The following is a 72,089-nucleotide window of genomic DNA, read 5'->3' as shown; positions in this document are numbered from 1 at the left end:
GTAGGGGGTCTCGAGTGCCTGTAAGGCCAGCGTTAGGGGGGGAGTCGAGGGCGTCTAGGGACGGAATTAGAGAGTGAAGGGTTCCTCCAAAGCCTGAGTTGGGGGTGTAGGGTACCTCCAAGGATTGCCTTAGGATGCCCTTGTGCCTCCAAAGCCTAGATAAGGGGTTCTAGGGCCTCCAAGACCCAAGTAGGGGACTTTAAAGCGGGTAAATCAATGAAGGAATTTGGAACCTAACCAAAATTGTGTTATTGGGGATTTAGTCTTAATTTAAACAGAGATTTGTGGAACAAGGAAATTGGGAACGTACCTTAGATTCAGAAGAATTTTGTCCCTCGAAGAGCTGTTCGGGTGTACTTACCTGTAATGACATGGAAGTTAATTAGTTGGAAGAAACATTAGTCGTAAGTTTCCGTAACACTAACTCAAGCAATTATAATTCAATACCAATATTAATGATTACCTTTTGATCCATATGTACATTAGCAGCTCAAGTGGCCCTTGAGGATCGAGGTTATGCCTGCCTTGCTTGAAGGACGATTAGTACCTTGTCTAGTGAGGTCATGGGCCCTGAAGTCTAGTGACGTCAGACGAGGGCCCTGGGGTCAAGTGACGTCAGACGAGGGCCCTGGGGTCTAGTGACGTCAGACGAGGGCCCTGGGGTCTAGTGACGTCAGACGAGGGCCCTGGGGTCTAGTGACGTCAGACGAGGGCCCTGGTGGCAAGTGACGTCAGACGAGGGCCCTGGTGGCAAGTGACGTCAGACGAGGGCCCTGGGGTCTAGCGACGTCAGACGAGGGCCCTGGGGTCTAGCGACGTCAGACGAAGGCCCTGGGGTCTAGCGACGTCAGACGAGGGCCCTGGGGTCTAGCGACGTCAGACGAGGGCCCTTGGGTCTAGCGACGTCAGACGAGGGCCCTTGGGTCTAGCGACGTCAGACGAGGGCCCTTGGGTCTAGCGACGTCAGACGAGGGCCCTTGGGTCTAGCGACGTCAGACGAGGGCCCTTGGGTCTAGCGACGTCAGACGAGGGCCATTGGGTCTAGCGACGTCAGACGAGGGCCATTGGGTCTAGTGGCGTCAGACGAGGGCCCTGGGGTCTAGTGGCGTCAGACGAGGGCCCTGGGGTCTAGTGGCGTCAGACGAGGGCCCTGGGGTCTAGTGGCGTCAGACGAGGGCCCTGGGGTCTAGTGGCGTCAGACGAGGGCCCTGGGGTCTAGTGGCGTCAGACGAGGGCCCTGGGGTCTAGTGGCGTCAGACGAGGGCCCTGGGGTCTAGTGGCGTCAGACGAGGGCCCTGGGGTCTAGTGGCGTCAGACGAGGGCCCTGGGGTCTAGTGGCGTCAGACGAGGGCCCTGGGGTCTAGTGGCGTCAGACGAGGGCCCTGGGGTCTAGTGGCGTCAGACGAGGGCCCTGGGGTCTAGTGGCGTCAGACGAGGGCCCTGGGGTCTAGTGGCGTCAGACGAGGGCCCTGGGGTCTAGTGGCGTCAGACGAGGGCCCTGGGGTCTAGTGGCGTCAGACGAGGGCCCTGGGGTCTAGTGGCGTCAGACGAGGGCCCTGGGGTCTAGTGGCGTCAGACGAGGGCCCTGGGGTCTAGTGACGTCAGACGAGGGCCCTGGGGTCTAGTGACGTCAGACGAGGGCCCTGGGGTCTAGTGACGTCAGACGAGGGCCCTGGGGTCTAGTGACGTCAGACGAGGGCCCTGGGGTCTAGTGACGTGAGACGAGGGCCCTGGGGTCTAGTGACGTGAGACGAGGGCCCTGGGGTCTAGTGACGTCAGACGAGGGCCCTGGGGTCTAGTGACGTCAGACGAGGGCCCTGGGGTCTAGTGACGTCAGACGAGGGCCCTGGGGTCTAGTGACGTCAGACGAGGGCCCTGGGGTCTAGTGACGTCAGACGAGGGCCCTGGGGTCTAGTGACGTCAGACGAGGGCCCTGGGGTCTAGTGACGTCAGACGAGGGCCCTGGGGTCTAGTGACGTCAGACGAGGGCCCTGGGGTCTAGTGACGTCAGACGAGGGCCCTGGGGTCTAGTGACGTCAGACGAGGGCCCTGGGGTCTAGTGACGTCAGACGAGGGCCCTGGGGTCTAGTGACGTCAGACGAGGGCCCTGGGGTCTAGTGACGTCAGACGAGGGCCCTGGGGTCTAGTGACGTCAGACGAGGGCCCTGGGGTCTAGTGACGTCATACGAGGGCCCTGGGGTCTAGTGACGTCAGACGAAAGCCCTGGGGTCTAGTGACGTCAGACGAGGGCCCTGGGGACTAGTGACGTCATGGGCCCTGGGATATAGAGATGACAGACAGGTGTGGTCGACAAGACACTGACCGCGACACTCGCACATACACAAACTTGATAGTTTCACTCAGGATATCTTACGTAACAGTCACGAATCTTTCAAGACGTCTTAAACACTAAACACTGGACGACGAACTGGAGCGGCGTGACTTTGCCACGAGAAAATTGGCCTGTTTACGACAGGTATTTTGTACCCAACACTGAACACTTTCATGTCATCAACATCAAATAGTAATGACAGTCTTCCTTGATGTCTTACTTAACTTTTAACTTACAATACAAATGTAACTTTCAGGATCTCTGGAGACAAGAAACAAGTAATTAAAATATACTTATATCATGTCTTGTTCAGTCATAACCACATTGAGCACTTTATTATCACGCAAGACAAGGAATGTGGGATCAAAGTTCACGCGCCACTTGTAACAAGAATTGTTCAGGAATAACACGTCATCATCCCGTCCCTATTAACTCCCTCTGCCCGAACACGTGTTTATTTTGTTCTTCAATAACACCTACAATATTCCGTCACACACAACACTCACTTCACTAGGTTGGCGGTGGGCTTATGGCCTATCCGGCTCTGGAGGGAGTTATTAAGGCCACCAGAACTGTTTACTGACCTGCCAGCAAGTACACCTCAGCCCTGAACATAGGACTAAAGGAAATTCACTGTGTAGACCCTTAGAAATGGTTTACACTGCTTGGTGTACATGTGTCCCGGCGCACGTCCGTCACTATGTATAACAAACGACCTAATGAAGTGACCCGCGCGAGTAGAGCGTTCAGAAGGTCTGCTTCACGAGCCTCGAGCCTCGAGCCAACCCAACCACCAACCCGCTCGAAGCCTCGTTGTCTTTCCTCACAGCCCGTCGTCTCCAGTTCCCACGACTCAAAAATTGAGCCTGTCCTCATAACCTAGCTCATCCTCATTAACTAAAGCCATAAGTGATTCCATGCACCCGCCAACCCCCCCTGTTTGTGCATGAAAACGGTTTACACACGACTCACAACTGATGACGTTTGAATATTTCCTGAACAATGCTTCGCTGACGACTTTTGTTTGAACCACAACGCTGAAAATCCTCACCCACGTACTACAATTATAAATAATCGCTAACCGAACTTAATCACCTAACCTAACTTAGCCAATGCCTAAATATTCACAATACGCTAAAACTTAATATTAATTTATATTTGAGAAAATTACTATTTTGAATTAACAGCATGTTAACATTGATGAATGCTTCTTTGAGGTCTACCGCTGGGTGGAATGAATATAGACTGAGGTTACGCAAATTTACTAAATTGCTCGAGCCTAATCTGACCGAAGTCCCATATATAGAAAACGTGAACTTTTGAGTGCAGATATGTTTTGCAATACATCATATTTTGTCCGTTGAGGATTATAATATCAAAATGCAATGTATTATTCGAGTGTACAAATTGTTTCATGACAGCCCAGCAGCAAAACACTAGCCAAATGCCTCGCTTACTACCTATGTTCGGAGTGCATTTCTCAAAATGCTCCACTTTGGGGAAGGGAAGGGGGCCGCCAAGACCGGTTGCAGCCCGAACCGTTTGAGATGAAAATTATTCAGAAATTTCAAGTTCAATAAGATTGGCAGATGCTTTCTAATATAAAAAATGCAGGACCTTGCATGTGCTGCATAAAAATGCACATCACAACACATACAATAGATTGGTGAAGAAAATAACCATGGAGTCAGAATCTACATGATATTGAAAGTTTCACAAGTAGTAGCAGCAGTAAAAATTCCCAACCAAATTTTAGTAATAGTCAGACGGAACTTTGCTTTCAGGGAAAAGGAGGTAGTTATTCAACTGCATAAATCTCTGGTGCTCCCCCACTTGAATTATTGCATCCAAGCATGGAGACCTCATCTTCAGCAAGACAAATCTGCTTTTGAGAAAGTTCAACACCGGGAGACAACAATCATCCCTGAACTAAGCCAACTCTCACACCAGGAGCAGTTTAGGACGTGAGACCAATAACACTAAAACCAGACATGCCAGGGCTGATCTCATCGTAGTTTTTAAAATATTGAACTACGTGGAGGATATTTATCCAGACCACTTCTTCAAAATATCAGATGTAACACTAACAAGGAGCAACACTTTCAAGCTCAACATCCCACAGTGCTGGACAGAAAACAGGAAATGGTTTTCCTACCATAGGGTTATAAACCCATGGAACCGACTAGCCGCTGAAGCCGTGAATGCCAATACATTGCTGCAATTTAAGATACAAATAGACAAAATTGCCAGAATAAATGGGGGACCTTTGATAAGCCGCTGACTTCTTGTCTTGTCTTCGTCGAGACCATTAGAGAGATAGTGATCTTCAGGTAAATTCTGGTAAGAAACGTCTTCCAATGACTGGCGGAGCGTGAGCCACACCAGGAGCCAGTGCCAGCAGCTCCTGGCCAAGCCGGCGCCGGACCCATATGTGACGTCTGAATATCAAGTCGGGAAACGGAAAATATTATCTACTTCCCTGTGACCCTGGCGATGACCACGCCATGCGTCGTATCATTCGGGACCTCTTGAAGAGGATCACTTGACGTCAAGCCATCCTTCTTAACGATAGCGACTTCTTGATCGAACGTGCCGATGTGTGTCGTTAAACACTGACATGTTTACATGTTCTACTATAAATGTTATTTCCGGAGGAGGCCTGACAACTGAGTGGACTACGTCGGATTCGTAGTCCTGAGGTTCCGGGTTCGATTCCCGGTGGAGGCGGAAACAAATGGGCAGAGTTTCTTTCACCCTGATGTTCCTGTTACCAAGCAGTAGATAGGTACCTGGGAGTTAGACAGATGTTACGGGCTGCTTCCTAGGGGTGTGTAACAAAAACGGATGCCTGGTCGAGGACCGGGCCGCCATGACGCTAAGCCCCGGAATCATCTCAAGATAACCAGAAGAAGAAGAAGGAGGGCGGGAATTATCAGGGGGAAGCGCCAAGCCATTACAACTATATAGCATTCGGAAGGGGCCATGGATGAGGACTTGGGATGGGACCCGGGGAAGGAATGGTGCCCAACCACTCGGACGGTTGGGGATTGAACGACGACCATGCATGAAGAGAGACCGCCGCTCTACCGACTCTCCAGCCCAAGTGGTTAGCAACTCTAGCAACTCTGTTTGGTTTTTAAAACTAAAAACCAAACATAAACATTCCTAGGCCTATTATAGCACATATATGTACTATTTAAGGTTTAAGATAACGTGTATTAAGCCTAGGATTGCTTGGACAGCTTCTTTAGCTACATTTCGGACATAACAGAATACCATTTGGATTAATTCAGCAATACACAACGTGAACTGTCGGGAGCACAACAGTACATACAGACAGGTAAGCTCGAGCAAATAGTTGATGTAAGTCCTATCATTAAGGGAGGATGGGCGGCTGACGGCACTATCGAGACCTGGACGGTAAACTTGTTCACCACCAAGGTTAACAAGCATTGATCCTTGTCTACGTACGAGCCTCAACATCTTTTCTCAATCTTTGGCGGCTCTGTTTACATTTAGTAAACAGTTTATGAGCATCAGAATTATGCACTCAAATGTTATTATTATTATAAACATCCTCCTGGGGCTACATACCTTATAAACTGTTAAATAGACGTAAACAAAGCCGCTAAAGCTTAAGGCAAGATGTTCAGGTTCGTAAGTACTTGTGTAACTGCTTGTTGAATCCAGGGTCGAGTCTCCATGCCTCTCCTTGTCGTTAAGATTGTACCAAAAGTGATTTGTTGCCTTGAATTGATTATTCTTTGATTGTACCTAGATGATGTTCTGCAGGGAGTTCTTCTACTCCCCAAGCCCAGCCCGAAGCCAGGCTTGACTTGTGACAGCTTGGTGCAACAGGCTGTTGCTTGGAGCGGCCCATAGGCCCCACATATCCACCATAGTCTGGTTAGGCCGGAATTCTTGAAGAAAACTATCCAGTTTTTTCTTGAAGACATCCAATTTTGTTCCTTCAATATTTCTTATACTCCGTGGAAGAGTATTGAACAACCATGGACCTCTGATGTTTATTCAGTGTTCTCTGATTGTGCCTATGGCACCCCTGCTCTTCACTGGCTCTGTTCTGCACTTCCTTCCATATCGTTCACTCCAGTATGTTGTTATTTTAGTGTGTAGATTTGGCATCTGGCTCTCCAGCATTTTCCATGAATATATTCTGTGCTACCTCTCTCGAGAGCGGTCGGCTCACGATAGAATGGTCCCGGGTTAGACTCCCGGGCAGGATAAGCCGTTTGTGAACATTTCCTTCTAATAAATGTCATGGTGGAATGTTAGGCGTGTGATAAAGCTGTGCATATAATATTCTGTCATAAATAAGTTTCCAATAAGTAAGAATTTATATAAATATTTATAAAAAGAAGGAGCTAATTAAGTATAACTATATAAGACTAGAATATGAGAACAAAGGTAACTTCAGAAGGCTCATTGGCCCATAGAAGGGAGCTCCTATTTATAACAACACACTCCCACTCATAAACATGTCCAACCCACGGTCGGCCGGTCGGCCGAGCGGACAGCACGTTGGACTTGTGATCCTGTGGTCCTGGGTTCGATCCCAGGCGCCGGCGAGAAACAATGAGCAGAGTTTCTTTCACCCTATGCCCCCTGTTACCTAGCTACCTACCTAGCTATAGGTACCTGGATGTTAGTCAGCTGTCACAGGCTGCTTCCTGGGGGGTGGAGGCCTGGTCGAGGACCGGGCCGCTGGGATACTAAAAAGCCCCGAAATCATCTCACGATAACCTCAAGATAACGTTTGAAACAGTCGATGGACCCCACCTCCGCCAAGTTACGCTATAATTGGTTCCACAAATCAACAAACCTGTTACCGAACCAGTATTTACCCAAGTCTTACCTAAATCTAAACTTATCCAATTTATACCCATTGTTTCGTATTTTGTCTTGTGTTGATACTTTTAATACCCTATTAATGTCCCCTCTGTTATATCCATTCATCTACTTGTAAACCTCTATTATGTCACCCCTAACTCTTCGCCTTTCCAGTGCATGCAATTTAAGCTTTGTTAATCTCTCTTCACATGACAGGTTTCTAATTTAGGGAATTAAATTTGTCATCCTACGCTGGACACATTTAAGTAAATTTATATCCATTATATAGTACGGCGACCAGACTTTTTAACATTTTTAACTAGTTGTACGAATTCCTGTTCTAAACTAACTACCTAATATTAGTCCTTTTGTACCATGCTCTCTTTTTACCTATAAGGTTCTTCAGATCCTTTGTTATCCATTTTGGGTCATTAGTATTCGATCTATTCAATTTGTATGGTATACTACGTTCCTGTGCTTTGCTTAGAATATTTTTAAATAAGTTATATTTTGAATCCACATCGAAATCCCTTTTTACGTCACCTGTCGCTGGGTTCACGTCTCGCTCCATGAACGGCCCACCTCCCATGTCCAAGACATTCCAATCTATTTGACCAAAAAAAATTCTTAGGCTATTAAAATCAGCTTTTCGAAAATCTGGCACTTTAACAGAATTTTTTCCTACAGATCTATTCCATTCTATGCTAAATCTGATTACTTTGGGATCACTGTTTCCTAGCTTACTCCCTATTTCGATGTCATTAATTTGTGTTTCCTTGTTAGTTAACACTAAATCTAAAATATTATTTTTTCCCCGTTGGTTCCTTATTTGTTGCGTAAGAAAGTAATCATCAATTAATTCTAGAAAATCTTCTGCTTCATTATTCCCTGTTCTGTTAAACCAGTTTATTCCACTAAAGTTAACGTCATCCATGACACAAATTCTGCTAGACCTAGATGCTTTAGATATTTCACCCTATAGGTGCTTTGCTTTCCCCTTGTCTAAGTTTGGTGGCATGTATACAACTTCTATTATAATGTTATTTGTTTTTTTCGTTTAATTCTATCCAAATTGTTTCTGTGAGTGGCTCAGTTTTGATTCCTTCTTTGCGGCTACATTTCAAATCTTCCCTAACTTATATGGCTACTCCCCCTCCTCGTACAATATATCTATTTTTGTGATATAGTTTATATATCCATTTATTTGATATTTAGCTAATATTTTTCTATTTTCTACATTCATCCACGTTTCGGTAAGTGCAATAATATAATTTTTTCTGTGTAGACAAGAGCATTTAAATCGTTTATTTTGTTTCTTAGACGTCTACTGTTAGTGTAATATACCCTAAGTGACTTGTTATTTTGAGGCCCTTCTCTTTCCCTGATCATTTTGCCAATTTGTTTACCCCACAAACATACTTTTATTACCTCCTTTCTTCATATCAATTCCCATTCCACTATCTACTAACAGTTTAAATCTAAACCCAAACAAACGCCTCCAACCACTGGTTCCAACGAGTTCGCAACAACAACAACCCCAGCCCTCGATAGATGCACCCCATCTCGACCATACATTTCATTTCTTTCATAGAAGTGTTCCCAGTTATCTATGAAAGATATTGCATTTGATTTGCAATATTTTTGCAGCTGGCAATTGACACCAAGTGCACTCGACAACCATTTATTTCGAACTCTCTTTCTTGGAAGAATGCCACATATGATTGAGATTACTCCCTTACTCCTAACTAATTATATGGCTGTCTTAAACCTCTGTATCAGTTCTTCATTCCTAACTCGTCCAACATCATTTCCACCTGCATTGATACAAATAATGGATTTGTTCCCTTTTCCAACCATAATATCGTCCATGTTGTTAACAATATCACCGATTCTTGCTCCCGGATTACAAACCCTTAACTTGTTCTCCCTATCTCTGGTACAAAAAGTTCTATCCAGATACCTCACCTGGGAATCTCCAACAACCAAAATTTGCTTAGGTACTAATTGTGAGCACCTTGAGGGACTTGGAGGGTCCCACTGCATATGTGCCCACTCTGTCAATGTTCCACTTTAGTTGGAATTAGATTAAATTTATTTGGAGTACCTTTGGTACTCTGTGGTTTACTAGTATTGGTTTCTGAAGGTTTACTTGGAGGTTTCAATTTATCATGTGTACGTAGTTTATATATTACTGAATGTAAACCCTCAGATATTTTTTTTAAGGAAAAAATACTTTTATTGTAGTGAGCACTCATTGTTTCAGTATGTTACTAGGTATTTTCTCCTGGACAATTATTTTCAAGACCCACTGAGCTTCGGTTGTTTTGGTTATTAGATTATGGGCCTTGATTTTTCAGGCTACCTGGGGTCATAACAATAGGAAGTCACACAGAGTGGTCACTTGTCAGTCACAGTGAGAGGGTGTGTTAACTGAAGTTCCGATTGTAGTAATATTATCATAGCAATAATGGAATGTGTAGTGAAGGAACTGATGAATCTAGTTCGAGCTCTGAGGACACAGTTGGATTCCCTATGGGAGGAGGTACGACAGCTAAAAAAAAACATCAGGAAGAAACAAAGGAGGAGACCAGTATTAAAAAGACCTCGTCTTGGAAAGTCATAAAGGACAGTGGTCTTAAGAAGACTTTGCCAAACCGCCTACAGATATCCTAAGGACTTCTAACTCATTTGCCGTGTTGGTGGACGAGTTCTGTGGTGAGCCTGCAGTTCATTCGAAAGGGAAAGCAACGAATAGCAACGAAGCGCAGGTCCCTCAAAGTGCTCAGAAAGCAAAGGAAGTAACTAAGCGAATTTTGGTTGTGGGAGATTCTTAGGTGAGGTATTTGGATAGAACTTTTTGGGTTAGAGATAGTGGGAACAGGTTAAGGGTTTGCCATCCGGGAGCTGGAATTGGTGATGTGGTTGGCAACATGAATGATATTATGGCTGGAAATGAAAACAAACCCATTATTTGTATTAGTGCAGGTGGAAATGATGTTGAACGAGTTAGGAGTTAGGCACTGATACAGAGGTTTAAGACAGCCATATAATTATTTAGGAGCAAGGGAGGAATCCCAATCATATGTGATATTCTTCCAAGAAAGGGAGTTGGAAATGAATGGTTGTCGAGGGCACTTGGTGTCATTTGCCGACTGGACAACTATTGCAAATCAAATGCAAAATCATTTATGGATAACTGGGAACACTTCTATGGAAGAAAAGACATGTATGCTCGGGATGGGGTGCATCTATCTAGGGCTAGGGTTGTTGTTGCCAACTCGTTGCAACCTTTGGTGGGAGGCATTTGTTTGGGTTTAAACTGTTAGTAGATGGTGGTATGGGAATTGATATGGAGAAAGGAGGTAATAAAAGTACGTGTTTGCGGGAGAAACAACTTGGCAAAATTATCAGGGCAGGAGTGGAGTGTTACGAGCCTTACCTCTTGTGAAGGTTAGTTCATGTATAAAATGTTGGTGGACACAGTGGAGAATGTTTATTAGAATAAATCTACAGCTGATATCAGGGAGGCCGCGAGTCACCAGTAATACTCCGCCCAGCAAAGTAGTACCTTCTCAGCTGGAGATTGTTAGGAATAATGTGAACTGGAATAGCCTAACTATGTGAGGGAAAAATGGACTCAATCAAAAAGCATGCATAGGGAACATGGTAAATATAGTCAATAATGGGTTTGATTGCATATGTAAAGAATAGAGTATTAAGGGGCGATGACGCAAGAGAGGTGGACGCCATCTTGACTTGAAGGGAGGCGGATTCGTTGACGACTAGACCTTCCTATCTGAGGATTTTCTCCGGCCGTACAGTCAGATAAGTCATCATTACTTGTTATCTGGGTTGCAAGATAGGATAGAGTAGTCATACAATCTTTGGTGATGTTTTATAAGAGAGAGTCCAGGTTTCCTAGAGGTTACATATTTGTGTGTCACCGGATGGTAGGTGTGGTGGCTGCGTGCACGGTTCCAGGTTTGGGATTGTGAACCATAGGGTAGCCAGAGCCCACTTGGGGGTTATATTACTACAGCATGACCTTGAGTTGCAATGAATTCACATTGTTGAATATATATTATCGTGTGTCTTATGCATATAAATTTGTGTCTCTGTACTAGGGAGCCGGTCGGCCGAGCGGACAGCACGCTGGACTTGTGATCCTGTGGTCCCGGGTTCAATCCGGGCGCGGGCGAGAAACAATGGGCAGAGTTTCTTTCGCCCTATGCCGCCTGTTACCTAGCAGTAAAATAGGTACCTGGGTGTTAGTCAGCTGTCACGGGCTTCTTCCTGGGGGTGGAGGCCTGGTTGAGGACCGGGCCGCGGGGACACTAAAGCCCCGAAATCATCTCAAGATAACCTCAAGATAGGCTGTTTTCCTGACTCCTTGATGTCCCTTAGGCTCAAGTAAAATTATCTATTTCCCTAGACAACATTTAAAGGTCCACCACCACCGAATTCTTGACATGCCTCTGAGGCATAACTATGACACAATTCTTTGACACAACCCATGACAGCCTTCACTACGGTAACCAGGCACAAAACAGTCAATAATGTGGTGTTGTAGAGGCCGGGTTATCAGCCAGGGGAGCCATCACTACGGTAACCAGGCACAAGGCGGTCAATGTCAAAGGAGTCTAATTCATCTATCAAGGTGGTTATGGCGGAACAGAAAGAGCACAGGAACAGTGGGCAAGCCAAATTTCCCATCATCCTAAAAATCATGGCATTCATCTTAACTGTAGTGAAATAGTATTAGGTACTAGAGAGACTGCTGCCTCCTTATTACCTTCAGTCTCTTGCCACTCTCATCTACTTTGAATTATAATGACTGTAAACACCGATGTACTTAGAGGACAGAGTGCTCTACGGTCTTACAATAACCCGTTATGCATTAAGCCGGCTTCGATATTTGCCCGATTAGTTAATTACTTGTGAATCTTGATTTTATAAGCTTTATATCTAGTTAGACATCGACAACTATAGACGCCATGTGAGGCAAACAAATGCCTATATTTACCTCTGTATAATGCTTAACAGAGGCTGTAATGCCTGAAAAACAGTTACCAATCTTAAGAGTGTTCTTTGGCTCAGAAAATGAGATTGCTTGGTTCGGTCATCATTAAGATGTGTTAGTGAAAACGCCTTTGAAATTCTTTGGTTTAACGTATTCCAAAATTCTCTTGCTTTGGGATATAATATAGAAAATATAATATATGCATTGTGATAAAAACTAACATGCACTAATATAATTACAAATGAAAACATAAAAGTCTCAAAGGGTTCTGTACTCGGACCTACCTTGTTTATGATATATATATATATATATATATATATATATATATATATATATATATATATATATATATATATATATATATATATATATATATATATATATATATATATATATATATATATATATATACATATATATATATATAGGAAAAGAGGAAAAGATTAAAGTATTCAGTGAGAATCCACAAGGTCTTCTCTGAACACTATTTATTTTCTTCTTCGAGGATGTGGGTCCCTTTAATTAAACCAGTGGTGGTACCCCTATATATATATATATATATATATATATATATATATATATATATATATATATATATATATATATATATATATATATATATATATATATATATATATATATATATATATATATATATATATATATATATATATATATATAGGATTAAGACATAGAAAGAGAACATGAGGCTACAAGACAACCTGGACAAACTGAAGGAATGGTCCAACAAATGGTTGCTAGAGTTTAACCCGAGCAAATGTAAAGTAATGAAGATCGGTGTAGGGAGAAGAATGCCAGATACAAGGTACCATATGTTAGATGAAATTCTTCAAGAATCAGGGGAGTGAGGAAGACCTGGGGGTTGATTCCATGCCAGATCTGTCCCCTGAAGCCCACGTCAAGAGGATATCACCAGCGGTATCTGCCAGATTGGCCAGCATAACAACGGTTTTTAGAAACTTGTGTAAAGAATCATTCTGAAAATTGCATATCACATATGTCACACGAATCCTAAAGTAGGCAGTTCCAGCATCGAGACCGTATCTAGTCAATCACAAGACTTATTTGGATTAGGTTCAAAGGTTTGCCACCAGACTAGTAACCCGAGCTGAGGAGTGTGAACTACGAGGAACTAAACCTCACGTCACTGGAAGGCAGAAGAGTTATGGGTGATATAATCACATACAAGATTCTCAGAGGAATTGATTTGGAAGATAAATATGGTTTGCAAAATACGGGTGGTACTCACACAAGGGAACACAGGTGGAAACTGAGAACCCAAATGAGGCACAGGGGACATTAGAAATAACTTTTTTAGTATCAGGGTAGTTAACAGATGGAATTCATTAGGAAGTGATGTAATGAAGCCAGACTCCATACACTGTTTTAAATGTAGTTATGATATCACACTCTCACACACACACACCCTACATATCAGCACGCTCCAACATCAAGACTCAACAACAACAACAACAATACGAGACAAAACGTATTGTCTAGACAAACCTCCCCCCCCCCTCCACCCTACCTTCCACGAGAGACAGCGCACCTGCCGTCTCGCCAGCTCACAAGACGCCACCACCAAACTATCAGGACCGTCGTTATCTTGCCGGTTTCTCGTCTGTAACTCCAGCATTTGCGTCAAAGAAACGTCACAGCCAGTATATAAAGGCTTGCCAGCGTCCAGCACAGCAGATTACCCTTCTAGTGCTCATTGCTTCTGCATCTATCCTCGCCTATGGGTGACGGTAGACGCACAAAGCATGTTGTATAAAGTATTACCTTCACCTTTGTTATTAACGTAAAATTCACATACATATATTTAGCTTTTGGTTGTGTTTAAGCCAAGTGGATAAGGGGTTTTGTTTCCATTAATTGTTACTTATCATATTGTGTAAAATTAAAGCCATTTTTGGTTATATTAAATGTTTAAAGTTTTTGTTCCTTTGTTTTTTGCCTGCATTTGACACAGTAAAAGAACCCAGCAATTTTATTTTTCTTAATTTTGTTTTATTAATATGAGATTCGCACAACACCTTCCAGAATAGTTACTGTTCTATTACACATCACGTCACACAGTCACACTAAACGGCTGAAGGCTGAGTGGACAGCACGCTGTACACGTAATCCTGTGGTTCGATTCCCGGCGCCGGCGAGAAACGATGGGCAGAGTTTCTTTCACCCTGATGCCCCTGTTACCTAGCAGTAAATAGGTACCTGAGAGTTAGACAGCTGTTACGGGCTGCTTCCTGTATGTGTGTTTGTGTGTGTGTGTGTGTGTGTGTGTGTGTGTGTGTGTGTGTGTGTGTGTGTGTGTGTGTGTGTGTGTGTGTGTGTGTGTGTGTGTGTGTGTGTGTGCAGAAAAAAATAAAATAAAATGAAAAATAACAGTTGATTGATTGACAGTTGAGAGGCGAACCGAAAGAGCAGAGCTCAACCCCCGCAAGCACCACTAAGTGAATACAACTAGGTGAATACACACACACACACACACACACACACACACACACACACACACACACACACACACACACACACACACACACACACACACACCGGTGGTTGAGGGGTCGGTGGCTAACTGGACAGCACGCTGGACGCATGATCCTGTGGTCCCGGTTTCGATTCCCGGCGCCTGTGAGAAACAATGGCAGAGTTTCTTTCACCCTGATGCACCTGTTACCTAGCAGTAAATAGGTACCTGGGAGTTAGTCAGCTGTTACGGGCTGCTTCCTGGGGTGTGTGTGTGTGGTGTGAAAAAAAGTAGTTAGTAACAGTTGAGAGGCGGGCCGAAAGAGCAGAGCTCAACCCCTGCAAGCACAACTAGGTGAACACACACACGCACACACACGCACACACGCACACACACACACACACACACACACACACACACACACACACACACACACACACACACACACACACACACACACACACACACACACACACACACACACACACACACACACACACATAAACTCACACACTCAGGAAGGGGTGGAGGCGGAGAGGCTCTACTGATGAGAAAAGAATGGAGTTTCGAGGAGATGGTTATTTCTGGGTGCGATGGGTTCAGAGACTACATAACAGGCACCATGACGATGGGAGGACCAAGAGTAGTAGTAGCAGTGATATATAACCCTCCACCAAATTACAGAAGACCCAGGCAAGAGTATAACAAAAACAACATGGCAGTTTCTTTATCATTGAGAGAGCAGCCGCTGCTGCCTGTAGAAATCGATCCCATCTGCTCATCATGGGGAAACTTTAATCATGGAAGGATAGACTGGGAAAACAGGGAACCACATGGAGGTGAGGAAACATGGAGAGCGAAACTGCTGGAGGTGACGACTAGAAACTTTTTAAGTCAGCATGTCAAGGGTCCCACGAGAATGAGAGGCAATGATGAACCAGCAAGACTCGACCTAGTATTCACTCTGAACGATTCAGATATAAGGGAAATCGGTCTTGAAACCCCCGTGGGTGTATGAGTGATCACAGTGTACTGTTGTTTGAATATCTGGTCGAAGAAGGGTTAATGTACTCAAGGAAGGGACCAGAAAACAAGAGGCCGGCATTCCGGAAGGGAAACTATGAGATGAGAAAATTCCTCACTGAAATAGCTTGGGAAACAGAGCTCAGAGGAAAGACGGTTCAAGACATGATGGACTCCATCACACAGAAGTGTAAGGAGGCAGCAAACAACTTCTTCCCAGTCCAAAATGAAAAAAATGAAATGGAGATAAGAACCCCATGGTTTAATCAGAGTTGCAAACTAGCAAAGCAGCTAAGTAAAATGGCATGGAGAAACTATAGAAACAACAGAACACTAGAGAGCAGAGAAAGATACCAGAGCACCAGGAATGAATACGTCTGGGTGAGAAGAGAGGTAGAGAGACAATATGAAAATGACATAGCGAGCAAAACAAAGACTCAACCCAAACTGCTGCATTGCTACATCAGGAGGAAAACAACAGTTAAGGAACAGGTAATGAAACTGAGGGTAGGGGCAGAAAGATTCACTACAAACGACAAGGAAGTGTGCGAGGAACTCAATAAGAAATTCCAGGAAGTCTTCACCTCAGAGCAAGAAGTCCCAGAGATAAGGGAGGGAGCATCAAACCAGACACCACTAGAGGAGTTTGTGATTACCAGTGGGGAGGTGAGGAAGAATCTGCTAGATTTGGACGTGACAAAGGCTATAGACCCGGATGAAATATCACCATGGATTCTAAAGGAAGGAGCAGAAGCTCTGTGCCTACCACTCTTCATGGTGTACAATAAGTCACTGGTAACAGAGGAACTGCCAAAAATTTGGAAGACGGCCAATGTAGTCCCAATATACAAGACGGGTGATAGGCAGGAGGCACTGAACTACAGGCCAGTGTCCCTAACTTGCATTCCATGCAAGATGATGGAAAATATTGTGCGATAAAAAGTTAGTGGAACATCTGGAGCAAAGGAACTTTGTAACACAACATCAGCATGGGTTCAGAGATGGCAAATCATGCCTAACAAGATTAATTGAGTTCTATGACCAGGCAACAAAAATCAGGCAAGAGAGAAATCCGGCAACCTAACATCAATGCATTAGGCAGTGATATGGTGGAGGCTGACTCCATACACAGTTTCAAATGTAGATATGACAGAGCCCAGTAGGCTCAGGAATCTGTACATCAGTTGATTGATGGTTGAGAGACGGGACCATAGAGTCAGAGCTCAACCACCTGCAAGCATAATTAGGTGAGTACAATTAGGTGAGTACACACTGTTTAGTGTTCACAGCACTGGATGGAACTAAAGCGGTTGGACCAGACAAAGTATCACCTTGGATACTAAAAGAGGCAGCGCAAGCCCTCAGCATTCCTCTGGCAAGGATCTTTAATGAATCACTTATGTCGGGAGCAATGCCCAATTGCTGGAAGAGGGCAAATGTCGTACCGATTTTCAAGAAAGGGGATAAGGAGGAGGCACTTAACTATAGGCCTGTATCACTGACAAGCATCCCCTGTAAGATATTTGAAAGAATAATTAGGCTACGACTGCTTGCACACCTAGAGAACATTAGGTTTGTAAACAAACATCAACATGAGTTCTGGAAAAGGAAATTTTGCCTAACAAACATTATGGTATTCTATGATAAAATAACGAAGATAAGGAAGGACAGAGAAGGTTGGGCAGACTGCATATTTCTGGACTGTCAAAAGGCCTTTGATACACTACCGCACATGAGACTGCTATTCAGACTTGAGAGGCAGGCGGGAGTAAGCGGAAAGGCGCTAGCATGGATAAGGAACTACCTAACAGGAAGAAGCCAAAGAGTTATGGTAAGGGGCAAAAAGTCGGACTGGCGAACAGTAACGAGTGGAGTACCTCAAGGATCAGTGCTGGGACCAATTCTATTTCTGATATAAGTTAATGACGTGTTTACAGGAGTAGAGTCCTACATGTCCATGTTCGCGGATGATCCAAAGTTGATGAGAAGAGTTGTGACAGATGAGGGTTGCAGGATCCTCCAAGAGGACCTGAACAGGTTAAAGAGATGGTCAGAGAAATGGCTACTGGAGTTCAACACGAGCAAATGTAAAGTTATGGAAATGAGATTACGTGACAGGAGACCAAAGGGACAGTACGTAATGAAAGGGAACTGTCTACCTGTGACGACTCAAGAAAGAGACCTGGGCGTTGACGTAACATGTAATCTAACTCCTGAGGCACATATACATATTATATCGATAGCAGCGTACTCCACACTGGCAAAATTTAGAACATCATTCAAAAACCTAAGTAAGGAGGCATTTAGGAAGCTTTACACTGCCTACGTGAGGCCAGTCTTGGAGTATGCCGCTCAATCATGAAGTCCCCACCTGAAGAAACACATGAAAAAAACTGGAAAGGTGCAAAAGTTTGCATAAAGACTCGTCCCTGGGTTACGAAGGATGGGCTTGAAGAGCGCCTGAAGGAGCTGAGCCTTACAGTACTAGAAAAAAGAAGGGAGAGGGGGATATATCATTAACATATAAAATACTTAGGGGGATTGACAGAGTGGAAATAGACGAAATATTTACACGGAATAGTAACAGAACGAGGGGATATGGGTGGAAGCTTGAAAGTCAGATGAGTCACAGAGATGTTAGGAAGTTTTCCTTAATCGGGAGAGTAGTGGAAAAATGGAATGCAGTTAAGGAGCAGGTTGTAGAAGCAAACTTTATTCATATTTTTAAAACTAGGTATGATAAGGAAATGGGACAGGAGTCATTGCCGTAAATAACCGATGGGTCGAAAGGTGGGATCCAAGAATCAATGCTCGGTCCTGCAAGCACAAATAGGTGAGTATACACACGCACACACTCACACACACACACACACACACACACACACACACACACACACACACACACACACACACACACACACACCCACACACACACACACACACACACACAAATGGTTGACAAATGGAATGCATTAGAAAGTGATGCGGTGGAGGCTGACTCCATACACAGTTTCAAGTGTAGATATGATAGAGCCCAATAGGCTCAGGAACCTGTACACCTGTTGATTGACGGTTGAGAGGCTGGACCAAAGAGACAGAACTCAACCCCCCCAAGCACATTAGGTAAGTACAATTAGGTGAGTACACACATCACTTTGAATGATTCAGAAATAAGGAAAGTCAAATTTGAAGCCCCCATAGGAATGAGTGACCACAGAGTATTGACATTTGAGTATCTGGTAGAGGTAGGGATAACCTATCCAATGATGAGATTGGAAGGGAAAATACTAAATTACCGAAGACAAAATTATGACGAGATGAGGAACTTCCTAATGGGAATACCATGGGAAACAGAACTCAGAGAAAAAACTGTACATGATATGATGGCTTATGTCACTCAGAAGTGCCAGGAAGTTGCAGGCCGGTTTATCCCAGCCCAAAAAGAGAAAAGTGAAAAGCAACAGAAGAATCCGTGGTTCAACCAGTAATGTGTGGAAGCAAAGCAATTGAGTAAAAGAACATGGAGAAACTACAGGAACAACAGAACACCAGAGAGCAGGGAGAGATACCAGAGGGCCAGAAATGAGTACCTCAGAGTGAGGAGAGAAGCAGAGAGACAGTATGAAAATGACATCGCGAGTAAAGCTAAGACCCAACCAAAACTGCTCCTCAGCCACATCAGGAGGAAAACAGCAGTGAAGGAACAAGTAATGAAACTGAGAAAATGGGAGAACTGATACACAGAGAAAGACAGGGAGATGTGTGAAGAACTCAACAAGAGATTCCAGGAGGTATTCACAACAGAACAAGGAGAGGTCCCTGCACTAAATGAGGAGACAAACCAAGCAACCTTGTAGGAATTTAACTTCACCAGTGAGGAGGTCAAAAGGAATCTGTTGGAGTTGAATGTGACAAAGGCTTTTCGGCCTGACAGAATCTCGCCGTGGATACTTATATAAGGTACAGAGGCACTAAGTGTGCCACTCTCTATGGTGTATTCCAGGTCACTGGAAACGGGAGACCTACCAGAAAGCTGGAAGACAGCTAACGTAGTCCCAATATACAAGAAGGGTGACAGGCAAGAGGCACTGTACGACAGGCAAGTTTCCCAAACTTGTATACCATGCAAAGTGATAGAAAAGGTCGTGAGGAAAAGGCTCGTTGAGCATCTGGAGGGAAACATCTTTGTAACACACCACCAGCATGGGTTCAGAGATGGTAAATCCTGCCTTAAAGGTCTAATAGAATTCTATTACGAAGCAACACAAATTAGGCAAGAAAGAGAAGGGTGGGCAGACTGCATCTTCTTGGACTGTCAGAAAGCCTTTGGCACGGTACCTCACAAAAGACTGTTACAAAAGTTGGAGCAACAGGCAGGAGTAAAAGGTAAGGTGCTCAAGTTGATATGGGAGTATCCAAGCAACAGGAAACAGCGAGTAACGGTGAGGGGGGGGAGGCATCAGAGTGGCAAAATGTCACCAGCGGAGTCCCACAGGGCTCTGCATTTGGACCCATCCTGTTTCTAATATATGTAAACGACCTCCCAGAGGGTATAGACTTATTCTTCTCATTGTTTGCTGATGCTGCAAAAATTAGGAGAAGAATCAAGACAGATGAAGATAGAGAGAGTTTACAGGACGACCTGGACAAACTGGTGGAATGGTCTAGAAAATGGTTAATAAAGTGGAACCCAGGAAAGTGTAAAGTAATGAAATTTAGGCGAAGGGGACAGAAGGCTGAATACAATGTACCGTCTGGGAGGTGATATCCTGCAAAAGTCAAATAGAGAAAAAGATCTGGGGGTTGATATCATGCCGAACCTGTCCCCTGAGGCCCACATCAAAAGGATGTCATCAGCGGCATATGATAGACTGGCCAACATAAGAACTGCCTTTAGAAACTTGTGTAAGGAATCGTTCAGGACCCTGTATACCACTTATGTAAGACCTATCCTGGAGTATGCAGCTCCAGCCTGGAGTCCATACCTAGTTAAACATAAGGCAAAGAGAAGATTCAGAGGTATGCCACCAGACTGGTCCCGGAACTGAGAGGTATGAGTTACGAGGAAAGGCTAAGGGAGCTAAACCTCACATCCCAGGAAAACAGAAGAGTAAGGTGAGACATGATAACCACCTACAAAGTTCTCTGGTAATTGACAAGATGGACAAAGACAAACTCTTTAGCACGGGTGAAACACGAACAAGGGGACACAGGTGGAAACTTAGTACCCAAATGAGCCACAAAGACATTAGAAAGAAATTTTTCAGTGTTAGAGTAGTTAACAAATGAAATGCATTAGGTAGTGATGTGGCGGAGGCTGACTCCATACACAGTTTCAAATGTAGGTTTGATAGAGCCCAATAAGCTCAGGAACCTGTACACCTGTTGATTGATAGTTGAGAGGCGGGACCAAAGAGCCAGAGCTCATCCCCCCCCCCCCCCCGCACTCACAACTAAGTGAGTACCCACACACACACATCTCTCCTAGGCCCTCCCCCCACCCTCCCACAACTACCACCACCCATACACTCCCCCATTGTCTCCCTCGCCCTCTCACACACTCACAGTTAGACAGCTGTTACGGTGGTGCTTCTTGTGCGGAGGGGGGGGGGGGGGGGGGGGGGGGAATAAAAAATAGTTAGTAGTTAATTACAGTTGATTGATTGACAGTTGAGAGGCGGGCCGAAAGAGCAGAGCTCAACCCCCACAAGAACAACTAGGTGAATACAACTAGGTGAATACACTCCACGACCCCCCCTACTCCTCACTCAGCACTGTACCACCCCCTCTCGCAATAAACACAGACCTCTCTCTCTCTTCCGCCTCTTTCTCTCTCTCGCCATCTCTCTCTCTCTCTCTCTCTCTCTCTCTCTCTCTCTCTCTCTCTCTCTCTCTCTCTCTCTCTCTCTCTCTCTCTCTCTCTCTCTCTCTCTCTCTCTCTCTCTCTCTCTCTCTCTCTTCCGCCTCTCTCTCTCTCTCTCTCTCTCTCTCTCTCTCTCTCTCTCTCTCTCTCTCTCTCTCTCTCTCTCTCTCTCTCTCTCTCTCTCTCTCTCTCTCTCTCTCTCTCTCTCTCTCTCTCTCTCTCTCTCTCTCTCTCTCTCTCTCTCTCTCTTCCGCCTCTCTCTCTCTCTCTCTCTCTCTCTCTCTCTCTCTCTCTCTCTCTCTCTCTCTCTCTCTCTCTCTCTCTCTCTCTCTCTCTTCCACCTCTCTCTCTCTCTCTCTCTCTCTCTCTCTCTCTCTCTCTCTCTCTCTCTCTCTCTCTCTCTCTCTCTCTCTCTCTCTCTCTCTCTCTCTCTCTCTCTCTCTCTCTCTCTCTCTCTCACTCTCTCTCTCTCTCTTCCGCCTCTCTCTCTCTCTCTCTCTCTCTCTCTCTCTCTCTCTCTCTCTCTCTCTCTCTCTCTCTCTCTCTCTCTCTCTCTCTCTCTCTCTCTCTCTCTCTCTCTCTCTCTCTCTCTCTCTCTCTCTCTCTCTCTCTCACTCTCTCTCTCTCTCGCTCTCTCTCTCTCTCTCTCTCTCTCTCTCTCTCTCTCTCTCTCTCTCTCTCTCTCTCTCTCTCTCTCTCTCTCTCTCTCTCTCTCTCTCTCTCTCTCTCTCTCTCTCTCTCTCTCTCTCTCTCTCCGCCCTTTCTCTCTCTCTCTCTTCCCCCCCCTTCTCTCTCTCGCAACTCACTCCCACATCCGCACCCTCCCACACACACGCACACACACTCACGCATACATACACACTCACGGATACACGCACACGCACGCACACACACTAGTGTTGGTGTAGACTAACACTATCCCAAGGGAATAAAAAGGGGTCAAGCAAGATGGTAGGAAAACAGAACACAGGTGGAGGAGAGGAACAGTGCGAGTCATACATGGAGATGACTGCTCGTGCATGGAGTGGAATCAGTGAGGAATTGAAAGATATGAGGGAAACCATAAGTAAACTACAGACGGAACTAAGTGCAGTGCAAGAGGAGATAAAAAAAAAAAACCAAGATCTCCTTAGACTCTGGCCCAGGCAACAAACCGCCGAGGTAACAGGGGATATAGTAATGGCAGGGACCCTTACATTGTGTGCCACCTTTGCTGATGTGATGAAGACGTGCCCAGATGCCATGTCCACAGTCAAGGAAGTTGTAATGAAATCGTTCATTAGATGGCCTCACAGGAGACAGCTAGATGCAGGAGCCAGCTAATGGAAAGGAAAAGAGCTGTAATAGTGGTAGGTATTAGGAAACAAGAAGGTTGCACGAGGGAAGAATGGAGGACTAAGGTCAAAGCTGCAGTGTCAGGGATACAAAAGGAGATAGGAATGAAAGGGTCTGAAAAAGACATGCAAAAGTTTTTCCGGATAGGCCTGTACAACAAAGACAAGGATCGGTTGATCAAGGTAGTACTCAGAATGAATCCATCAAGGAGGACATTCTAGTAGAAAAGACCAAACTGAAATATGTAACGAATTACGGAAAGGTATTCCTTCAGAGGGACATAACCAGGGAAGAGATAATACAGGCAGCAGATGCAAAGGAAAAGGCGAAGGTTGAGGGAAGGGAGCCAGGAACCTCAACCTCGGACCCAGCAATCCCAGAGGGGAGAGGGGAAACTTAAATCCAACAATTTGGGAACCCCAGAATGGGGCTGCAAAACCCAACTCACCGCTCCATACGAGCCCCCACCCACCCCAAGAACATATCCTTCCTTGCCCCCTTCACAATGCTCACCATACCTAACAAATCCACCCTTCCTCCCTACCCTGAGTACCCCCTTGCCTTCCCATACCCTGGTCTTCTTCCTGCCCCAAACAGGCAGAGGCAAGATCTAAGTCCTCCATTTCCCCACTATTGCTACCCAAGCAGCAATGCCCATGGAACAGCTTCCCACACTAGTGGGGAGGGTGAGTGAAAATGGATATAGGAAAATGAGCTTCAAGGTAATGTACTCGATGTACATTATGTACATCGAGTTATTAAAACATCAATGGGATTACCAACAATGCAAGTGAACTGACAGAAAGGGCGCAGGAAGAAAACCCAGATGTAATGGGAATCACAGAAACGAAATTGTCAGGAGTCATACAAACGCTGTGTTTCCAAAGGACTACTATATAATAAGGAAGGAGAGGGAAGGGAGAGGAGGAGGAGGAGGAGGATTGGCCCTGCTGATAAGGACGGACTGGAGCTTTGAAGAGATGGAAACTCCGAACTGTGATGGATTCAGAGACTATGTAACAGAAACTATGGCAATGGGTGGACCGAAGATAATAGTAGCAGTCAGTTACAACCCTCCACTAAATGACAGAAGACCCCTGACAGGAGTTCGACAGAAACAACATGGCAACCAGTAATATAATAGAGAGAGCAGCTTCAGTTGCCTGCAGGAATGGATTCAGACTCTTAATCAGGGGCGATTTCAACCATGGAAAGATAGACTGGGAGAATGGGGACCCATATGGAGGTGAAGACACAGGGAGAGCTAAACTCTTGGAAGTGACAGCAAGGAACGTTCTAAGCAAACATTTCAAGGGACCCACATTAATGAGAGAGAATGACGAACCAGCTAGACTCGATCTAATATTCAACTTGAATGAGTCAGAAATAAGAGAAGTCAAATTTGAAGCTCCCATCGGAATGAGTGATGAAAGTGTATTGACATTTGAGTAATTGGTAGAGGTAGGGATAACCTATCCAAGGATGGGATTCGAAGGGAAAAGTCTAAATTACAGAGGAGGAAAATATGGCGAGATGAGGAACTTCCTAATGGGAATACCATGGGAAACAGAACTTAGAGAAATGACTGTACAGGATATGATGGATTATGTCACCCAGAAGTGCCAGGAAGCTGCAGACAGGTTTATCCCGACCCAAAAAGAGAAAAATGGAAAGCAACAGAAGAATCGATGGTTCAATCGGGAATGTACGGTAGCGAAACAATTGAGTGAAAGAACATGGAGAAACTGCGGGAATAACAGAACACCAGAGAGCAGGGAGAGATACCAGAGGGCCAGAAATGAGTACCTTAGAGTGAGGAGAGAAACACAGAGACAGTATGAAAATGACATCGCGAGTAAAGCTAAGACCCAACCAAAACTGCTCCACAGCCACATCAGGAGGAAAAACAGCAACGAAGGAAGAAGTGATAAAACTGGAAAAAGGGGAGAACGGATACACAGAGATATCAGGAGGTGTTTGTAGAACTCAACAAAAGACAACAGGAGGTCTTCGCAAAAGAACAAGGAGAGGTCCCTGCTCTAAATGAGGAGGAAAACCAAGCTGCCTTGGAGGAATTTTACCTCACCAGTGATGAGGTCACAGGGACTCTGTTGGAGCTGAATGTGACAAAAGCTGTTGGACTTGATAGAATCTCACCGTGGATACTAAAAGAAGGTGCCGAGGCACTATATGTGCCACTCTATGGTGAACAGGTCACTAGAAACAGGTGACTTACCGGAAAGCTGGAAGACATCTAATGTAGTCCCAAAATATCTAATGGGTGACTGGCCAGAGGCACTGAACTACAGGCCAGTTTCCCCTAACTTGAATACCATACAAGGTGATGGAGAAGATCGTGAGGAAAATGCTCGTAGACCTTTTCTGGAGGGAAATAGCTTTGTAACACACCACCAGCATGGGTTCAGAGATGGTAAATCGTGCCTCATGATTAACGGCGATTGAGCGGACAGAACACTGGACGCGTGATCCTGTGGTCCCGGGTTCGATCCCGGGCGCCGGGGAGAAACAATTGGCAGAGTTTCTTTCACCCTGATGCTCCTGTTACCTAGCAGTAATTAGGTTCCTGGGAGTTAGTCAGCTGTCACAGGCTGATTCCTCGGGGTGGAAGCCTGGTCGAGGACAGGGCCGCGGGGACACTAAAGCCCCGAAATTATCTCAAGATAACCTCAAGATAACCTCGCAGGTTTAATAGAATTCTATGACCAAGCAACACAAATTAGGCAAGAAAGAGAAGGGTGGGCAGACAACATTTTCTTGGACTGTCAAAAATCCTTTGACACAGTTCCTCACAAAAAGCTGTTACAAAAGTTGGAGCAACAGGTAGGAGTAAAAGGTAAGTTGCACTAGTGGATAAGGGAGTATCTAAGCAACAGGAAACAGCGAGTAACGGTGAGGGGGGAGGCATCAGAGTGGCCCGACAGACCACTGGAACATTATCTAACACAGTGCACAGTTACAAACCCATTAAGATTTCAACTTAGATTCAACAGAGCAGAAGAAGTTGTTAAACATATGGGGCAAAATCTTACTGAAGCGACCATACGAGTAATAAATACTTATACTCCGCCCAAGTAAAACAGAAACAAGAAACACTTAGTGGGCCAGCCAGAGGCTTAGGGCCCGCGCAGGAATATCCCTGAAAAAAAAATCTGATTGGCGAGATGTCACCAGCAGAGTCCCACAGGGCTCTGCACTTGGACCCACCCTGTTTCTAATATATGTAAACGACCTTCCTGAGGGTATAGACTCAATTCCTCTCAATGTTTGCTGATGATACAAAAATTAGGAGAAGAACCAAGACAAATGAAGATAGACAGAGACTACAGGACGACCTGGACAAACTGGTGGAATGGTCTAGAAAATGGCTACTAAAGTTGAACTCAAGAAAGTGTAAAGTAATGAAATTAGGCGAAGGGAACAGAAGGTTGAACACAATGTAACATCTGGGAGGTGATATCCTGCAAGAGTCCAATAGAGAGAAAGATCCGGAGGTTGATATCACACCGAACCTGTCCCCAGAGGCCTACATCAAAAGGATATCAATAGCGGCATGTGCTAGACTGGCCAACATAAGGCCTTAAGAAACTTGTGTAAGGAATCATTCAGGACCTTGTATACCACTTATGTAAGACCAATCCTGAAGAATGCAGCTCCAGCCTTTTAGTCCATACCTAGTTAAACACAAGACAAAGTTAGAGAAGATTTAGAGGTATACCACCAGACTAGTCCCGGAACTGAGAGATATGTGCTACGAGGAAAGGCTAAGGGAGCTAAACCTCACGTCCCTGGAAAACAGAAGAGTAAGGGGAGACATGATAACCACCTACAAAGGTCTCTGGAAATTGACAAGGTGGACAAAGATAAACTCTTTAGCACGGGTGGGACACGAAGAAGGGGACACAGGTGGAAACTTAGTACCCAGATGAGCCACAGAGACGTTAGAATCTCTTTTTCCAGTGTCAGAGTAGTTAACAAATGGAATGTATTATGCAGTGATGTGGTGGAGGCTGACTCCATACACAGATTCAAATGTAGATATGATAGAGCCCAGTAGGCTCAGGAATCTGTACACCAGTTGATTGACAGATGTGAGGCGGGATCAAAGAGCCAGAGCTCAACCCCCGCGAGCACAACTAGGTAAATACAACTAGGTGAGTGCACACACACACACACACAACCACTCTATATGGCAACTGAAGCGTCCATGGCTCTCCCAGTTAATCAGCTTCTAATTAATGTTCCATACATAATGTTCCATGGTATTGACCTTCTCCTAACTAACGACAAAATAACAGGCATGATTTACCTATGATATAAGATGACACATTTCTCCTCCAGCATCTCTTAACCTTCACGGCTATGATGAACCTACCCGAAGACGGGAGGCTGAGTTAATGAGGGAGACTCACACACACTGGGCCACGCACGGTGCCCCGGGAGTGGTATTCACGGTACCCGGGAGTGGTACTCACAGTACCCGCTCGAGTAATATATACATACCCACGGTATATATATTACTACCAACATTCTGTCGCAGGAGGTGGTCGTGTGTGTCTTCCACTGTCTCCTTCTATCCCCAGTGGAAGTCTGGGAAATTGCCTGCCAATTCCCACTGTCCCAAGAGGCCGACTTGTATCGTCTCTGTCAGCTTCCCCTGTCTAAAAAGTTCGTCTGAAACAGTGTCTGTCATTGTATAAGTCCACAAAGACCGACATATACAGTGACTTTCAGCACCGACTGTCTTTTTTTTTTTTTTTTTTTTTTGAGATATATACAAGAGTTGTTACATTCTTGTACAGCCACTAGTACGCGTAGCGTTTCGGGCAGGTCCCTGGAATACGATCCCCGCCGCGAAGAATCGTAATTTAATCGGGGGTCTCAAGAACCCCACTGACGGTACAGTATCTGTCAGCGCCCACTGTCCCAAGAACCCCACTCACGGTACAGTATCTGTCAGCGCCCACTGTCCCAAGAACCGCACTGACGGTATAGTGTCTGTCAGCGCCCACTGTCCCAAGAACCCCACTCACGGTACAGTATCTGTCAGCGCCCACTGTCCCAAGAACCGCACTGACGGTATAGTGTCTGTCAGCGCCCACTGTCCAAAGAACCCCGCTGACGGCACAGTATCTGTCAGCGCCCACTGTCCCAAAAGGCCGACACATCTCGCCGCTCTTCCCCCAAGATAAACACCAACTTTGTCTCCAGCACAAGTCAGCAGTTCCTCTGGACGTGCACTGCCTCTCGCCTCTCCCTCTACAGACGCTCGCTATTGTACATAACTGTTTATTACAAGTAAAACACTTGGTCGAAAACACAGAACTTTTCAGTCCAGATATTATCATTTTGTAATCTTCTGAGTGCGAGATTATTTATTCTGTTTCCTTATTGTACACTCGGGCACAACAGTTTTCGAATATCCAACATGGATATCTGGCTGTTGCTCCATTAGCTAATTGCTTCTGTGAATGAGCCTTAGTTTTCATGTAGGGTTGGTAAATATTCTTTGGTTGCCAGTATTCCTTAGATCTTGTTTGATAAAGATTTAAAATGCTTTTGTCACACCTACTGTGTCGCAACGTAGGTCACACATACTGTGTCACAACGTAAGTCACACTTACTGTGTCACAACTTTAGTCACACTCTTGGTGATTTTCTGTTATCCAGTGCATGTAACAGTTCTCGTTACTTTATGTTTCTTTTACAACCACGACCACAGCTCTTGTTACTCCAACTGCCACAGCTTGTGTGACACTTACAGGCACGGCCTCTGTCACACACACTGTCAGCTACTGTCACATCCACTGTCAGCTACTGTCACATCCTCTGTCAGCTACTGTCACATCCTCTGTCAGCTGCTGTCACATCCTCTGTCAGCTACTGTCACATCCACTGTCAGCTACTGTCACATCCACTGTCAGCTTCTGTCACACACACTGTCAGCTACTGTCACATCCACTGTCAGCTTCTGTCACATCCACTGTCAGCTTCTGTCACATCCACTGTCAGCTTCTGTCACATCCACTGTCAGCTTCAGTCACATCCACTGTCAGCTTCTGTCACATCCACTGTCAGCTTCAGTCACATCCACTGTCAGCTTCTGTCACATCCACTGTCAGCTTCAGTCACATCCACTGTCAGCTTCTGTCACATCCACTGTCAGCTGCTGTCACATCCACTGTCAGCTTCTGTCACATCCACTGTCAGCTTCTGTCACATCCACTGTCAGCTGCTGTCACATCCACTGTCAGCTGCTGTCACATAGACTGTCACTGCTTTCATTTCACTAGTTTGGTCATCTCTTGTTCAACTAACTTTTTCCTAACCTAACTTTTTCGGCTACCTAACCTAACCTAACCTAAAAAGATAGGTTAGGTTAGGTTAGGTAGGGTTGGTTAGGTTCGGTCATATATCTACGTTAATTTTAACTCAAATAAAAAAAATTGACCTCATGCATAATGAAATGGGTAGCTTTATCATTTCATAAGAAAAAAATTTGAGAAAATATAATAATTCAGGAAAACTTGGCTTATTAGGCAAATCGGGCCTTGCATAGTAGGCCGAGTACGACGTTCTGGCTACTAGTACGACATATATATATATATATATATATATATATATATATATATATATATATATATATATATATATATATATATATATACATATATATATATATATATATATATATATATATATATATATATATATATATATATATATATATATATATATATATATATATATATATGTCGTACCTAGTAGCCAGAACGCACTTCTCAGCCTACTATGCAAGGCCCGATTTGCCTAATAAGCCTAGTTTTTATGAATTAATGTTTTTTCGACAACCTAACCTACCTAACCTAACCTAACCTAACTTTTTCGGCTACCTAACCTAACCTAACATATAAAGATAGGTTAGGTTAGGTTAGGTAGGGTTGGTTAGGTTTGGTCATATATCTACGTTAATTTTAACTCCAATAAAAAAAATTGATATATTCATTCCTTCTGAAGATGTATTTAATATACGAAAGTACTTAAGGAAATTCCTGTTTCATTTTCCTCCGTAGTCTGACATTGTCACATTCTTAATCACGTGTTTATTTTCGTGATATACACACACACACACACATATATATATATATATATATATATATATATATATATATATATATATATATATATATATATATATATATATATATATATATATATATATATATATATATATATATATATATATATATATATCTCAAGGAATTGGGGTCCAAGCTCATTGACGTCACCAGAGACCCAAGGGCTTCCAGTTTTTTATTTCAGCGTCTCAGTGTGGCGATCCAGAGGGGAAATGCCTGCTGCGTCCTCGGTTCCTGTCCAGAAGCGGAGGAGCTTCAAGAGATCCATAACCTTTAGGCATTTGTCTTGTATGTTTTGTAACCTTTAAATACACAATAAAGGAAAAAAAAAAAAAAAAAAAGGGAAGGGGGTGGTAGGAGAAAAGCACACAGAAACTGTATTGGAGGGGACCTACATTCCCTCCAATGCGTTATGTGTGGTTTCCTCCGAGGCTATGGGTCCCCCTTCTTCCAGCCAGAGGTGGTACTCCCTTCCCTATATATTTGCTATTTTAATAAAAAAAATATATATATATATATATATATATATATATATATATATATATATATATATATATATATATATATATATATATATATATATATATATATATATATATATATATATATATATATAAATGTGAGAAAGCTGCATGAACGCGCAAGCCATATATCACTAAGAACTCTTTTACCCGGCCAGGATTCGAACCCATGCCGTCCAGGATCACCCCTAAACGTACACAGTACCGTGACCACCGCACCAATGATCGTCTATAAGGATTGGTCAGTCTTGGCGCTTATTAACTAAGCTCCCTGACTGACCAATCCCCGACGACACTCATGGATCCATTTGGGTACAGTTTTTCATCAAATTCTGGCGCATGCACGGGCCGCACTGAGTCTAACATGTGTGAGAAAGCTGCATGAACGCGCAAGCCATATATCACTAAGAACTCTTTGACCCGGCCAGGATTCGAACCCATGCCGTCCAGGATCACCCCTAAACGTACACAGTACCGTGACCACCGCACCAATGATCGTCTATAAGGATTGGTCAGTCTTGGCGCTTATTAACTAAGCTCCCTGACTGACCAATCCCCGACGACACTCATGGATCCATTTGGGTACAGTTTTTCATCAAATTCTGGCGCATGCACGGGCCGCACTGAGTCTAACATGTGTGAGAAAGCTGCATGAACGCGCAAGCCATATATCACTAAGAACTCTTTGACCCGGCCAGGATTCGAACCCATGCCGTCCAGGATCACCCCTAAACGTACACAGTACCGTGACCACCGCACCAATGATCGTCTATAAGGATTGGTCAGTCTTGGCGCTTATTAACTAAGCTCCCTGACTGACCAATCCCCGACGACACTCATGGATCCATTTGGGTACAGTTTTTCATCAAATTCTGGCGCATGCACGGGCCGCACTGAGTCTAACATGTGTGAGAAAGCTGCATGAACGCGCAAGCCATATATCACTAAGAACTCTTTGACCCGGCCAGGATTCGAACCCATGCCGTCCAGGATCACCCCTAAACGTACACAGTACCGTGACCACCGCACCAATGATCGTCTATAAGGATTGGTCAGTCTTGGCGCTTATTAACTAAGCTCCCTGACTGACCAATCCCCGACGACACTCATGGATCCATTTGGGTACAGTTTTTCATCAAATTCTGGCGCATGCACGGGCCGCACTGAGTCTAACATGTGTGAGAAAGCTGCATGAACGCGCAAGCCATATATCACTAAGAACTCTTTGACCCGGCCAGGATTCGAACCCATGCCGTCCAGGATCACCCCTAAACGTACACAGTACCGTGACCACCGCACCAATGATCGTCTATAAGGATTGGTCAGTCTTGGCGCTTATTAACTAAGCTCCCTGACTGACCAATCCCCGACGACACTCATGGATCCATTTGGGTACAGTTTTTCATCAAATTCTGGCGCATGCACGGGCCGCACTGAGTCTAACATGTGTGAGAAAGCTGCATGAACGCGCAAGCCATATATCACTAAGAACTCTTTGACCCGGCCAGGATTCGAACCCATGCCGTCCAGGATCACCCCTAAACGTACACAGTACCGTGACCACCGCACCAATGATCGTCTATAAGGATTGGTCAGTCTTGGCGCTTATTAACTAAGCTCCCTGACTGACCAATCCCCGACGACACTCATGGATCCATTTGGGTACAGTTTTTCATCAAATTCTGGCGCATGCACGGGCCGCACTGAGTCTAACATGTGTGAGAAAGCTGCATGAACGCGCAAGCCATATATCACTAAGAACTCTTTGACCCGGCCAGGATTCGAACCCATGCCGTCCAGGATCACCCCTAAACGTACACAGTACCGTGACCACCGCACCAATGATCGTCTATAAGGATTGGTCAGTCTTGGCGCTTATTAACTAAGCTCCCTGACTGACCAATCCCCGACGACACTCATGGATCCATTTGGGTACAGTTTTTCATCAAATTCTGGCGCATGCACGGGCCGCACTGAGTCTAACATGTGTGAGAAAGCTGCATGAACGCGCAAGCCATATATCACTAAGAACTCTTTGACCCGGCCAGGATTCGAACCCATGCCGTCCAGGATCACCCCTAAACGTACACAGTACCGTGACCACCGCACCAATGATCGTCTATAAGGATTGGTCAGTCTTGGCGCTTATTAACTAAGCTCCCTGACTGACCAATCCCCGACGACACTCATGGATCCATTTGGGTACAGTTTTTCATCAAATTCTGGCGCATGCACGGGCCGCACTGAGTCTAACATGTGTGAGAAAGCTGCATGAACGCGCAAGCCATATATCACTAAGAACTCTTTGACCCGGCCAGGATTCGAACCCATGCCGTCCAGGATCACCCCTAAACGTACACAGTACCGTGACCACCGCACCAATGATCGTCTATAAGGATTGGTCAGTCTTGGCGCTTATTAACTAAGCTCCCTGACTGACCAATCCCCGACGACACTCATGGATCCATTTGGGTACAGTTTTTCATCAAATTCTGGCGCATGCACGGGCCGCACTGAGTCTAACATGTGTGAGAAAGCTGCATGAACGCGCAAGCCATATATCACTAAGAACTCTTTGACCCGGCCAGGATTCGAATCCTGGATCCATGAGTGTCGTCGGGGATTGGTCAGTCAGGGAGCTTAGTTAATAAGCGCCAAGACTGACCAATCCTTATAGACGATCATTGGTGCGGTGGTCACGGTACTGTGTACGTTTAGGGGTGATCCTGGACGGCATGGGTTCGAATCCTGGCCGGGTCAAAGAGTTCTTAGTGATATATGGCTTGCGCGTTCATGCAGCTTTCTCACACATGTTAGACTCAGTGCGGCCCGTGCATGCGCCAGAATTTGATGAAAAACTGTACCCAAATGGATCCATGAGTCTCGTCGGGGATTGGTCAGTCAGGGAGCTTAGTTAATAAGCGCCAAGACTGACCAATCCTTATAGACGATCATTGGTGCGGTGGTCACGGTACTGTGTACGTTTAGGGGTGATCCTGGACGGCATGGGTTCGAATCCTGGCCGGGTCAAAGAGTTCTTAGTGATATATGGCTTGCGCGTTCATGCAGCTTTCTCACACATGTTAGACTCAGTGCGGCCCGTGCATGCGCCAGAATTTGATGAAAAACTGTACCCAAATGGATCCATGAGTGTCGTCGGGGATTGGTCAGTCAGGGAGCTTAGTTAATAAGCGCGCCAAGACTGACCAATCCTTATTGACGATCATTGGTGCGGTGGTCACGGTACTGTGTACGTTTAGGGGTGATCCTGGACGGCATGGGTTCGAATCCTGGCCGGGTCAAAGAGTTCTTCGTGATATATGGCTTGCGCGTTCATGCAGCTTTCTCACACATGTTAGACTCAGTGCGGCCCGTGCATGCGCCAGAATTTGATGAAAAACTGTACCCAAATGGATCCATGAGTGTCGTCGGGGATTGGTCAGTCAGGGAGCTTAGTTAATAAGCGCCAAGACTGACCAATCCTTATAGACGATCATTGGTGCGGTGGTCACGGTACTGTGTACGTTTAGGGGTGATCCTGGACGGCATGGGTTCGAATCCTGGCCGGGTCAAAGAGTTCTTAGTGATATATATATATATATATATATATATATATATATATATATATATATATATATATATATATATATATATATATATATATATATATATATATATATATATATATATATATATAACTGAAAACTCACACCCCAGAAGTGACTCGAACCCATACTCCCACAACTGGTATGTACAGGGACGCCTTAATCCGCTTGACCATCACGACCGGACATAAGGAAGTGATAGCCGAGGCTATATGAACCACTTCCCCGCCGGCACTCGGATGGTAATCTTGGGCATAGCATTTTATCAAATCACCTCATACTTTGGGGCACACGTGAGGAACACAAATGCAAACAAGCCTGAATGGTCCCCAGGACTATATACAACTGAAAACTCACACCCCAGAAGTGACTCGAACCCATACTCCCACAACTGGTATGTACAGGGACGCCTTAATCCGCTTGACCATCACGACCGGACATAAGGAAGTGATAGCCGAGGCTATATGAACCACTTCCCCGCCGGCACTCGGATGGTAATCTTGGGCATAGCATTTTATCAAATCACCTCATACTTTGGGGCACACGTGAGGAACACAAATGCAAACAAGCCTGAATGGTCCCCAGGACTATATACAACTGAAAACTCACACCCCAGAAGTGACTCGAACCCATACTCCCACAACTGGTATGTACAGGGACGCCTTAATCCGCTTGACCATCACGACCGGACATAAGGAAGTGATAGCCGAGGCTATATGAACCACTTCCCCGCCGGCACTCGGATGGTAATCTTGGGCATAGCATTTTATCAAATCACCTCATACTTTGGGGCACACGTGAGGAACACAAATGCAAACAAGCCTGAATGGTCCCCAGGACTATATACAACTGAAAACTCACACCCCAGAAGTGACTCGAACCCATACTCCCACAACTGGTATGTACAGGGACGCCTTAATCCGCTTGACCATCACGACCGGACATAAGGAAGTGATAGCCGAGGCTATATGAACCACTTCCCCGCCGGCACTCGGATGGTAATCTTGGGCATAGCATTTTATCAAATCACCTCATACTTTGGGGCACACGTGAGGAACACAAATGCAAACAAGCCTGAATGGTCCCCAGGACTATATACAACTGAAAACTCACACCCCAGAAGTGACTCAGTTGTATATAGTCCTGGGGACCATTCAGGCTTGTTTGCATTTGTGTTCCTCACGTGTGCCCCAAAGTATGAGGTGATTTGATAAAATGCTATGCCCAAGATTACCATCCGAGTGCCGGCGGGGAAGTGGTTCATATAGCCTCGGCTATCACTTCCTTATGTCCGGTCGTGATGGTCAAGCGGATTAAGGCGTCCCTGTACATACCAGTTGTGGGAGTATGGGTTCGAGTCACTTCTGGGGTGTGAGTTTTCAGTTGTATATAGTCCTGGGGACCATTCAGGCTTGTTTGCATTTGTGTTCCTCACGTGTGCCCCAAAGTATGAGGTGATTTGATAAAATGCTATGCCCAAGATTACCATCCGAGTGCCGGCGGGGAAGTGGTTCATATAGCCTCGGCTATCACTTCCTTATGTCCGGTCGTGATGGTCAAGCGGATTAAGGCGTCCCTGTACATACCAGTTGTGGGAGTATGGGTTCGAGTCACTTCTGGGGTGTGAGTTTTCAGTTGTATATAGTCCTGGGGACCATTCAGGCTTGTTTGCATTTGTGTTCCTCACGTGTGCCCCAAAGTATGAGGTGATTTGATAAAATGCTATGCCCAAGATTACCATCCGAGTGCCGGCGGGGAAGTGGTTCATATAGCCTCGGCTATCACTTCCTTATGTCCGGTCGTGATGGTCAAGCGGATTAAGGCGTCCCTGTACATACCAGTTGTGGGAGTATGGGTTCGAGTCACTTCTGGGGTGTGAGTTTTCAGTTGTATATAGTCCTGGGGACCATTCAGGCTTGTTTGCATTTGTGTTCCTCACGTGTGCCCCAAAGTATGAGGTGATTTGATAAAATGCTATGCCCAAGATTACCATCTGAGTGCCGGCGGGGAAGTGGTTCATATAGCCTCGGCTATCACTTCCTTATGTCCGGTCGTGATGGTCAAGCGGATTAAGGCGTCCCTGTACATACCAGTTGTGGGAGTATGGGTTCGAGTCACTTCTGGGGTGTGAGTTTTCAGTTGTATATAGTCCTGGGGACCATTCAGGCTTGTTTGCATTTGTGTTCCTCACGTGTGCCCCAAAGTATGAGGTGATTTGATAAAATGCTATGCCCAAGATTACCATCCGAGTGCCGGCGGGGAAGTGGTTCATATAGCCTCGGCTATCACTTCCTTATGTCCGGTCGTGATGGTCAAGCGGATTAAGGCGTCCCTGTACATACCAGTTGTGGGAGTATGGGTTCGAGTCACTTCTGGGGTGTGAGTTTTCAGTTGTATATAGTCCTGGGGACCATTCAGGCTTGTTTGCATTTGTGTTCCTCACGTGTGCCCCAAAGTATGAGGTGATTTGATAAAATGCTATGCCCAAGATTACCATCCGAGTGCCGGCGGGGAAGTGGTTCATATAGCCTCGGCTATCACTTCCTTATGTCCGGTCGTGATGGTCAAGCGGATTAAGGCGTCCCTGTACATACCAGTTGTGGGAGTATGGGTTCGAGTCACTTCTGGGGTGTGAGTTTTCAGTTGTATATAGTCCTGGGGACCATTCAGGCTTGTTTGCATTTGTGTTCCTCACGTGTGCCCCAAAGTATGAGGTGATTTGATAAAATGCTATGCCCAAGATTACCATCCGAGTGCCGGCGGGGAAGTGGTTCATATAGCCTCGGCTATCACTTCCTTATGTCCGGTCGTGATGGTCAAGCGGATTAAGGCGTCCCTGTACATACCAGTTGTGGGAGTATGGGTTCGAGTCACTTCTGGGGTGTGAGTTTTCAGTTGTATATAGTCCTGGGGACCATTCAGGCTTGTTTGCATTTGTGTTCCTCACGTGTGCCCCAAAGTATGAGGTGATTTGATAAAATGCTATGCCCAAGATTACCATCCGAGTGCCGGCGGGGAAGTGGTTCATATAGCCTCGGCTATCACTTCCTTATGTCCGGTCGTGATGGTCAAGCGGATTAAGGCGTCCCTGTACATACCAGTTGTGGGAGTATGGGTTCGAGTCACTTCTGGGGTGTGAGTTTTCAGTTGTATATAGTCCTGGGGACCATTCAGGCTTGTTTGCATTTGTGTTCCTCACGTGTGCCCCAAAGTATGAGGTGATTTGATAAAATGCTATGCCCAAGATTACCATCCGAGTGCCGGCGGGGAAGTGGTTCATATAGCCTCGGCTATCACTTCCTTATGTCCGGTCGTGATGGTCAAGCGGATTAAGGCGTCCCTGTACATACCAGTTGTGGGAGTATGGGTTCGAGTCATTTCTGGGGTGTGAGTTTTCAGTTGTATATAGTCCTGGGGACCATTCAGGCTTGTTTGCATTTGTGTTCCTCACGTGTGCCCCAAAGTATGAGGTGATTTGATAAAATGCTATGCCCAAGATTACCATCCGAGTGCCGGCGGGGAAGTGGTTCATATAGCCTCGGCTATCACTTCCTTATGTCCGGTCGTGATGGTCAAGCGGATTAAGGCGTCCCTGTACATACCAGTTGTGGGAGTATGGGTTCGAGTCACTTCTGGGGTGTGAGTTTTCAGTTGTATATAGTCCTGGGGACCATTCAGGCTTGTTTGCATATATATATATATATATATATATATATATATATATATATGTCGTACCTAGTAGCCAGAACGCACTTCTCAGCCTAGTATGCAAGGCCCGATTTGCCTAATAAGCCAAGTTTTCTTGAATTAATGTTTTTTCGACTACCTAACCTACCTAACCTAACCTAACCTAACTTTTTCGGCTACCTAACCTAACCTATAAAGATAGGTTAGGTTAGGTTAGGTAGGGTTGGTTAGGTTCGGTCATATATCTATGTTAATTTTAACTCCAATAAAAATAAATTGACCTCATACATAATGAAATGGGTAGCTTTATCATTTCATAAGAAAAAAATTATAGAAAATATATTAATTTAGGAAAACTTGGCTTATTAGGCAAATCGGTCCTTGTATAGTAGGCTGAGAAGTGCGTTCTGGCTACTAGGTACGACATATATATATATATATATATATATATATATATATATATATATATATATATATATATATATATATATATATATATATATATATGTGTGTATATCACGAAAATAAACACGTGATTAAGAATGTGACCAATGTCAGTCGAAAGTACTTAAGGAAATTCCTGTTTCATTTTCCTCCGTGGTCTGACATTGTCATATATATATATATATATATATATATATATATATATATATATATATATATATATATATATATATATATATATATATATATATATATATATATATATATACATATATACATATATATATATATATATATATATATATATATATATATATATATATATATATATATATATATATATATATATATATTGAAACTTAAAACAGGGTCAAGTTTCAATATTGCACAACAGTTTAAGAAAAAACTCTGAAAGGGAGGCTTACAATGTCTCATTACAATTTTATATTCATTTATTGTGTGTTCATGAGGCTTTTCTTTAATCTTATTCCTTATTCTCTGACCGCTTAATCCTCTTTGACCTCTCCTGTTTCTGGTAATCCTTTCCTTAGAGATGGGTTGGTCAGGTTCCTTGGTGCTGGCCTGCATCCACTCTCTCTTCCTCTAGTCAGTCTGATGTTGACAACGGCTTTAACAGGCCGAAACGTTCATCTCTTTTTCACATTTCTTTGTGGTTTTTCCGCATATATATATTTATATATATTGGTAGCAGTCTTTCTTGTAAACATATGTTGTTGAATATGACCGAAAGGGTAAGATAATTCTAACACCAATGTTCTCAGCATTTCTTACGTTCTTCACTATCGAGGGTAATTTATAAATTAACTCTCCAAAATTCATTCTTTATTTTTGGTCTGACGCATGAACTCGTTTCGTAATGCTTCTTACATTTTCAAAGACTAGTTTACACATGTTGTTGTTGTTATAGATTCAGCTACTGAGAAACAAAAAGTTCCAAGTAGCACGGGCTATGGTGAGCCCGTACTGCACTTACCTGGCACAGGAGCGGGCGTGTAACTGTGACTTATTTTACACATAACATACATCATACTTATACTCGTTTTGGATGAGGTGATATGGCACAAAAGTTTTGGGTGAGGTGACAGAACTATGCAAGAACACGAATCAAAGGGTATGAATACATAAGAATGGAAGTAACTGCAGAAGGCCTATTGGTTCATATTTCCTCTTAATGCTTCTCTGTTGGTTCGGGATCTTGAAGTGTGTAGAATATAGTTGTGCATTAAGTGGCTGTTGATTGCTGGTGTTGAATTTGTGATGTGTTGTGCCTCGCTGATGTCGAGTCTCCTGCTATCGCTGTATTTATCGATGATTTCTGTGTTGCTTGTTAAGATTTCTCTGGTGATAGTCTGGTTGTGAGAAGAGAGTATATGTTCCTTGATGGAGCCATGTCGTTTGTACATTGTTAATTGCCTAGAAAGAGGAGTTGTTGTCTTGACTATATACTGAGTTCTTTGGGGCTTACAGTCCCCAAGCAGGCATGTGAAGGCATAAACAACGTTGATTTCTTTCAAAGCGTTCTGTTTGGTGTCTGGGGAGTCAATTGTATTTACTGATTTTTGTCGGTAGGGATAACGTTCCTATCAGTAATATCTTTCAGGACCCTTTCCTCCGTTTTATGAGCCGTCGAAAAGAAGTTCCTGTAAATCAGTCTAATAGGGGCTACAGGTGTTGTGTTAGTTGACTCTTCAGAGGTTGCATTTCGTTTCACCTTTCTTTTTATGACGTCTTCAACATAACCGTTAGAGAAGCCATTGTTGACTAAGACCTGCCTTACCCTATAGAGTTCTTCATCGACTTGCTTCCATCCTGAGCTGTGACTGAGAGCCCAGTTGACGTAAGCATTGAAAACACTCCTTTTGTACCTGTCTGGGCAGTCACTATTGCTATTGAGGCACATTCCTCTGTTTGTTTCCTTAGTGTAGACTCGACCATCAGTGACCATACAAAAGATGATGGTAGCCGAGGCAAATACGCCTGGGGACCATTCAGGCTTGTTCGCATTTGTGTTGCTCATGTGGCCCCACAAAATGACGTGATTTGATAAAATAACTATGTCCAAGATTACCAACAAAGTGCCGTCGGGACGATGGGCAAATACCTTCGGCGGCCATCATTTTTTGTATGGTCACTGATGGTCGAGTGGTTAAGGCTTCCAGTACATCAGTTGCATAGTGCTCTTGGCAGTATGGGTTCGAGTCACTTCTGGGATGAAGAGTTTTCACTTGCATATATGCCTGGGGACCTTACAGACTTGTTTGCAAATATATATATAAATATATACCCGCCAAACACACACCGAAACTATGACGTTGGTACAACGTTCGAACAAGTTTTAACACCTCATAACCAGTTATAAAAACCAATATAGCAAGTTGTAACAACGTTCTAATACGTCATAAACACGTTAAGCCAATATGTAACAACTTTATTACAAGTTGTAACAAGCGGAAAATAGAGACAGTTACGGTTTGTGTTTCCAGGGTATATATATATATATATATATGACAGTGTCAGATCAAGAAACATTGAAACAAAATTGAAACAGGATTTTCGTTCAGTACTTTCGTATATTAAAACATCTTCAGAAGGAGTCACGTGAAATAAACACGTGTTTATTTTCGTGATACACACACACACACACACAGACACACACACACACACACACACACACACACACACACACACACACACACACACACACACACACTCACACACACATATACATATACATATATATGTGTGTATATCACGAAAATAAACACGTGATTAAGAATGTGACAATGTCAGACCACGGAGGAAAATGAAACAGGAATTTCCTTAAGTACTTTCGTATATTAAATACATCTTCAGAAGGCATTCCTTCTGAAGATGTATTTAATATACGAAAGTACTTAAGGAAATTCCTGTTTCATTTTCCTCCGTGGTCTGACATTGTCATATACACACATATATATATATATATATATATATATATATATATATATATATATATATATATATATATATATATATATATATATATATATATATATGTGTATATATATATATATATATATATATATATATATATATATATATATATATATATATATATATATATATATATATATATATATATATATATATATATATATATATATATATATATATATGTCGTACCTAGTAGCCAGAATGCACTTCTCAGCCTACTATGCAAGGCCCGATTTGCCTAATAAGCCAAATTTTCATGAATGAATTTTTTTTCGACTACCTAACCTACCTAACCTAACCTAACCTAACTTTTTTGGCTACCTAACCTATAAAGATAGGTTAGATTAGGTTAGGTAGGGTTGGTTAGGTTCGGTCATATATCTACGTTAATTTTAACTCCAATAAAAAAATAATGACCTCATACATAATGAAATGGGTAGCTTTATCATTTCATAAGAAAAAAATTGGAAAAAATATAATAATTCATGAAAACTTGGCTTATTAGGCAAATCGGGCCTTGCATAGTTGGCTGAGAAGTGCATTCTGGCTACTAGGTACGACATATATATATATATATATATATATATATATATATATATATATGTCGTACCTAATAGCCAGAACGCACTTCTCAGCCTACTATTCAAGGCCCGATTTGCCTAATAAGCCAAGTTTTCATGAATTAATGTTTTTTCGTCTACCTAACCTACCTAACCTAACCTAACCTAGCTTTTTTTGGCTACCTAACCTAACCTTACCTATAAATATAGGTTAGGTTAGGTTAGGTAGGGTTGGTTAGGTTCGGTCATATATCTACGTTAATTTTAACTCCAATAAAAAAAAATTGACCTCATACATAGAGAAAAGGGTTGCTTTATCATTTCATAAGAAAAAAATTATAGTAAATATATTAATTCAGGAAAACTTGGCTTATTAGGCAAATCGGGCCTTGAATAGTAGGCTGAGAAGTGAGTTCTGGCTACTAGGTACGACATATATATATATGTCGTACCTAATAGCCAGAACGCACTTCTCAGCCTACTATGCAAGGCCCGATTTGCGTAATAAGCCAAGTTTTCCTGAATTAATATACTTTTTCTAATTTTTTTCTTAGGTAATGATAAAGCTACCCATTTCATTATGTATGAGGTCAATTTTTCTTATTGGATTTAAAATTAACGTAGATATATGACCGAACCTAACCAACCCTACCTAACCTAACCTAACCTATCTCTATCGGTTAGGTTAGGTTAGGTAGCAGAAAAAGTTAGGTTAGGTTAGGTTAGGTAGGTTAGGTAGTCGAAAAAACATTAATTCATGAAAACTTGGCTTATTAGGCAAATTGGGCCATGCATAGTTGGCTGAGAAGTGCGTTCTGGCTATTAGGTACGACATATATATATATATATATATATATATATATATATATATATTGTGACGATAATCTCCTTCAAGAGATTGAGCCTGCTCTTCCCTCCAAAATACGTCGATACATAAATCCCTTTACAACTAATATGGAAGAAATATCCAACAACGACAACAACACCAAGTTTTGCCAGAAGCGCAAAACGTATGCAGCCAGGAACACCTGCTCCACCTCGAACCACCAAACTACCTGTCTTGTCGCCTGCTCATCGCTGATTGGCTGCAGGTCCAGCTGCAACTGCACTCCACCCACCACACTACTTGATGTCTGGGGCCACCACGACCTCAGTCCTCAGAATATCCAGTGCTTTCATCAGGTTAACACGTCTCGTTGGTAGACTAAGCCGTGGCTTACGTGTACTAAGAGAGGTGATGGCTTAAAGCCAATATTCCTGCACCTCTTATTTGATTGTATATTGCTCACTTGTTATTACTCACTTGTCTTAACGTAACTTTTCATTTTGTCATTTGATTATTCTTACTATTTTGATTGATTGATTTTATTATACGAATTTGTATGTCCATTTTATTCATGTTTTGCTTTTCTAACGTAATTAAAAACTCATTGTTAAATTTACTTGTGTTTTGTGTGTCTTCTCATTACCTTACCACAGACGAAGTTCCAGATTTTCTATTTTTTGTTTCTATATGTGATGAGGCCATACCCCTAGCTTTTGAACAGCCGAACACCAACGCGTTACCGTCACAATATATATATATATATATATATGTATATATATATATATATATATATATATATATATATATATATATATATATATATATATATATATTTATATATATATACATATATTATTAAATATGACCAAAAAAGTAAGATTAATAATTCTAACACGAATTTTCTTGATCTTTTTTATGTTTCTTTTCACTGTTGATGGTAATTGAAAAATCAATTCTCCCAAATTCATTTTTATTTCTAGTCTGAAGCGACACTTGAACGCGTTTCGTAATAACTTATTACATTTTCAAAGACTTTTAGTTTACACACACACAACTATTACCTGCAAACACTAAACAGAGTTCTTACTTATGCTATGATTTAAACAGCTTTCGTTTTTCATTTTATACCCGCATTTAGGGTGAGGTGATATGTTACAACAGTTTTGGATGAGGTGAACAAAACTTTCAACACAGGATAGAACACGAAACAGTGGGTATTGAAGGTAAGAATGGAAGTAATTGCAGACGGCCTATTGGCCCATATTTCTTGATGTTTCTATATTGGAGCGGAGTCCTGAAGTGGGTAGAATATAGTTGTGCATTAATTGGCTGTTGATTGCTGGTGTTGACTTCTTGATGTGTAGTGCCTCGCAGATGTCAAGCCACCTGCTATCGCTGAATCTATCGATGATTTCTGTGTTGTTTGCTAAGATTTCTCTGGTGATGGTTTGGTTGTGGGAAGAGATTATATGTTCCTTAATGGAGCCCTGTTGCTTATGCATCGTTAATCGCCTGGAAAGAGATGTTGTTGTCTTGCCTATATACTGAGTTTTTTGAGGCTTACAGTCCCCAAGAGGGCATTGGAAGGCATAGACGACGTTGGTCTCTTTTAAAGCGTTCTGCTCTGTGTCTGGAGAGTTTCAAAAACGGCTGGCCGTTTTTTTGGTTTTATAGTAAATCGTCAGTTGTATCTTCTGATTTTTGTCTGTAGGGATAATGTTTCTATTAACAATATCTTTCAGGACCCTTTCCTCCATTTTATGAGATGTGGAAAAGAAGTTCCTGTAAAATAGCCTAATAGGGGCGTATAGGTGTTGTGTTAGTTGTCTCTTCAGTGGTTGCATTGTGTTTCACTTTCCTTCTTATGATGTCTTCAACGAAACCATTGGAGAAGCCGTTGTTGACTAGGACCTGCCTTACCCTACAGAGTTCTTCGTCGACTTGCTTCCATCCTGAGCTGTGGCTGAGAGCACGGTCGACATAAGCGTTAACAACACTCCTCTTGTACCCGTCTGGGCAGTCACTGTTGGCATTTAGGCACATTCCTATGTTTGTTTCCTTAGTGTAGACTGCAGTGTGGAAACCTCCGCTCCTTTCCATGACCGTTACATCTAGAAAGGGCAGCTTCCCATCCTTCTCCATCTCGTAAGTGAAACGCAACACAGAATTCTGCTCAAATGAATCTTTCAGCTCCTGCAGATGTCTGACATCAGGTACCTGTGTAAAAATGTCGTCAACATACCTGCAGTATATGGCCGGTTTCAACTTCATGTCGACTAAGACTTTTTGCTCGATGGTACCCATGTAGAAGTTCGCAGAACATGATTCGTGAGAAAGTTCGCAGACCATGATTCGTGAGAACAAGGAAATAGTTGTCAGGAGAGGTGACAAGTCGCCAATATACGTCATTCTTAAAAAAGTCGGATATCTGGCGAAAATGAACCTCATACTCTCTGACCAAACTAAATTCCAAAGGGTAACGAAGGACACTACAGCCGAATTGAAAGCAAAGGTCAACAAATTGATCGAAACTGTGAACGCCAAGAAATCCGGACTCCACCTGCCAAAGATTATTGGGGAATATAAACCTGGATACACATATGGAAATGTCAAGACACATTAGCCTGGAAACCCACTTCGGCCAATCATCAGCCAGATACCCACACCCACGTACAGACTGGCGAAAAGACTCAACAGCTTGCTGACTCCTTACGTCCCTTGCGCCTTTAGCCTGAAGTCTCCAAAGGAATTTTTTTACTTACTGCGGGGAACACGGGCCACAGGGATAAGAGCCTCGTTGGACGTAGAATCACTGTTTACCAACGTACCTGTGGGTGAAACAATCAGGATGATAGCGGACAGAGTGTATCGTGATACGGTCTGTACTCCTCTTGACATACCAGAAAACAGTCTAAGGAAACTACTCCAAGCTTGTATTAAAGTGGCACCCTTCTTGAGCCCGGATGGACACATGTATAAGCAAGTAGATGGGGTCGCCATGGGTTCTCCCCTAGGTGTCCTGTTTGCAAACTTCTACATGGGTAACATCGAGCAAAAAGTCTTAGTCGACATGAACTTGAAACCGGCTATATACTGCAGGTATATTGACGACATTTTTACACAGGTACCTGATGTCAGACTTCTGCAGGAGCTGAAAGAGGCATTTGAGCAGAATTCTGTGTTGTGTTTCACTTACGAGATGGAGAAGGATGGGAAGCTGCCCTTTCTAGATGTAACAGTCATGGAAAAGAGCGGAGGTTTCCACACTGCAGTCTACACTACGGAAACAAACATAGGAATGTGCCTAAATGCCAAAGGCGACTGCCCAGACAGGTACAAGAGGAGTGTTGTTAACGATTATGTCGACCGTGCTCTCAGCCACAGCTCAGAATGGAAGCAAGTCGACAAAGAACTCTGTAGGGTAAGGCAGGTCCTAGTCAACAACGGCTTCTCCAATGGTTTCGTCGAAGACATCATAAGAAGGAAAGTGAAACGCCATGCAACCTCTGAAGAGACAACTAACACAACACCTATACCCCCTATTAGACTATTTTACAGGAACTTCTTTTCCACAGCTCATAAAATGGAGGAGAGGGTCCTGAATGATATTGTTAATAGAAACGTTATCCCTACAGACAAAGATCAGAAGATACAACTGACGATTTACTATAAAACCAAAAAAACGGCCAGCCTACTCATGAGAAACTCGCCAGACACAAAGCAGAACGCTTTAAAAGAGACTAACGTCGTCTATGCCTTCAAATGCCCTCTTGGGGACTGTAAGCCTCAAAAAACTCAGTATATAGGCAAGACAACAACATCTCTTTCTAGGCGATTAATGATGCATAAGCAACAGGGCTCCATTAAGGAACATGTAATCTCTTCCCACAACCAAACCATCACCAGAGAAATCTTAGCAAACAACACAGAAATCATCGATAGATACAGCGATAGCAGGCGGCTTGACATCTGCGAGGCACTACACATTAAGAAGTCAAGACTAGCAATCAACAGCCAATTAATGCACAACTATATTCTACCCACCTCAAGACTCCGCTCCAATATAGAAACATCAAGAAATATGGGCCAATAGGCCCTCTGCAATTACTTCCATTCTTACCTTCAATACCCATTGTTTCGTGTTCTATCCTGTGTTGAAAGTTTTGTTCACCTCATCCAAAACTGTTGTAACATATCACCTCACCCAAAATGCGGGTATAAAATGAAAAATGAAAGCTGTTTAAATCATAGCATAAGTAAGAACTCTGTTTAGTGTTTACAGGTAATAGTTGTGTGTGTGTAAACTAAAAGTCTTTGAAAATGTAATAAGTTATTACGAAACGCGTTCAAGTGTCGCGTCAGACTACAATAAAAATGAATTTGAGAGAATTAATTTTTCAATTACCATCAACAGTGAAAAGAAACATAAGAAATATCGAGAAAATTCGTGTTAGAATTATTAATCTTACTTTTTCGGCCATATTTAATAATATATGTCTACAGGAAAGACTGCTACCAAAATATACTAATATATATATATATATATATATATATATATATATATGTCGTACCTAGTAGCCAGAACGCACTTTTTGGCCTACTATGCAAGGCCCGATTTGCCTAATAAGCCAAGTTTTCCTGAATTAATATATTTTCTCTAATTTTTTTCTTATGAAATGATAAAGCTACCCATTTGATTATGTATGAGGTCAATTTTTTTTTATTGGAGTTAAAATTAACGTAGATATATGACCGAACCTAACCAACCCTACCTAACCTAACCTAACCTATCTTTATAGGTAAGGTTAGGTTAGGTAGCCGAAAAAGTTAGGTCAGGTTAGGTTAGGTAGGTTAGGTAGTCGAAAACCAATTAATTCATGAAAACTTGGCTTATTAGGCAAATCGGGCCTTGAATAGTAGGCCGAGAAGTGCGTTCTGGCTACTAGGTACGACATATATATATATATATATATATATATATATATATATATATATATGTATATATATATATATATATATATATATATATATATATATATTTATATTTATATATATATATATATATATATATATATATATATATATATATATATATATATATATATATATATATATATATATATATATATATCTGAAAACTCACAGCCCAGAAGTGACTGGAACCCATACTCCCAGGACAAGCGATCAAGCGGATTAAGGCGTCCTGTAGTTACCAGTTGCATTGCTCCTGGGAGTATGGGTTCGAGTCACTTCTGGGGTGTGAGTTTTCAGTCGCATATAGTCCTGGGGACCATTCAGGCTTGTTTGCATAATATACATATATATATGTCGTACCTAGTAGCCAGAACTCACTTCTCCGCCTACTATGTAAGGCCCGATTTGCCTAATAAGCCAAGTTTTCCTGAATAAATATATTTTCTCTATTTTTTTCTTATGAAATGATAAAGCTACCCATTTCATTATGTATGAGGTCAATTTTTTTTTATTGGAGTTAAAATTAACGTAGATATATGACCGAACCTAACCAACCCTACCTAACCTAACCTAACCTATCTTTATTGGTTAGGTTAGGTTAGGTAGCCGAAAAAGTTAGGTTAGGTTAGATTAGGTAGGTTAGGTAGTCGAAAAGCAATTAATTCATGAAAACTTGGCTTATTAGGCAAATCGGGCCTTGTATAGTAGGCTGAGAAGTGCGTTCTGGCTACTAGGTACGACATATATATATATATATATATATATATATATATATATATATATATATATATATATATATATATATATATATATATATATTTATATTTATATTTATATATACAGTGAGTTTCCTTATATATTATGAACAATGGAAGGGAGTACCACCTCTGGCTGGAAGAAGGGAACCTTTAGCCTCGGAGGAAAGCACACATAACACATAAGAGAGATTGTTTAAGTCCCATCCGAAACAGTCTCTGTGTGCTTTTCTTTAACCACCTCCGTCCTTTTGTGTTTTGTTGTGCTTTATTAGCTATTTAAAGGTTACAAGATGTACTTTGGTTATTATGATGAGTATTTAAAGGTTATGGATCTCATGGAGTTCCTCCGCTTCCGGATAGAAACGAGGACGCAGCAGGCGTTTCTTCTCTGGTGTGCTACATTGAGGCGCTGAAACAAGACGTTGAACTTTCTGATCAGTTTTCATCTCAACTACACAAGTGGACAGTTTGAGAAATTCACTTCGAACATAGGTAGTAAGCGAGGCATTTGGCTAATGTTTTGCTGCTGGGCTGTCATGAAACAATTTGTCCACTCCAATAATACATTGAATTTTGATGTTAAAATCCTCAACGGACAAAATATGATGTATTGCAAAACATATCTGCATTCAAAAGTTAACGTTTTCTGTGCGTGAGCCTTCGGTCAGGTTAGGCTCGAGCAATTTAGTAAATTTGTGTAACGTCAGTCTACGTTCATTCCACCCAGCGGTCGACCCAAAAGACGCATTCATCAATGTTAACATGCAGTTAATTCAAAATGGTAATTTTCTTAAATATAAATTAATATTAAATTTTAGCAAATAGTGCATATTTACGCATTGGTTAAGTTAGGTTAGGTGATTAAGTTCTGTTGGCGATTATTTATAATTGTAGTACGTGGGTGAGGATTTTCAGCGTTGTGGTTCAAACAAAAGTCGTCAGCGAAACATTGTTCAGGAAATATTCAAACGTCATCAGTTGAGAGTCGTGTGAAAACCGATTTTCATGCACAAACAGGGGGTTTGGCGGGTGCATGGAATCACTTATGGCTTTAGTTTTTGAGGATGAGCTAGGTTATGAGGACGGGCTGAATTTTTGAGTCGAGGGAACTGGAGACGACGGGGTGTGAGGAAAGACAACGAGGCTTCGAGCGGGTTGGGTTGGCTCGAGGCTCGAGGCTCGAGAAGCAGACCTTCTGATCCCTCTACTCGCGCGGGTCATTTCATTAGGTCGTTTGTTATACATAGTGACGGACGGGCGCCGGGACACATGTACACCAAGCAGTGTATACCATTTCAAGGGGTCTACACAGTGAGTTTCCTTTAGTCTTATGTTCAGGGCTGAGGTGTACTTGCTGGCTGGTCAGTAAACAGTTGTGGTGGCCTTAATAACTCCTCCAGAGCCGGATAGGCCATAAGCCCACCGCCAACCTAGTGAAGTGAGTGTTGTGTGTGACGGAATATTGTAAGTGTTATTGAAGAACAAAATAAACACGTGTTCGGGCAGAGGGAGTTAATAGGGACGGGATGATGTGTTATTCCTGAACAATTCTTGTGTTACAAGTGGCGCGTGAACTTTGATCCCTCATTCCTTGTCCTGCTTGATAATAAAGTGCTCAATGTGGTTATGACAGAACAAGTCATTATATAAATATAATTTAATTACTTGTTTCTTGTCTTCCAAGATCCTGAAAGTTACATTTGTATTCTAAGTGAAAAGTTAAGACATCAAGGAACACTGTCATTACTATTTGATGTTGATGACATGAAAGTGTTCAGTGTTGGGTACAAAATACCTGTCGTAAACAGGCCAATTTTCTCGTGGTAAAGTCACGCAGCTCCAGTTCGTCGTCCAGTGTTTAGTGTTTAAGACGTCTTGAAAGATTCGTGACTGTTACCTAAGATATCCTGAGTGAAACTATCAAGTTTGTGTATGTGCGAGTGTCGCGGGCAGTGTCTTGTCGACCACACCTGTCTGTCATCCCTATATCCCAGGGCCCATGACGTCACTAGTCCCCAGGGCCCTCGTCTGACAGTCACTAGTCCCCAGGGCCCTCGTCTGACGTCACTAGATCCCAGGGCCCTCGTCTGACGTCACTAGACCCCAGGGCCCTCGTCTGACGTCACTAGACCCCAGATTCCATGACGTCACTAGAGTGCAGGGCCCTCGACTGACGTCACTAGACTCCAGGGCCCTCGACTGACGTCACTAGACCCCAGGGCCCCTCGTCTGACGTCACTAGACCCCAGGGCCCTCGTCTGACGTCACTAGACCCCAGGGCCCTCGTCTGACGTCACTAGACCCCAGGGCCCTCGTCTGACGTCACTAGACCCCAGGGCCCTCGTCTGACGTCACTAGACCCCAGGGCCCTCGTCTGACGTCACTAGACCCCAGGGCCCTCGTCTGACGTCACTAGACCCCAGGGCCCTCGTCTGACGTCACTAGACCCCAGGGCCCTCGTCTGACGTCACTAGACCCCGGGGCCCTCGTCTGACGTCACTAGACCCCGGGGCCCTCGTCTGACGTCACTAGACCCCGGGGCCCTCGTCTGACGTCACTAGACCCCGGGGCCCTCGTCTGACGTCACTAGACCCCGGGGCCCTCGTCTGACGTCACTAGACCCCGGGGCCCTCGTCTGACGTCACTAGACCCCGGGGCTCTCGTCTGACGTCACTAGACCCCGGGGCCCTCGTCTGACGTCACTAGACCCCGGGGCCCTCGTCTGACGTCACTAGACCCCGGGGCCCTCGTCTGACGTCACTAGACCCCGGGGCCCTCGTCTGACGTCACTAGACCCCGGGGCCCTCGTCTGACGTCACTAGACCCCGGGGCCCTCGTCTGACGTCACTAGACCCCGTGGCCCTCGTCTGACGTCACTAGACCCCGTGGCCCTCGTCTGACGTCACTAGACCCCGGGGCCCTCGTCTGACGTCACTAGACCCCGGGGCCCTCGTCTGACGTCACTAGACCCCGGGGCCCTCGTCTGACGTCACTAGACCCCGGGGCCCTCGTCTGACGTCACTAGACCCCGGGGCCCTCGTCTGACGTCACTAGACCCCGGGGCCCTCGTCTGACGTCACTAGACCCCGGGGCCCTCGTCTGACGTCACTAGACCCCGGGGCCCTCGGCTGACGTCACTAGACCCCGGGGCCCTCGGCTGACGTCACTAGACCCCGGGGCCCTCGGCTGACGTCACTAGACCCCGGGGCCCTCGTCTGACGTCACTAGACCCCGGGGCCCTCGTCTGACGTCACTAGACCCCAGGGCCCTCGTCTGACGTCACCAGACCCCAGGGCCCTCGTCTGACGTCACCAGACCCCAGGGCCCTCGTCTGACGTCACCAGACCCCAGGGCCCTCGTCTGACGTCACCAGACCCCAGGGCCCTCGTCTGACGTCACTAGACCCCAGGGCCCTCGTCTGACGTCACTAGACCCCAGGGCCCTCGTCTGACGTCACTAGACCCCAGGGCCCTCGTCTGACGTCACTAGACCCCAGGGCCCTCGTCTGACGTCACTAGACTCCAGGACCCTCGTCTGACGTCACTAGACCCCAGGACCCTCGACCTTCAAGCAAGGTAGGCACAACCTCGAGCCTCAAGCGTCATCTTTACTTCAGCTGTTAATGTACATATGGATCAAAATGTGATCATTCATATTGGTGTTTAATTATAATTGAGAGTTAATATTACGGAAACTTTAAAACTGTGTTTACAACCAATTAACTTCCTTGTCATTACAGGTAAGTACACCCGAACAGCTCCTCGAGGGACAAAATTATTCTGAATCTAAGGTACGTTCCCATTTCCTTGTTCCACAAATCTCTGTTTAAATTAAGACTAAATCTACAATAACCCAATTTTGGTTAGGTTCCAAATTCCTTTATTGATTTACAGGTTCTAAAGTCCCCAACCTGGGACTTGGAGGCCCAAGAATCCCTTATTTAGGCTTTGGAAGCACAGGAGCATCCTAAGTCAGTCTTTGGAGGTACCCTACACCCCCTACTCAGGCTTTGGAGGAACCCTACTCCCTCTAATTCTGTCCTTAGAAGCACTCGACACCCCCTAACGCTGGCCTTACAGGCACTCGAAACCCCCTACTTCGGGCTTTAGAGGCATTCGAAACCCCTAATCCGGGTTTTGGAGGCACTCGAGACCCCCCCAGCCAGTCCTTGGAGGCACTCGAGACCCCTAGTCAGTCCTTGGAGGCATTCGAGACCCGTAGTCAGTCCTTGGAGGCATTCGAGACCCCTAGTCAGTCCTTGGAGGCATTCGAGACCCCTAGTCAGTCCTTGGAGGCATTCGAGACCCCTAGTCAGTTCTTGGAGGCATTCGAGACCCCTAGTCAGTCCTTGGAGGCATTCGAGACCCCTAGCCTGTCATTGGAGGCATTCGAGACCCCTAGCCTGTCATTGGAGGCATTCGAGACCCCTAGCCTGTCATTGGAGGCATTCGAGACCCCTAGCCTGTCATTGGAGGCATTCGAGACCCCTAGCCTGTCATTGGAGGCATTCGAGACCCCTAGCCTGTCATTGGAGGCATTCGAGACCCCTAGCCTGTCATTGGAGGCATTCGAGACCCCTAGCCTGTCATTGGAGGCATTCGAGACCCCTAGCCTGTCACTGGAGGCATTCGAGACCCCTAGCCTGTCACTGGAGGCATTCGAGACCCCTAGCCTGTCACTGGAGGCATTCGAGACCCCTAGCCTGTCACTGGAGGCATTCGAGACCCTTAGCCTGTCACTGGAGGCATTCGAGACCCCTAGCCTGACACTGGAGGCATTCTAGACCCCTAGCCTGACACTGGAGGTATTCAAGACCCCTAGCCTGTCATTGGAGGTATTCGAGACTCCTTTCCCTACCCTTGGAGGCATTAGAACTTTGTTCTAATTAGTTATACTCTGGAGAAAGAATAATTTTATACTTGGAATGTAAAAATGTGTTAATTTGAATGTGACCTAGGTATTATCATTTATATCTTTGCATTTGTACCTACTTTTATAGGCGGTTGTATGTATTTGTACGTTGTGAATAATATGAACTGTGTGGATTTGGTGCCTAATTTTGATAATTACTTGCTGTGTGCGGGAGGAAATATAGATGACTTAACAGAACGTGAAGTTGTATGTCGATGTTTTGTGATGTTTGGATCACAAAACCCCTTGTATTAACGGGGTGAGGAAGTAGGTTGAGCTATATCGTTCCTTTGTGTGTGTTTGCATCTCAGTAAACCTACTTCAGTGTCGCTGAGCCCAGTTCCAACATGAGGTTGAAGCAATATAATACCACGTATATATTCTTTGTTTACATTCAACATTGCAGACGAAAATAGTACTTTACTGATAAATGAAGATATTATTTGTTTATCTAAGAGCTCTTTCATCCACACCAACTAGCTGTACCTGTAATGCAGTGAGTTGAAGAAATGGTTACTATATTTAGTTAGTGACGTCGTTTGCCTCCTCCCAGCACCACATAGGACAGCGTTTTTCCAACTTACTTTACTGCTACACAAAGTAACAATTGCACTCTCCATTGCGACCCAGAATGTCTATGTAAAATACATCAAACACAAACTCTGTGAATTATTTGACTTGTTTACTATTGACACTTGATCAACGCTTATATGTGGATGGAACCTATTAAATTAAATTACATATGTATTTATTTTTGGGGAAGAATATAGATATAAAAATAAATATTTTGCATAAAATTCTGCCCTCCCCCCCCCCACACAAAAAAAAAAGAGTATTCATTTAGTGAGAAGGAAGTGCTTGTTTGTTAGTAGCTGATGACCAATTTGGAACACAGGAAGATAATGCTACACACACACACCAGATGGTGAAGAGCTGGTCTCTCTTTACAAGAAGAGATCAACTCATTAACTCAACTTTTTAACTGAGTAATGGGGGAAAATGTAAGTTCACATAAATAGTAGTAAAAAATATCAAGATTATCTTTTTCCTTAAAAGTGGAAATTCTCCTTTAACTTCAGTAAAATATTATGGCAAATTCATTAACTCAATCACGGCCCAACCACTTGGCCTGGACGGTAGAGCGACGGTCTGGTATCGTGTTGGTCGGCGTTCAATCTCCGACCGTCCAAGTGGTTGGGCACCATTCCTCCTCCCCCCCCCCCCCGTCTCATCCCAAATCCTTATCCTGACCCTTTCTAAGTGCTATATAGTCGTAATGGCTTGGCGCTTTCCCCTGATAGTTCCCGTCTTCAGTGTAAATAAACTGCTAAGATGCAGCAGCTCAGCTGGTTAATCAAGATCAAAGTTGAACTCGTTTATTGCTTTTGGGTGATGCAGTTTTAATGGATCTTTTATCCAAAGGCATTTGTTTAATATTTCAAATTTATGTACAGAAAAATAGTTATTAAAGCTTTTGGATAGAAAAGTGACATTATCAAGAGTTTTAATTCTCTTAAAATATATTCAGCAAAAATGCTCTCAGCAAAATATTGAACAATGTTTGAAACACACAACAGGTGGTTTGATCACGTTTAATACTTGCTAGCAATAGTCTTACTATCTTCTAAAATCATTGAGCATATTATATATGTTGGAATATATTAACGCTCTATTCCATATAGTTTCATATTTAAATTATTATAAGTGCTAAAAATATTAGTTAACGCAAGTTGGTAACCCATATCATATAAAAACTGTTAAGGTATTGTTTCTTTGAACCACAATTATGACTAACAGTTCTTAGCGCTCTCACCCTGGTGAGTATCTCGCCTCGCCACAACCAGCAAACTTGAGTGATAAAGTAAATGGCGATATTTAGCTCTAATCTTAAATTAGAACATTTCAAATATTCTGTTGTTTAATGAGCTTCCTTGGATAAAATTGCACCGATGATTATTGAGTGAGAATGTCGCTCACACTTGCTTATTTGTTGTGGATTTTTGGTATTGTTTGCCGCGACCCATTATATTTATATCGCGACCCACTAATGGGTCGAGACCCACGCTTTGAAAATCCCTGCCTTAGACCCCACGACTTCCACAGTTTAGATACCCCCCCTCTTGTCCCAGCCCCCACCACCACTGGTCCCCCCCCCACCACCTCTGGTCCCCCCTCACTACCACGGATCCCCCCCCACCACCTCTGGTCCCCCCTCACTACCACGGGTCCCCCCCACCACCTCTGGTCCCCCCCACTACCACGGGTCCCCCCACCACCCCCTGGTCCCCCCCCCACCACCACCACCTCTGGTCCCCCTCCACTACCACGGGTCCCCCCACCCCACCACCTCTGGTCCCCCCCACCACCTCTGGTCCCCCCCACCACCTCTGGTCCCCCCCACCACCTCTGGTCCCCCCCACCACCTCTGGTCCCCCCCCCACCACCACGGGTCCCCCCCCGCCACCTCTGGCCCCCCCCCGCCACCTCTGGCCCCCCCCCCGCCACCTCTGGTCCCCCCCCCACTATTACTGGTCCCCCCCCACCTCTGGTCCCACCCCACCTCTGGTCCCACCCCACCACCACTGGTCCCCCCTCCACCTCTGGTCCCCCCCCACCTCTGGTCCCCCCCAACTCTGGTCCCCCCCCACCACCTCTGGTCCCCCCCACCACCTCTGGTCCCCCCCACCACCTCTGGTCCCCCCCACCACCTCTGGTCCCCCCACCACCTCAGGTCCCCCACCACCACAGGTCCCCCACCACCACCACAGGTCCCCCACCACCACCACAGGTCCCCCACCACCACCACAGGTCCCCCCACCACCACAGGTCCCCCACCACCACTACAGGTCCCCCCACCACCACAGGTCCCCCCACCACCACAGGTCCCCCCCACCACCACAGGTCCCCCCCACCACCACAGGTCCCACCACCACAGGTCCCCCCACCACCACCACAGGTCCCACCATCACCACCACAGGTCCCCCCATCACCACCACAGGTCCCCCCACCACCACCACAGGTCCCCCCACCACCACCACAAGTCCCCCCACCACCACCACAGGTCCCCCCACCACCACCACAGGTCCCCCCACCACCACCACAGGTCCCCCCACCACCACCACAGGTCCCCCCACCACCACCACAGGTCCCCCCACCACCACCACAGGTCCCCCCACCACCACCACAGGTCCCCCCACCACCACCACAGGTCCCCCCACCACCACCACAGGTCCCCCCACCACCACCACAGGTCCCCCCACCACCACCACAGGTCCCCCCACCACCACCACAGGTCCCCCCACCACCACCACAGGTCCCCCCACCACCACCACAGGTCCCCCCACCACCACCACAGGTCCCCCCACCACCACCACAGGTCCCCCCACCACCACCACAGGTCCCCCCACCACCACCACAGGTCCCCCCACCACCACCACAGGTCCCCCCACCACCACCACAGGTCCCCCCACCACCACCACAGGTCCCCCCACCACCACCACAGGTCCCCCCACCACCACCACAGGTCCCCCCACCACCACCACAGGTCCCCCCACCACCACCACAGGTCCCCCCACCACCACCACAGGTCCCCCCACCACCACCACAGGTCCCCCCACCACCACCACAGGTCCCCCCACCACCACCACAGGTCCCCCCACCACCACCACAGGTCCCCCCACCACCACCACAGGTCCCCCCACCACCACCACAGGTCCCCCCACCACCACCACAGGTCCCCCCACCACCACCACAGGTCCCCCCACCACCACCACAGGTCCCCCCACCACCACCACAGGTCCCCCCACCACCACCACAGGTCCCCCCACCACCACAGGTCCCCCCACCACCACAGGTCCCCCCACCACCACAGGTCCCCCCACCACCACAGGTCCCCCCACCACCACCACCACCACAGGTCCCCCCACCACCACCACCACCACAGGTCCCCCCACCACCACCACCACCACAGGTCCCCCCACCACCACCACCACCACAGGTCCCCCCACCACCACCACCACCACAGGTCCCCCCACCACCACCACCACCACAGGTCCCCCCACCACCACCACCACCACAGGTCCCCCCACCACCACCACCACCACAGGTCCCCCCACCACCACCACCACCACAGGTCCCCCCACCACCACCACAGGTCCCCCCACCACCACCACAGGTCCCCCCACCACCACCACCACCACAGGTCCCCCCACCACCACCACCACCACAGGTCCCCCCACCACCACCACAGGTCCCCCCACCACCACCACAGGTCCCCCCACCACCACCACAGGTCCCCCCACCACCACCACAGGTCCCCCCACCACCACCACAGGTCCCCCCACCACCACCACCACCACCACAGGTCCCCCCACCACCACCACCACCACCACAGGTCCCCCCACCACCACCACCACCACCACAGGTCCCCCCACCACCACCACCACCACCACAGGTCCCCCCACCACCACCACCACCACCACAGGTCCCCCCACCACCACCACCACCACCACAGGTCCCCCCACCACCACCACCACCACCACAGGTCCCCCCACCACCACCACCACCACCACAGGTCCCCCCACCACCACCACCACCACCACAGGTCCCCCCACCACCACCACCACCACAGGTCCCCCCACCACCACCACCACCACAGGTCCCCCCACCACCACCACCACCACAGGTCCCCCACCACCACCACAGGTCCCCCACCACCACCACAGGTCCACCACCACCACCACCACAGGTCCCACCACCACCACCACCACCACCACCACCACCACAGGTCCCCCACCACCACCACAGGTCCCCCACCACCACCACAGGTCCCCCACCACCTCAGGATCCACCCAAAAGATTAGTGTTGGGTGTAATGATTAAGACAGTCATAAGTGCTTTTTGACCAACCAACAAGTATACATCAGTTGTAGACATAATCCGGAGATGAAGTAAACTCTGTGTATAGTCATGGAGAATTGGGATACACCTCTCGGTGATTACGTCTATGGTAAACACTTAGCTAGCACATCAGGAGTGTATCTTAACACTGTATTGTAAACCCGTATTTATCTTGATAAATAAGTATTAATTGATGGATGCCTACTTCTACCACCACCACCACTACTACCAATACTACCACCACCACCACTACTACCAATACTACCACCACCACCACCAATACTACCACCACCACCACCAATACTACCACCACCACCACTACTACCAATACTACCACCACCACCACTACCACCACCACTACCACTACCACTACTATTATTATTATTTAGCGTGTCAAACTTGGTTTCGTCCCGAGTTGGGTCCAAATCCTCAGCAAATTTTCACCACTAGACGTCATTACTACTCTTTAATTAATCCTTTCTCAGTCCAAACTAACCCAACCTATTATATCCTGACCCAATCAAAGCTAACCTACCCAACATAAGAGATAAAACTGTGTTTTACATATACGGTGGATACAAAGTGTGTGACGTCATTGACTTCATAATACTATACTGGCTCAGGGTAAAGATTCTCGTGGTCGTCGCTGTAAATGTTTACCAACAAAGTGGGTGGAGGCGGCACTAATATAAACCTTGTGGTTAGTTTAACATGAAGTCCCGGGAGAGCAGAGCGGCTGTTGGTGTGTGGTGGGACGCCTCGCTGCCAACGGTAGCCCGAGATCACCGCTAACTAATGAACCTAATTAGCTTTGCTGTGTTTCGAAGGTCAGATGATGCTCTAAGTGTGTCTAACAAGGTAGCCGCTGCTTCTCAAGACACATACCCAGATGACCTGTAGGCTAGTGATCTAAGAAGTCGGCATCCTGACAGAATGGTCCCGGGTTTGATTCCTGGGCATGATAAGCCGTTTGTGAATGTTTCCTGTTAATTAACGGCCGAAGAGAAGCGTAATGATTGAAATTTAGGCCTATAGTAAATTTATTCATATTAGATACTGCCATAAGAAAGTTTCCAAAAAATAAGAAATTTGAAAAATATTGACCAAAAAGAGCTAAGCCAGTATAGTGTTATAGGACTAACTATGGTGTAGATTTTCTAAGATCACTAACTGTCGGATTTTATTTCCCAACTTTCTTCTCAGTCTTTTCTTGATGCAGAATATAAATAAAATTTACACCAAGAAATTTCCAACTGAACGTAAATTAATTAAAAACAATTGCAGAATTACTCTATAATTTAAACAACAAACTACTCTCATTATTCTGGAAATTAACAACCACCACCACTGAAAACATAGCAGAGTTTGCTAATGTAGACTCCCTCATATAGTCTGAAGTTAGGAAGGAAGTCAATGTTGCAAATATCTTGTCGCTACCTTGGGATATGTGCCAAAAAATTATGCATTAATATTTATAAGGAGATAATAAATTTAGCTGCAGTGGAACACTAGTTCCTCAGAGTGCACGTTGCTCAAACCACAACAATAATGTTTATAACTTGGCCTATTAGTCCCGAATATTTCGTATATGGAATGCTGTTTATTGAGAACAATTTCTAAATAATAACAATCGAATTTAAAATCACAACAATTAATGTGAAAGATCTATAGCTTACTTGCTTCGGGGAAAAACACCCACAGTTTAATGGTGAACCCAGGGAAAAATAGTTAATGACAAATGTAAATGAATTGACGTCAATTTCAACAATACCGAACTGTCGCAACGATACTTGGTTAAAGGTTCCCGGGTGCTCCGGTCGTCGTCTTTAGCCGGCCCTATATTCGTTGGTGAAGAGTGAGCGCAGTATTTTGTGGTTGCTGGGCTGGCCACACGTGGTGGTGGTCAGCCAGGGCAATATACGGCACTGGTAATATTTATAGCGTGCAGTGGCACTTGTTAATGTTTGTTCTAGTCTCTAGAACACCACTGGCTAGTTCTGAAAGAACTAAAGCTAATAGTCCCTGGAAAATTATAAAACACTTGAGGAGAGGCGAGGCGCAGCAGCCAGCATGTTGTGTCGTGTTGATCTGCACTAATATGGTGACTCCCATGAGCCCTGGCCAGTGTGTGGGAGAAATTTAATTTGTTAATTTAACCAGTGATTATTTACCAATATGTTTGTTGTTTTAATAAATACCTTAGCATTATACTAAGGCATCTTTAGTAAACTGCAACTAATTCTCTTAAATTTGGATCAATAAAAAACCTTTCGTCTCCAGCTTTAATAGATCGCAGGCTGGGACTCGTTACAGGAGTGTTGTGAGGCTGTGGACAATGTCCACATCTACTGACGATATCATTCAGCGAGATTACCCATGAGTACCTAATTATCAACCCCGTCTTCTCTAGCGTTTCCAAAGTCACTGAACTGATGCAATGAATTGGTCGAACCTAACCTAACCGAGGACTCCACAAATAGAGAACCAAACATAGATATATTAAGCGCCATGTATTCCTTCCTACGTTGCTGTTACCAAGGTTCTTAAGTATTCAGTAAGGAGACCCTTCCGAAAGATTCAGAAAGATATTCGTATGCAATTATTAGGCATTTTGATGTTGTTAACTTGATTCTCAACAGATGTTACAAACTCTTTTCGTTAGGCCAATCAGAGCCAAGGTAACATTGTTCATCTTACAGGTTTAGCCAATTCCAATGCTGGCTCATTGGCCGTCACCTGCCATCTAATTATGCAAAGTTTTTTCGAAGTAAATTTATGTTTTCTCAACTTCTACAGTCAGCGCCAACATTGTAGTAAACAGATATGTTAATTTTTTGTCTCTACCTAAACAATTCTAAGAGCTATTGCGAGGCTTTCGTTGACTCCGTGTAAATGAACGGACGCCAAGAAAGTCTCATTAAAACATGTATCTTCGTACTCTGGTAAGTTATATTACCCATGAAGGGGTTCATAACTGTTATAACTCTGTCGTCCAGATGGCACATAAAAATGTAATCATTAGTATGAGATCTCGGTTCATTACTGAATTTATCAGAGTGTAGAGTTGGTGCTCCGAGGGCCGAGACACGGGCTGCGATGACAATTACTTTATATATTTACCTGAATTTACCCGAGGGCCACAAACTCTCTAGTAGCCTCGATAAGGACCGGAAGCCGGCGGCTTGTTAAAAGTCCCCTCCTTCCCATTTGTTCTGATGATCTTTTTCTAGCCGAATTTTAAAGTTCTACAGAGTTTTGGCCTTAACAGTTTCAGCGGGTAGACGACGTTGTTATAGATTCAACTACTCGGAGCAAGTTCCAAGTAGCACGGGCTATGGTGAGTCCGTAACTTACCTGGCACAGGAGCGGGGCAAGTGGCAGGACTATGGTGAGCCCGTAGTGAACTTTCCTGGCACAGGAGCGGTGCTGTGTGTGTGATCAGCGGGTAGGCGGTTCCCTGAGTTTATAACCCTGTGACCAATGGTCAGGTACATATTTTTGCATAAATTTGAGATATATTAGTAATAAAGGTTTTTATTGTAGCTTGTATTTATGCCCCTCTTGAGACATAAAAGATTTATATTTTTAACGTATCTTGGACATAAAATTAAATTACATATATTATAAATTTAATTATTATAGGTAAAGCCAAGCTTTACGGCTTCTTTCATTTATTTATTTATTATTATTTATATATATTGGGATGAGAGTACATTACATTGATCTTTAAGCATTACATTCTTGCAAAGCCTCTAACATGCATAGTATTTCTGGCAGGTCCATAAGCTAACTGATAAAGTTAAAAGTAATTCTGGGTGTAACATTGTAGTAGAACATGAGTTAAACATAATAACAACGATATAAACTGACTGATTTAATTATACTGGTGAAGTTGCAGGTGTTAAGTATTAAAATTGGGTGAACTGGTAGCACAAGATACAATGTGAGTTTGGAGCACAAGGTATGAAACTGAGAAAATGAAATTGAGTACTTTTTGGTTTTACTTCTGAATAAACAATAAGTTGGACAATTTAATTCATAGAGAGTGACTTCATGGACTGGGTCCTTTTATTTGTATAGTGTTTGCACAGTTTTAGTCTCACTTTAAGAATATCAGATATTTAATTCTGATGTGGTGCTCATAGATTCTATTACATCTATCCAGGAAAGTTTCACATTAGGATTAGCATTTAGGAATAATGTTTGTACATGTAAAGAGCACAAGAGAATGTCTGGAGAGTGTGTTTAGCATGTTTAGGGATATAAACAAAGAGGCTCTGTGGTGTCTGAAGACAGAGTTTGTTTAAGTTCTGATAGCAAATTTTTGCTCGGTGATGGCCTTAAGGTAACTTGCAGTGGTTGAACTGCAATTATATATTTTTTTTTATCATTATGCACGTCATAGTGGTTACATACCAATACGATTTTATACTTTGAATGTTCTTATTTGTATTTAACAAAAAGCTGTATAATTGGCTAATAGAAGTGCACATGGTATCTGAATTTTTGCTGGTTATACAGAGGGGGAGTGAGCATGTGAGACAGACCAGTCTCACATAGTAGTAGATGCAGTTGTATGATTTGATATGTTATATCAAATCACATCGATGGCCGTGGACGACCCTCACGTCTACTATCTTTTCTCAAGAGTCCTAGCGTGGACAGCACTTGCGTCCAAAACAAAAATATTTGTATAAAATTCATTTTTATGCGATCGACTTCGGAATAGTTTCAAAATAAGTGCCCTTAGAGTGCGCAAAATTTGATACCAAATTGAAAGATGTAACACGAAACCTGATGTCAGAACACTTGAAAGATTATAAATACGTTTTTGGTCAAAATTTTAAAATATTTGTTAAAATTCTATTTATTGTGCTATTATTTAGGGACTAGTTTTAAAATGCGCGCCATTACATTGCGAACAATTTGATACCAAAAATGAAAGACGTAACGCGAAAATTGATGTTATCAAACTGAACTAGTATACACATTAGTTTGCAGTGTGCCAATTGGTGCTCGTTTACGGGTAACTTTAGGCTTTCCTGCGGGGAATCACGCCGGGCTTTTGTACATTATATTCATATACACCTGCTGGGAATTTAATTGCGAACACAAAGATACCAAAACAAACGACGTAGCACGAGAATTAAGGTGAGAAACCAGAAACCTATATAAGTAGCCCTATATGTTAGGGACAATTTGAAATGTAGTCTCAAAGAGGGAATCAAAACTGAGCCACACACAGAAACTATTTGGTTAGAATTAAACGAAAAAGCAAATAATATTATAATAGGAGTTAATAGGCCACCAAATTTAGACAGAATGGAAGCAAAGCATCTATGGGATGAAATATCTAGAGCATCTAGATCTAACAGTATTTATGTCATGGGTGACTTTAACTTTAGTGGAATAAACTGGTTGAACAAAACAGGGAATAATGAAGCAGAAGATTTTCTAGAATTAATTGACGATTGCTTTCTTACACAACATATTAAGGAACCAACGCGGGGAAATATTTTAGATTTAGTGTTAACTAACAGGGAAATACAAATTAAGGAGATGGAAATAGGAAGTGAGCAAGGGAACAGTGATCATAAAGAAATCAGATTTAGCATAGAATGGAATACATCTGTAGGAGAGAATTCTGTTAAAGTGCCTGATTTTCGAAAAGCTGATTTCAATAGCCTAAGAAATTTTTTGGGTCAAATAGATTGGAATGTTTTGGGGTATGGGGGGTGGGCTAGACGTGAATCCAGCGATAGGTGACGTAAAAGGGGATTTCGATGTGGATTCAAAATATAACCTATTTAAAAATATTCTAAGCAAAGCACAGGAATGTAGTATACCATATAAATTTAATAGATCGAATACTAATGATCCTAAGTGGATAACAAAGGATCTAAAGAACCTTATAGGTAATAAGAGAGCGTGGTACAAAAGGATTAAGAATGGGGAAGCAAGTTTAGAACAGGAATTCGTACAACTGGTTAGAAATGTGAAAAAAGAGATAAGGAAAGCAAAAAGAAACTACGAAGTTTGCATAGCAGGGCAAGCAAAGACAAATCCCAAAGGATTTTTTCAATTATATCGAACTAAGACTAGGGAAAGGATAGGTCCATTAAAAACTGAGACAGGTCAAATAACGGATAATGACGAGGAGATGAGTAGTATTTTTAATAACTATTTTATATCTGTATTTACTAAAGAGGAACTTAAAAATATGCCTTCAGCCGAACAAATATAGGTGGGTGGGGACGAGGACAGGTTGACTAGTTCAGCAGTTGCCAGGGAGGATGTAATTAAACAAATAGTAAAACTAAAACCAAACAAATACCTAGGACTGGATGAAGTGTTTGCCAGGGTACTTAAAGAATGCAAAGAGGAGCTTTCCGAGCCACTGTATACCATATTTAATAAATCAATAGAGTCAGGCAGAGTGCCAGAGTTATGGAAAGTTGCTAATGTGATACCAGTTTTTAAGAAAGGAGATAGATCACTTGCATCTAACTATCGACCAATTGGCCTAACGTCTATTGTGGGAAAGTTACTCGAATCAATAAATGCAAATAGAATTCGTCTTCATCTTGAAAAACATAAATTAATAATTGAGGAGTCGCAACATGTTTTTATAAATAGCCGTTCATGTTTAACAAATTTGTTATCTTTTTATTCTAGCATAGTTGAGGCAGTTGATAGTGGTAAGGATTGTGATGTTGTGTACCTTGACTTTAGCAAAGGTTTTGATACAGTGCCACATGAAAGATTGATTAAAAAGATAGAGGGTCATGGTATTGGGGGTGCTATATTAAGCTGGATTAGGGCATGGCTATACCAAAGGAAACAGAGTTAGTGTATATAGAGTCAAGTCAGAGTGGGAAAATGTTGTAAGTGGACTGCCTCAAGGCTCTGTCCTGGGACCTCTGTTGTTTATAATATATATAAATGATTTAGATTCAGGTTTGAGTAGCAACATTTGCAAATTTGCCGATGATACGAAAATCGGTAGGGAAATTAATTCGGAGGAGGACTCACTGTCACTTCAAGTTGATCTAGATAGGGTTTTGAAATGGTCAAAGGATTGGCAGATGCAGTTTAATGCTGATAAATGTAAAGTTCTGAGGCTAGGTAATGATGATAGAGTTACAAGATACGAGCTAGATGGTGTTGAGATTGCGAAGTCGGATTGCGAAAGGGATCTGGGAGTTATGATTAGTAAGAATTTAAAACAAAAGGATCAATGTATGAATGTTCGTAATAAGGCAAATCGGACACTCGGATTTATTAATCGCAGCGTTAGTAACAAGACACCTGGTGTGGTTCTTCAGCTATATCTTGCTCTGGTTAGGTCCCATTTAGATTATGCAGTTCAGTTTTGGTCGCCGTATTATAGAATGGATATAAATTCACTTGAACGTATCCAGCGTAGGATGACTAAGTTAATTCCCCAAATTAGAAATCATTCATATGAAGAAAGATTAACAAAGCTTAAGTTGCATTTACTGGAAACGCGAAGAGTTAATGGTGACATGATAGAGGTTTACAAGTGGATGAATGGACATAACAAAGGGGATATTATTAAGGTATTAAAAGTATCAACAAAAGACAGAACACGAAACAATGGGTATAAATTGGATAAGTTTAGATTTAGGAAAGACTTGGGTAAATACTGGTTCAGTAACAGGGTTGTTGATTTGTGGAACCAATTGACGCGTAATATGGTGGAGGTGGGGTCCCTCGATTGTTTCAAGCATGGGTTGGACATGTATATGAGTGGGATTGGGTAGTTATAAATAGGAGCTGCCTCGTATGGGCCAATAGGCCTTCCGCAGTTACCTTTGTTCTTTTGTTCTTAAAGGAGTATACACATTTCAGAGTCGCCGCGCACACTCCTGTGCGCCGGGGGGCGTGACCTCTTGGCGGCACGCATGGGATAGTGATCATTATTAAAGGAAAAACAATTGTTTCAGAATGTGTGATACGCTTATTATAGATGCATGTTTTTCATTTATTATTGGAAAAATTACAATTTCCTTGCTTAAATTTATTTTCTAAACTAAATTTCAGGTAATTACTAAAGTTTAATTATCTAAGTATAGTTATGGGATGATAGTCACGCTCGTGGTGTCCCGTCGTCCTAGTACTCTTTGTCGTATAACACTTTGAAACTACCGATGGTTTAGGCCTCCACCACTTTTACACTTTGCTTGTTCCAACCGTCTATCACTGTGGAAGTGATAGACGGTTTTCTTATATTTCTTGAATAGTTTTGTTTAGTTATTTTTAAAACCGTTTATTCTTGAAGTTCCGGGTCTCTGGAATTTTTCCTTAACAATTTTGTCGATTCCCGTTACTATTTTGTACGTAGTAAATATCGCCTCTTTTTCTTGTCTATATTTGTGGCATATTTGGCAGACCCGATCATCTCTCAGTGGTAACATGTCTCGTTAACCCACGAGGAGAGCCAGCACGGCTGCACACGCGCCGCTCCTCCAGAAGTAATGAGTCCCCCCCCCTCCCCGGAGCCCGCGTTCGTATGAGGATAAAACTTTAATAAATTCCCGGAAGGAGTGGTTATTAATTTTATATTATTTGACATAAATTTGGTTGGTATTTATTACCTTAATTTATGAATAAAGCAGTTGTCAGACTGTAAACATTGTTAAAACAGGCGTAAATACGTTCTGTTATTTAATAATGTTTGCTGACGTGACAATCACATTTGCTTTCATAATTTATGGAAGAATTAATTACAATTCTTCCTGTTTAAGGTCAATTTGGCCAATTTATTATTGCCAATTTTACACAGCAGAAATATCTTTTACTGGTCTATATTTAATTAAATACAAATTAAATAAATTTAAATGAACTAAGTATGGGTACTTAACTACAAAATAGAGGAACACACACGCCCTGTGTTAAGCACCTTCACCTCCGCCTTCCTCTTGCTAATTACCCGACGACATGACCCGTCACACTTGAGTGCCAACTTACCTTCCGCCAGGGTGAGCATCTGCTTCACCAACACCCTATCACCCTCATTGATCACCTTCACTTGCACCCCGTCTCGCGCATTACAATATGCCTCTGCTGACTTTCTTAGATGTTCTTTCAACAAGTCGAATGCCTTGGTTGCCCGCCTACAAACAACACTTCTGAAGTCCAGTTCATAGCCTGGAGGTTGTTTGCTTGTGAATAAAGTGAACCGGAGTCGGGGATACAACCCAAGCAACACAAAATGTGGGTCTCTCCCACCGACCTATTAAACGTCGTGTTGAGTGCCGACTTCACCATCGACAAACTCTGATATCATGAATGCACATATCGGCCACAGCCAAAGACCGCAGAATGTTGATCACCTCTGCATTGAGTCTTTCTACCAAATTATTTGTCGATGGCCAATATGCCAACAATGGAGTATGATGAATTCGGCTTCCTCCATAAACTAGAGGTGTGTGTACCACGTCCCACTCAGTGTTTTAAATGTAAAGGATTTAACCACACCTCGAAAGGCTGCACCAAAGACATTAAATGTGGGAAATGCTCTGGTTTCCACTACACACAAAACTGTGCATAAGATACTCACCTGCTCAAACTGTGGTAGCGATCATAACAATAGAAGTAATCTTCCCTGTGTGCCTAAACGTGCAAGTTTGCCAAGAGGCAAGTATGAAGTATGTTATCAAAAGCTCCTTTGAGGTCTAGGTAGAGAACAATACAAAATTTACTGCTTCTGAGAGAGGTGCGGATTTAATGTTCAAGGCAGAATATTTGATCAAGTGTGGAACATTGCGGTCGAAATCCAGCTTGGAGTGACTGTGTGATGTTATTATACTCAAGGTACCATTGGATGCGAGTATATACTAGCCTTTCCATGACTTTACTGAAGCATGATAGGAAGGAGATAGGTCTGTATGGCGCAGGTTGGGACAATGGAATGTGTTTGAATTGATTCAGTGCAGTCATCAGGAGGACAAACCCTTCAGGCAAACTGCACCTACTATCAAGAAGAAGAAGAAGAATTTATTCACACTTGAGATGCCTTGGAAAACTTTCTTAATAAATTAGGATTCTTTGTCTGAAACAATCTGTCGATGAGCCCCAAACCTGGTTACCACACTTTCCACTATGGCCTGGGTCACCTCTGCTGACTAAGAACGGAGTGCACTCACCACAGTGAACCGAGTGAGTGCATCCACTGCCACCTTTATGTATCTAGCTCCTGAATGAGCTTGTGGTAGCGGTCCAATAAGATCTTTATGTACTCTTGCGAAGGGAAGGGAGGCAACTATCAGGGGAAGCGCCAAGTCTTTATGACAGCACTTGGAAGGGATCACGATAAGGATTTAGGATGGGACGGGAGGAAGGAATGATGCCCAACCATTTGGACGGTTGGGGATTGAACGCCGACCTGCATGAAACGAAACCGTCGCTTTACCGTCCACCCCAAGTGGTTGCACTTTCTCCAAGGGAGTACTCACGTCCGACTACATATGCAAGGGTTCCGCCCCCATCCTATATGCCTTGTACCTCAGACAACTGTCTCAATAGGCTACATAGACCTTTATATCTTTCCCCGTGGATGGCCAGTAGAACCTTGACGTGCCCTCTACAACGTCTTGGCCTCCCTCCCGTGGCCTGCTGCTGGGATGTTATGACACCTATACATTGCAGTCCTCTGGAACTCCGGTGACAGGACTGGCTGGTATACTGGTTCAGGCCGTATACCTGCGACCCTACCAAGATGATACAACACCTCATCTTCAATCATAAACTCGTCCATTAGTGCTGGAAGTGACTTCCTCAATTCTGTACGCTGACGCGTCAAAAATTTCCATACCTCCCCTCACGGGGGTGACCTTTCAGATTCCGTATCAACTCCCTCACATTCCACGACACATCTTCCTCCCCACTTTCACTCCCAACTGCTACATTATGACACCTTGACAACCCGTCAGCGACCACATTGCTTTTCCCTGATACATGTTCAAAGTTGGTAATGTTAAACTCTGAGAGCGAGGTGACCCACCATGATAACCGCTGACAAGGCTCCTTGGACTTGAACTCATACCCAAGTTTTTTTCTTTTTATTTGTAAAACAAAGTAAATACAGCATAACAGATGCCGAAGAACCAAAAACAAAAAAACAACTCAGAGTACACACAGTAACATCACAGTAACATCCCATAGAATAACACAATGACAATAATACAGATAACAAGGCATACAGAGCAATAGAACATAAAAGTGAAACAAAGAACAATAAAAATACATAGGAACATACAAAAAACAAACAAACAAAAGCTGCACCACCTAGACGGGGCGTGCCAAAGGTGTCAGTAACGACAAAAATGTACATAGAAATACAATGAAACCAAATGTAGAAACAAAACAAAACTACATATATACAACGTAAAATAAAACCAAAACACATGCACCACGTGTCACACCATTCAACAACAGATACCATACCACATAACCATAACACAGAACACACAGATGACACACAGCATAGTCGAAAAAAACATGTCACATGAAACACAGAAACTCTGCGTACAAACCAAGACAGCACCAATGAAAAAAAAAATTTGAACACAAAACCGAATCACAGGAAATAGAACATGGTAAATATAACACTGGAAATACATCATAGTAAGTAGAACACAGTAAATATAACAAAGGAATACAATAAGCACCATGCAACACAGTACATGTAAACTAGGAAACAGAACGTAGTAAACATGACAGAGTAAAGACAACATAGTAACGTGTTTTAGTACAAAACAACAAAGCAAAGTATATAACATAGTAAATAGAACATTGACATAAAAATTTTGAAAAAGAGCATAATACACACAAACCACCCCACAACCACGCCAAGCGTAAGCAACACTACAACAAGTAATCAGATATCATATTTCTCAGGGAACAGTCTCGATGGATACTTCCGCTTATAAGTCTCCCATATTAAATACTCCTTCTCGGTAGGGGAAACGCCTTCACGACGCCGCGGGTACGGCATATACTCAGGGACCAACAAATCTGGCGGAAGCGAACGCCCTAACCAGAGGACACGGAAAACGAAGAACGAGGTAGGAACACCTTTACCGTGGAAGCAGGAGATACCGGAACAGCAGACAGAGGATGCCGAGGTGGCAACACCCCCTCCGACAAAGCAGGTGACACAGCTGAAACGGCCGTAGACTCGAGAGGTGGGAAAAGCATCGCCGACGAAATATGGGATGGGGGAGGGGGCACGGAACTTTCAGAGTGAGCAGCTTTCTTCAGCACCACCACCAGGTCGCCACACTCACCCTCAACCTTGCAAGGGGGAACCACCCCCCACGATAACCGGAACCATCCGACGTGGGCGACGCACCCGAAGCAAGAGCCACAGGCACCACACCGACCCCCACCCCTACAGCAGGAGCCACACCATCCACCGGAAAACACCAGCACCAGACGCACCAACCTCTCACTCCACAGACGAGTATTCCTCAGCTCACGTACGAGGAGGCGAAGCACCCGTATCCGTACATGAACATTGGGGGTGGGGACGGGCCGTTGATCATCGGAGTTGTCACCCCCTGCAGGAGGCACCCGAGAAGAGTGAGGGGCAGGCTGCCCCACAACCGGGGGAGCACGACCCCGCTGAATTTCAGCCTCAACGACATGAGGACGAGACCGCCACCCACAGAGGAGACAGGAGAAAAAACAGGTGCGGCCGGCGGAGGAGGAGGGAACACCACAGGTGAGGGAATCTGCAGGGACGTCGTAGGCGACAGAGGAGCAGAGGCTGGAACAGATGCAGAAGCTGTTGGAAGTGAAGAGACAGACTGTGGGGGCGGAGCTGCACACACCACCACCTCGTCATGGACACCACCATCCACACACGCCGGGCCAGCAACCGAGGAACTCAGAACCACCACCGGGTCAGCAGGTGGCAGGGGAAACTCCCCACCTACTCCATCACGAGGCGGCAGGTCCTGCGCCACCAATGGGGGAAAGTCCTCTTCTCGGAACAGATTAACAGGTGCAACCCCAGTGCAAGCGGCTGCCAGGTGCCCCTCAAGGCCACAACGAAAACAGGAGCGTAGCTGCCCTGCATAGAACTACTGCAGAGTGAACCCCATCAAGGTAACTGGAGGGAACCGGGAACTTGAGACTCAAGGCGAGAGTCCGAGTACCACAGGAGACCCCACGCCACCTGCTGGAAGAGACGGAGTTCACGCGGAGGGAAATCACCGTTCCAAACTGGCAAAAATACCTCCGTAGCAGGGCCTCGGAGAATTCAAAAGGCATACAATGCAGCGCCACATAAGTTACAGCACAACAGCGGTCTGAAATAGTGACGGTACCACCGTTCCCAGGGAGCATCAATGTCCGCCCATCATAGCTTGCCACGGAGACCCGATAAACTGCCGCAGAGCTAAACTTCACAAGTGCTTGGTGGGTCGTTAACAACTGGAGTCCGTACACGTCGGCCACACGAACTTGTGGCATATCCAGCAACACAATCTCAAGTGTAGGGCATGACGCTCGGCCAGAAAATTAAAGCCCACTCGTTTCAGTCCGGCGAACAAGGGGTAGTGGGGTCCCCATGTCGCCGACACAAGAAACAACGCCCTCCCTCACACAGCCAGCACCAGGCAACGACTGACTGCAACAATCGGAGAGGTCAGGTGAACCGTCCTCACCCCACAATAGCAAAAGCGCAACTCCCTAGCAGCAAATAGGTACCCAGGAGGTAGTCAGCACTGTCATAATAGGTTTGTGATCGCTTCTGAGTCAAATTTCAGGTCCTAGCAAGATGTACCGGTTCCGTTATAATGTGAATGCGA

The 72,089-nt window shown here is 44.3% G+C and overlaps 2 protein-coding genes across 2 annotated transcripts in view; one reads left to right on the top strand and one right to left on the bottom strand.

The window, feature by feature from the left end:
• LOC138366640 (mucin-22-like) overlaps positions 1–7,602 on the bottom strand; it is an 8,569-nt gene extending 967 nt beyond the window's left edge. The window contains exons 1-3 of the mRNA XM_069327827.1: positions 7,571–7,602; positions 2,569–2,593; positions 311–361 (exon numbers count right to left, since the gene is read on the bottom strand). Of these exons, the coding sequence (XP_069183928.1) occupies positions 311–361; positions 2,569–2,593; positions 7,571–7,602 (108 nt within the window). The remainder of the gene's footprint in view (positions 1–310; positions 362–2,568; positions 2,594–7,570) is intronic.
• Positions 7,603–24,448: 16,846 nt separating this feature from the next.
• On the top strand, positions 24,449–53,224 carry LOC138366635 (mucin-22-like). Its single transcript, XM_069327816.1, has 3 exons — positions 24,449–24,502; positions 52,181–52,231; positions 52,487–53,224. The coding sequence occupies exons 1-3, from the start codon at positions 24,449–24,451 to the stop codon at positions 53,222–53,224; spliced, it is 843 nt and encodes a 280-aa protein (XP_069183917.1).
• Positions 53,225–72,089: the final 18,865 nt, after the last annotated feature.

The sequence above is a fragment of the Procambarus clarkii genome, chromosome 2 (assembly GCF_040958095.1).
Source record: "Procambarus clarkii isolate CNS0578487 chromosome 2, FALCON_Pclarkii_2.0, whole genome shotgun sequence".
Classification (NCBI taxonomy): Eukaryota; Metazoa; Arthropoda; class Malacostraca; order Decapoda; family Cambaridae; genus Procambarus; species Procambarus clarkii.
The sequence above is the reverse complement of the archived record's forward strand: the minus strand, read 5'-3'. Positions and strand labels throughout refer to the sequence as shown.

What these genes read in the sequence shown, in the direction of transcription:
- LOC138366635 (XM_069327816.1), top strand. Translation starts at nt 24,449, where the DNA reads ATGAGGAACTTCCTAATGGGAATACCATGGGAAACAGAACTTAGAGAA. An exon ending in CAGAACTTAGAGAAATGACT is followed by an intron (nt 24,503 to 52,180) that starts GTACAGGATATG and finishes TTGTCATTACAG; the next exon opens with GTAAGTACACCCGAACAGCT. An exon ending in AAAATTATTCTGAATCTAAG is followed by an intron (nt 52,232 to 52,486) that starts GTACGTTCCCAT and finishes TTCTGTCCTTAG; the next exon opens with AAGCACTCGACACCCCCTAA.